The following is a 72,089-nucleotide window of genomic DNA, read 5'->3' as shown; positions in this document are numbered from 1 at the left end:
CCGAACTGTCGGCCAAGCGACAGGACTGTCGTCACACCATGGAGCTTGGCGCCAGAAAACAGGGCTGTCGTCAGGCGCTACACTTCATAGTGTGGCGCTACAGCTCAAACCTTGGCGCCAATATTGGAGCTTCGGTCTGGGACTGTTTTCAGTGTTATTAGTCAACTGGGGTATGCCTAAAGTCGTAATAGGTTAATTCCGATTAAAATATTAGACTTTATTGACTCAAATTAATTAGGCAAAGTTCTTTAAGACATTAATTTATTTAATCTCAACACAAGTTAACAAACGGTTAAGAGAAACATAGAATATATATATGCACAACAAATAATGCACAATTAGTCAAGTAGGCACAATATGATGCAATGAGTTTGCAACCTAACCATGGCTCTAGTTCTCTAAAGTTCGGGATATGGTTTAGTCAATAGAGGGTCCATGGTTAATTGTCCGGATGCACCGCGCGGAAGCTTAACCGTGAAGGGTTGGCGCGAGTGGGTGGGACACCGCGAGTTTTAGAAAAACTCGCTTCCATGGTTTGGTGAATTCAACATCTCGGATGTACCCTTTGTTGCACGGAGCGTTCAATCGGGTAGATGGAGCATGAATTCCCAGAGGGTTATGTCCATATGTAGAAAACATATAGGTTTCAGAAAAGTGAGAAAAAATTCAATCAGGAAGTAGGATCGAGCAAACAATACGAAAAACCGGTCGAAATTAGAACGCATATTTCTGGCTCGGTATTGGGGGAAATTGGCGCCAGCAAAAAGAGACTGGCGCCAGATTTTAACTGTAGCGCCTGGCGCCAATGCTGGTGTCTGGCGCTATGGCTAAAAGTCTGGCGCCAAGCTCTGGCCCCTGACGCTACTTCCCACATGCCTCAGCAGCTTTCTGCGCTCGATAAAATCTTCCAGTTTCGCGCGGTGTTATTTCAGTCTTAGTTGTGAAAGATATTTCTCACATTTCCTACGTGTAAAATCCTATGTTTTTGACTCATTACGGATGGTCTTTCCAATGAGAACCTTTTTATGCATATGATAATAATGTTAATCAAAATTACGCACGTGAAATACTTAGAACTTTTCGAGTCTCATCCACTCATTCTAAATCATTGCCGAAACAAATTCAGGAATTAAAATAGAAATCCGCCCCAGTGGAGTCGCCAAAAATTGTAGGGAATAATTTTAAGCCTTTAAAATCCCACTAGCTTGAACCCCACTATAATCATACACTAAAGTAAGGTGGCGTCCAAAAGGGAAGAAGATAGAGCAAAAGAGTCGCCAACAAGTTTTTAAGGAACTTGTAAACCGTTCACGAGGTGAAGGTTACACCCCTTAACGATCCAAGAGATCGTCAATTCCATAAGGTCATGAACCAAATAAGGGTTTGGGGATGATGGTACAAATCCAACCTAAAAGAGATTGAACCTGCCCTAATAATAGGACTCTACTTTATTCTGCTCGTATTCATGTGCGCTTTCTGACTAGCATACAATCAATAGATTAACCCTAAACTTGTTTAATCTATGTTGGTTGAATTTAATGCACAAACAAACTATTATTGGCGATCACTTGAATTATAATCACATTAACCCTAACAAGATTATTAATTATCTTATGAAGCGTGATTACAAGTACCAAATTCCCTTTAAGCATGCAATAAAAGGTGATCAAGCAATAAAGAATAAATAATCAAGCAACATAATAATAATCAATAATAATCATAAATAAAATAATCATCATTAAAATAATAATAATAATATTCATAATCGTTCCAACAATTGTAATCATGATCATGTCAATATTAAAGCATAATAAAAATAGCAAGATCCTAGGCATTATACTAACAAGATTAATAACAAACCCTAGCATGTTACTAAGCAATAAAAATCAAATCTTTAGCCCTAACATGATACTAACAATCATAAATATTAGGAAGAACATAGGAAGCATCATAGCAATCATATTTAACATTAAAACTACCCTAGACATGATACTAGGAATATCATAACAATAATGTAAACATGATTTCACATCATAATATCAATAAATCAATTAAATCACTTACTTTGATGCCTCGTACCTCTTTCTAACAACAAAATACACACGTTAGTAACTTCAAGGAAAAAAATAATCAAACAATTAAATTAAATAGTTGAAATAGAGATTTGGGACCAAACCCTCAGAAATTAAACCTTTCACGTCTAGGGCGAAGGCAACTTCGAATATGGCTAGGTGTTTCTAGATCTTGTGAATGCGGAATTTCGTATGAAAAAAGTAAGAAAGAATTGAATGAATGAAAGAATGCTAAAGAATTAATGATTGTTGATGAAAGCTAATTTAAACTAATTGTTGATGAGAATTCGTGAATGAAAGATGATGAATGATGATTGTAGATCATGAATTGTAGATCATGAATTGTTGATTAATCAAAACGGAGTTTTTGATACGATATTTATAGAGAAAATCAGCCAAAAAAGATAATTAAACAAAACAAAGTCTGACGCACGCAAACCAAGGTTGGCGCCAACCCTGGCTAGCTGGCGCCAGGCACCAATGGCTAGCGCCAAGCGCTAATGGCTAGCGTCTGGCGCCAAGCCTGGTTCCAGGCGCCAAGGCCTGGGGTTGGACGCCAGTCTTGATTTTAACGCGTTTTCGAAAATCTGATAAGTTTACCGTACTGGAGGATAAAATAATATAATTTCTTCGAAAATGCTATTTGATTTTGATTAAAACTCTGAAAAGTCAACAAAATCAACTTATCAATGCTAATTGAATTAGGAATGAAAAGAACCTTCTAGAAGATTCTAGAAGACTAAAACCATTCCTAATTACATTAGGAATGATAAATCATATTAGGCCCTCCCCTAGATAATTGGGCCGTACATAAAGCTTAAACCGGACCCAGTTTAGTAAATTTGCCATAATTTCCTCAATATTCATCGGAATTGGGCTTATAATATATCGTTGGAAAGGTCTTTGTAAGCCCCATCTAACTACACTACTATTGGACCCATATCATGGACCAACCAAACTGGATTGTCTGTTTTCTTAAAATAAAGTTTTTAAAAACAGAGAGAAAAGAAAAGAAATTAAAACTATCCGCAACGCTAGACTTTCCACACTTTCACTTCATTCGATTATGATTCGATGCGAAAGGTACTCATCACTGGGTTTGGTTTTGGGGAGACACAAATGGATGTCTACAGTAATAAATGTCGATTTTGTGTATCAACTAATTATTAAAAGCTAGTTATACTATACCACCGGATTTTATTTATCTATTAATAGTCCGTACGCAGTAATTAATAAAACCTAGTGATGTAATTACCTAATTTTTTTTAAGGAACCCTTAATTTTATTTTGATTATCCATTAGAGATTTAGAGTGACCTTTACCACTTTCCTCAATTAAAAAAATAAAATAAATAAATTAAGACAATAATTGTACAGGTGGCAGATATTATTTTTCTTACACATTTTTGCTATATATACTGCCCTAATTTCAGCAATTTCTTTCACAGCCTCCATCAAATTTCACTCACATTTTTCTCTCAAATTTCATCATTTTTTCTCTCATCTTCAATTCCCATCCAAATGGCATCATCATCCTCCGCCGCCGCTGCTGCTTCTTCTGCCTCTTCTTCATCCAAGAAGATAACCCTAGAGAGTTGTGATAAAATTTTTTTAGAGATCAGTGAAAATGTTTCAGTACAATCTCTAAAAATCAAGAAAATATTGGAGGATCTCGGCGACAACCATGGTGATAAGATACCGGTACCCAACGCCACCGGGAGTACTCTGGGTAAGATCGTGGAGTACTGCAACAAATATCACGCTGACTTAGCTCTTGACGGCATACCGCCTCGTGAAGTTAATTCTCGCACACTTAAGCCGTAGGAGAAAGAGTTCATTGACGTTGATCTAAACACCCTCTTTGATCTTATTTATGTAAGTTTTTTTGTACTCTGTAACTGTTTTGTTTTTAATTTTAATTGTGTTTCTTTTATTTTATGTTTTATTATTATTATTGTTATTATTATTATTATTATTATTATTATTATTATTATTATTATTATTATTATTATTATTATTGTTACTTTCATGTTGTATTTTTTTTTTTGTAATTTCTTAATAGTTTTTGTTTTTATTTTCTATTCTATTATTTTAACATTAATTTAAGGTAAAATATTTTGTTAAGTTTTAAATTATTCTTATTCAAATTTTACGTATATAGAACTTGAATTTATAAATTGAAATAAATATTATCTCATTCATCGGATAATTTGATAAAATCATTAAATCAAAATATATTTTTTAATTTCTAATTATTTGTTAAAATAATATAAATTCTAATGTAAAAGATAACTTTTGTTTTTTTTCATAATTTAATTCTCAAATTACTAATTTTTTTTTCAATTCTCAAATTTCATTTGTTACTTTCTTTCTTAAATGGCGACTGAAAATTTAAATTCCAAATTAATATATAAATCTAATTTTTCATTGGTCGAAATAATACTTTTGCTTATGTGGCGTGCGATGCACCGATTTTCATATACATTTTGTATATAAATATTTTTTTTGTGATCTCTTAATTTTTTTTTCTTGCATTATAAGTTTTAAAATTTTGTATGAAAATATCATATCATCAGATATTTACATAAAACCATTAACATCAAATAATAATTTATATTTTTTAAATATCAAAATATAATTTTTAGTTTTTTAAATAATATAAATCCTAATATCTAAAGATAATTTTTAGTTTTGTAACAAATAAAAATGATAAAATTTAGTATTCTTAAATAATTAAAATCTTAATAAATTACTATTCGTCGTTTTGGTGATCTCTTAATTTTTTCTTGCATTATAAGTTTTAAAATTTTGTATGAAAGTATCATATCATCAGATATTTACATAAAACCATTAATATGAAATGATAATTTATATTTTTTAAATATCAAAATATAATTTTTAGTTTTTTAAATAATATAAATCCTAATATCTAAAGATAATTTTTAGTTTTTTTTTTGAATAGCAGATAATTTTTATTTTTGTAACAAATAAAAATGATAAAATTTAGTGTTCTTAAATAATTAAAATCCTAATAAATTAATATTCGTCGTTTTTACCTACGTGGCGAAAATTGAAAATTTCATTCGTCACTTTTGTTTAGGTGGCGAGTGATTTTTTTAATTCTAAAATAAATTAGAAATCTAATTTTTAATTAGTCGAAAATATACATTTTCTTATGGCGCTCCCAATGCTCTCCAAAAATGCCTACTTTATTTATATATACTAGATGTAAGCCCGTGCGATGCACGACTTTTAAATATTTCATTTTGTATATTTTTTTTTTGTAATTTCTTAATATTTTTTGTTTTTATTTTCTATTCTATTATTTTAACATTAATTTAATGTAAAATATTTTGTTAAGTTTTAAATTATTCTTATTCAAATTTACATATATAGAACTTGAATTTTTAAATTGAAATAAATATTATCTCATTTATCGGATAGTTAGATAAAACCATTAAATCAAAATATATTTTTTAATTTCTAATTATTTGTTAAAATAATATAAATCCTAATGTAAAATATAATATAAAAGATAATTTTTGTTTTTTTTTCATAATATAAATCTTAAATTACTATTTTTTGTTTTCAATTCTCAAATTTCATTTGTTAATTTTTTCTTAAATGGCGATTGAAAATTAAATGTAATGTTAATGTTACATTGCTCCGTACAAACATCAATGTAATGTTAAATTAATTCTTGTGTGCAACTCATATATGGGTCTTATATTAAATGTTATATTGCTGAAAAACTATTTGTTTATATTTTTTTTAAGGAAATTTTGTAAATTACCACCCAAAAAAAGTATCAATTTCTAAATAACTACCCGTTAAAAGTTTTATTTTAAATTACCACCTACTAAATTAATTTTTTGCGCAGATTACCACATTTTTAAAAATTCCGTTGGAATTCAGATGTGTGGGGCCCACAATCGTTACTTCCCCCCCTAAATTTTTTTTTGGTCGATTTCACTATTGTAAGCTATTGAAGACTACTCAAATTAGGAAATTGCTGATTAAAACCCTAAATTAGTTTTAGTTCACAAGTAAAGGTACTCCTGTCTAATTGGGATTTTGCTTGAAGCTTGATTGTGAAAGTAATTGCAATCACAATTTTCCCAGAATTAGCAGCAATTCAATGACAGAAAATCAAAATTAAGTATTGTACATGAACCCTAATTAACTAAACACTCAATTTCCCCCAATTAAATTACAATAAGAACCCTTTTTTTGCAAAGAAAATCAACCCTAACCAACCAGTTTTCCGTAATTTAAGTACAATAAGAACCCTAAATTTAAAGAATGAAAGACTTTACCTGATGCGAATTCACCTATGAAGTTTCTTGAGGACGCTTCTGCAATTACAAGATGATATTCTTGGGGTGAATTTTGTGGAATTTTGGGAGAATTTGCAGTATAAATCGCAAATTAGGGTAGGAGATATGTTATATAGGAAAAAAATCGGGGGGAATTCATTTGGGAAGCAAGAACTAGCCGTTATTAGCTGTTAGGAGGGCCCCACACATCTGAATTAAAATAAAATTTTTAATGGATGGTTATTTAGAAATTGCTACTTTTTTTGGGTGGTAATTTATAAAAGAGAAAATTGTGAAAAAAGGACCTTTTAAGTGGTCGACTTTTTGAAAAAGAACCTTTTAAGTGAAAACTTGTGAAAAAAGACCTTTTAAGTTGCATTTGGTTTGTATGGGGTACTTGGGTGACCTTCCGTGGTGGTCAATGCTGGAGCTCCGGCATTGACCATCACGTGTTAGTCACGTGACTTTTTTTTTTTTTAAACAAAAAAAATTCCCAAATTTCCCTCATTTCCCGACCTAACTCTTTCATTGGTTAGGTGGGAAAGGAGGGAAATTTGGGTTTTGTTTTTTTTTTTAAATAATTCACGTGACTAACACGTGATAGTCAACGTCGGAGCTCCGGCATTGACCACCATGTAAGGTCGCAAGCTCACCCAAGTACCCCATATAAATAAAATGCAACTTATTAAAAGGTCATTTTTCACAAGTTTTAACTTAAAAGGTCCTTTTTCAAAAAGTCGACCACTTAAAAGGTCCTTTAGAAATCAGCCCAAAGCAATCAACTAGTGAAAGAAGTACGGGTTCTAAAATAAAAATTTAAGTTTATATTTTAACATTTCACTGGATTGTTTAGCAGCATAACCAAATTGGAAGCCAATAATTATGCAAACAAGCCTGAGGTGGAATTGACATCCTTAAGCAACATTGTACTACTATGTACACTGCCTCTTGGACTTCTTAAATGAGATTAAAGAACAATGCATAACTTCTTACACAACCAATATTGATTCTGCAACTACAATCATTGCAGGCAAATCCCGCATGAAGATGAAAGATATAATACCTCCACATTCACCAGTACCAGAACATGCTTGTTTGCTTTTTTAAGTAGAGTATTCCCTCCTTTACAATAATTATTTTCATTTAAGCTCTTATTATTGTAATTCCATTTAAAACCTATTTAAGCAATATTGCACGGGTAAAGTCAAATTAACAAGTAGTTGTACACAGAATACTTAAGCAGCAAAAACCATTGATTTAAATAATACGGAATCAAGGAGTAAAATCACCAGTCAGCCAAACATATAAGAAGCCAATTATAACTCAAACCATCCAAGCTACACATATTCGTAAGTTAACATATCATCCAATCCCTATTATAACACAGTCTTATAAGTCTCATTTCTAGATTTAAAAAGACAATAAGAGATGGCGTAATTAATTTCCATTCATATGAGAAAAAACAGAAAAGGTTAGCAAAATATATCAAGGACCTATGCAAACATAAATCTTAATTTTTAGCACAAACCAATGCTTCCTGACATGTTAAACTAGAATCTGGATAATTACTTCCTTTGAAAACACTTCCCCAACAATCCATAACCAGAAAACAAGCAATTGTTTAAGGATGAACTTCTGAATTTCTAAAGTACTAGTAGGCATAAGCAAGTTAACGAATCCTCAACAAATAGAATAACTAAGACCTTATGCCACCTAAAGGCATTAAGAAAATTAAATTTAGGCTTAGATTATGTCACATATTATTCAACCGGACTAACTACAAAAATCGATTGGGTCATAGGCTAGGAGTACTTAAGAAGATGAAAAAGAAACACAAGCAAGATATGGTGTATAACAAAAGGCTTTTAATAATGCTATATTTCATTCGTAGGTAATTTGGAACTACCACCCACCCCAGAGATAAGCACAAGGAAACAACCCATAATATTAGTGACAATGAAGCAACAAAACTTAAGATGTAATGCTTCAACATTTCACTAGGGACAACCTAAGTCAGCACTTGATTAGCTTATGCTATGAAAATCAATAAACTACAGTATAAAAAATTATCATCATGTCATGCACCAGTGTCTGTTATCTGTCACTGTGAATATTTTATTGTGGTATAAATCTTCTTAGTTTGGAGTAGTATCTACCCTTCAATAGATATACCAGTACATAGAGAGACCAAATGCTAACATAATATTAACTCAATAATACAAAATATATTCGCATAATAATATCTACAAGATTTTGTATTTTAACAAACACTTATGCAGCAGGTTCCACAATAACGCAAACTAACAACGAAATTAGATCCCTGAGTAGAAAGCACGACGATTAGAAGCTTTACTCACCAGAATCCAATATCATAATACCACTATCTATATTTCCATTCTCGCACTGTGAAAAGACTAACAAGTAAAAACACATTAAATTTATATCTTCCTTATCATAATCATCAATCTCAGAACATGAATCCCAATAAGAATTTCATGTCAAATGTGGGAACACGCTCAATCCCCCCAAGATAATAGACATGTCACTTATTCTTCATCAAAATTCATCATCCGAGCAGTTAATAAGCTAATAAAGGAAACACCATACGTCAATCCTTTCATTGCTATATGTCGATGCATTTATTTTATTGTGGGTTCCAAACCAAAGGTGAATAAAGGTGGAACATCAGCTAAGTCATCCAAAGGTTTAGAAATTTTGTAGGTGGTAATTGAAATCCATCTCTATTTTATCTAGATTCAATACTTGCAATTGTGGCTAACCAACAACCATCTTTTTTAATCTGCTGTAAAACGAAACCACATACTTGAAGAAATTTCATTCTGCAACTACAATTATTATTAGAGGAAAATCGTGCAGGCAAATTAGAAATATAAGAAAGCCAGTACCAGAACATGCTTGTGCGATTTTTTAGGTTGAGTATTCAATTTTTTTGTGCTCATGTTGGTTGACACTTTTATTTAGGCACCAATGTTTGGATGAGTTAGAACATTAATATATTAAATTATTAAAAAGAAATAATGAAATGGTAAAAATTGATAAATGGAAAATACTTGTATTTACTTTGACTATTTTAACAACACCTTCACATAACTATATTTTTTTTTCATTCTCATTGTAAAATAAAATCATACCCTAAAATAAAATCAATAAATGGAAAATACTTGTATTTACTTTGACTATTTTAACAACACCTTCACATAACTATATATTTTTTTCATTCTCATTGTAAAATAAAATCATACCCTAAAATAAAATCATATAGGATAGCTGGATAGGATATGGTAGGATAGGATTTATTGGAAAAAGTAAGATATCATCCTGTAAGATATTTCTAGAATCCCCAATAACATGTATAAAAACAACCATAGTAGTCTTCTAAAGTCTCATCATTCAACATATTCTCAAAACAAGTCATACTTTTTAAAAATATTACTCTCCTCTTTTCCTTCCAAGAAAACTACAATACCATGGAATCATCCTCTTCTTCTCCACCATCTTCCAAAAAATTAATTCTTAGGACTTCCGAGAAGGAGTTTTTCGAAATCGACGAAAACGCAGCAAGACTTTCTCAAACTCTCAAGTTCATGATTGAAGACCTCGGCGACAACAACAATCTTATTCCGGTGCCTAATGTCAACTCTAAAATTCTCTCTAAGGTTATCGAGTATTGCAACAAGCATGATGTTGTCGATAACCCCGAATCCAAAACTACTGAAGATGAAATAAAGAAATGGGATAAAGATTTCCTCAAAGTTGACCAAGAGACCCTCTTTGAACTCATTCTTGTGAGTATATTTTTTTCTTTGATTTAATAATTTGATTTGTAATTGATTTTGTTGAATTCTTTTGTTTGTTTTTCTTTACGTTTCAATGTTTGATAGGATAGATGAAGAAAGGGTAATTATTAAAACTACCAAGTTTCAATTTTAATTAATTTTTTCAAATTTATTTATTTTTATGATGAATAAAGTACCTCATTAATTGGTTAACCATTTCATTGATATAGAAAAGACACGGTCCTAATTGAATTATTTATTGTAGAGATACTAAATTATTGTATTCATTAATTGTAAACCTATCATATGAGACTATGATATGAGAGTATCAATAAACATTAATTACATGTATCTACATAATTGATAATATTCCTAGTTAAGAAGATACCACTATATGTAGTTTTTCTACTTTAAAAGTTGAATTTATAAATATATGTCGATTATAATAATAACTACGAGTTAGAGATAAATCAATAGATAATACCATAAAATGATGTACGGAGTAATTGATAGTCGTCAAAAGTTAACCCTCACATAAACCCTAAAATTTGAAGGTAAAAAATAGACTTTCAATTTTATTAGCATTTTTTATTTATAAATTATTTATTAATTGCATTAGTTAAAGTACTAAAAGGAATAATATTCGTGCAGGCTGCAAACTACTTGAACATAAAGGGTTTACTAGACTTGACCTGCCAAGCCATTGCCGATATCATCAAGTCTAAAAGTCCTGAGGAGGTAAGGAAGATCTTCAACATCGTCAATGATTTTACACCGGAAGAAGAAGCCAAAATTCGAAGGGAACATCAATGGGCCTTTGATGATCGTGAGTAAGCTGATATTCAGACAACAATTGCGAAGAAACTCACAGAAAGAAATATGATTTGATTAGAAAATTTTAGTTAATGAACTCTTCGCTATTACTGAGTTTAAGAAAGATATGATTTTATGTATTTCCGAATAATTGACATTGTTGCTTCTCCAGTTATCGTATTAATCTATGTCTTGCATGTTATTTTTTGTCTGTTTAATTTTTTTACTCATATCTAATTTTATTATATTATCTCATTAATGCTTTATGAATTGTATTGTTTTCCTTTGCTAAAGTTTTCTCACACCATTATTTTTTATTTCCTCCAACGTCTTTACATCAATCTTGAATTTCATTCTTGTCTTCCTTTAAAACTTCATTAATTTTTCTTGAATCCTCTTTTATTTTCTTACTTTACTCACATTTTTTCAAATTATGTCCTTTTCTTTATAATATTGTACGATTCCTTATGGGAATTCATGTTAGCTGACTCCAAGTTATTTTTGGACTAAGTCTTGTTGTTGTTGTATTTTGTTTAGGCTTTCACAAATTTTTAGACTATCCATTCCTAAATAACTTTTTTTTAACCAAGGCCTCATTTGTTTTTTAACTAGGCCAAAAGGTAACTTAATTGTAACATTAAACATGTGTAAGAACTTGAAAACTCTGAATTTAGTGGAGGCTTTGAGTTCAACTTGACAACAATTAAAATTGCAAGATTTGTTTAAAGGTATTAAAAGCCTTCCCATTGATTGGTTCATTGATCATATATATCTATATGGTGTACAATATTCCATTCAAAGATATGGAAAAATATTAGGATGTACACAATCAATATAATATCAAAACATATCATATATTTAAGGTAACTTATCAAATATCTGAACAAATCCTAACACCCCTTATGTGGAGGTGAGATGCAATTCCCATCTTATGTAATAAATAAACCAATTTCGTCTTGCCAAGGGCCATGCATTGGTAAACAAAAGAACATTTAAATTCTATGGTTGGTTCGTTTATGAAAAACAATTCTTAAACACAATAAAAGCCCCTTTAATCACTTTAATTCACAAGTGATAGCATTCATAATGCGCTTTAATTTTTTCCTTTGTCAAAGAACTACAAATCATGATTTGTTTCTTTGTCTTCCATGAAATGGGAGAATGAACAAGAAACATGAGCCATCCAATCAAAGATCTACATGTAACAGGATATGCGAGCCAATTTGAATCACACCAACCATGCAAGGTTAAATCATTATCAACACTCAAAAGAATTCCCTGTCCATGATTGCCTTTCAAATATCACATGAGCCTTATTTTAAGGTTGATTCTCAGTGTTCAATTTTTCATGAATTGAAATAAGACCCGACATAAATAAGCAAGATCTAGTCGAGTGACTGTGATATAAATCATCTTACCAATAGGCCTTCGATAGGCTTCAAGATCAGAGAGTGCAACACTACTAGCCAAGTCTAGCTTGTGGTTTTAATCAATATATAGGAAATCCAATAGGTTTGTAACTAATAATTCATCCACATAAAATATATCAAGAGTACACTTCCTTTGATAAAGGAACAAACTAGAAGAACTACTAGCCACTTCAATAATGCCGAAAAAAATATTTCAAAGAACCAAGATCCTTCATATGAAAATAATCACTGAATGTCTTTAAAGAAGAAGAATCATATCATTCCCAAAAATAATGAGATCATCAACATATTATAAATAAAAACATTGATTTGTATAGAACCAATCTTTATTATATGTGAATAAAGAATAATCGGGGTACGTACATAAGAAACTGTACTCTTTCAAAGCACACAAAGTTTCACAAACACAACAATAATCGGAGTACAACACGTTGGTGCTTGTTTAATGCCATTAAGAGAATTTCGAAGACAACATACCTTGTTAGGGTAAGAATGAAGATTCAAAGCCAGAAGGTACTTTCATGTATACCTCCTCATCAAGATCTCCCAATATAAAGAGATTGTGAAAACCCATATAATGTAGCTCCTAGTTTATAGAAGCTGTAATAGCAAGAAATTAAGGCTTGTATTTTGACCATTTTAGCCACGGGTGCTAAAGTTTGGTGTAATCAATGCCTCCCTTTTGTTGATTACTAAATATGACAAGTCCGCATTTAACTATTTAATTCTCCCATTGGAATTTTATTTGATCTGATACACCAATCAATTGCCAAAAGGATGTTTTTTGAGAGGTAGATCTTGATTCCATTATACTTTCCTTGTGCCATTCTTTTCTAGAGCATGTTTTTAATTTTTCATAATTTCTATTCAACCTACATCATCCTTACTAGAGTGCAACTGCTTGTGATTTCAATGCTCTCCTTGAATTTAATATAGTGTTTTCAAGTGATAAAATCAACTTTTTTTTTCTTAGGGTGATATAAAATAGTCCGGATTTTTGTAAAGGTAGGTAAATAGCTCATAATTTCAACTTTTTAGCGGTTGATTTTTTTTTGGACTTTTAGATGTTTACTTAAGTTCTTAGTTTGTTAGTCTCTCGGAGTTTATTTTCTGAGATTGGTATTGTGAGTGGCCGTTGGTGGGGGACAGTGGGTGGATTTTTTTAATTTTTTTCTACATTTTTTTCCTTTGGTGTTTTCCGATAGTTTTGTGGTCGTCAGAAATACCAACAGTTTTTATCACTCATTGGTCACATGGTTAAAGTCTTTCCAATATTACCAAATATAAATCGTTGAAAAATGTATTTGAGCTGTTAATTTTGCATGCATGTAAATGTCAAATTTATCTATCAAATCTAATAAATAATAATGGGATGTTCCTAACACAATTTGAGATTTTAATAAGGTATCAAATAAACTCTCTTTCTCTGGACGAAACACCTTGTAATTAAATGCAAAAATCATTAATCAAGTCATTAACGAACATTAACTAGAAAACAACATTGATTAATCTCTTCTTGAATGAATTTCAACATTATTATTGCCCCGTGGAGAAGGATCTTCACAAGTTCTAGTCGAAAATTTCAACAAGAATGTTTTTATCACATACTACCAAATTGAAAAGATCATTAAAAATTACTTTATACTCTATTAGATAACGAATATATACGAGAGAGATTGGATGGAATGTTTGTGTGTTACACTGTTATCAAGATGTACTTACCGTGCGCTAACTTTTGTTTGTCTATTATAAATAACTAGTGAAGTACACTATTGTTAGTTGAGACGAACACTACAAGAGAGGGGGGTGAATTATAGTGTTCCTAGTGACTACTTTTTGTGGAATGTAAAACAAACTGTAAAGGAACTTGCAATGCACACAATATTTTACGAGGAAACCTTCTAGGGCCCAACATGAAGTAAAACCTCGACGCTTCTAAGGGATTTCAAAACTAAACCATTTCACTGTAATTGGGCAAACATACAAGTTACAACCTATTATAATCGGACCTTTACTCACAAGTTCTAGACTGAACTTGCTACCCAGTAGGACCTTATCCTACCAAACCTAAGTCTTTGACTTAGATTCACTCATATTCACTGAACACTACTCACTCAACTTCAACCTAGAAACCTACAACACTATATGAAAAGATAGATTACACACACACACCCAAGAACCCAACCAATTACAAAATATAGACTCTTATTATATAAGAGACAAGCTACGCATGAAAACCGAAACTAATATGACAAATTTATTGACTTGGCAAACTTACACAATTAAGCACACTTTGATTTCTTCATGCATAAACTCACAGAAAATAATGAATTAGGATTTCTACAATTTATACAAGACTTGCTTGTATATAAGTAGGGCTTTCAAAAGATAAATATGATATTTTACCAAAATCTTAAAACACGGTTTTAAGTAAATCTATTTTAAAGAAAACCTTTTAGAAAACTTATCAAAGATAAATTATCAAGAAGAATAATATCTTTTTGATAATCGGTTTTCAAGAAATAAATCATATAGTAAATCTTTTTCTAAAAACTTATCTTTTTAAACTTTCCTATTTTAAGAAGCTTGCCAAGCTTTTTGTCATGTTTCTAATAAGTCACACGCGTAAACCTACTTAACATATTTACAGCAAATCTAAAAGATAAAATCTTAAAAAAAAAAAAATTACTTTGCCAATACTATGTATTCTAGGATACTTGGGCTTCACGCAGTCCAGGACTAAGTTCCTGCTGTCACTTGCTTTCTAGTTCTGAATTGGGACTTCGCAAGCTAAGTTCTTCCAGAACTTAATGTCTTCAATGCAGACCAAGTCAACACTCTAACTTGCTATCTTCAAGTTTATGTTAGAGAACTTAGTTAGTTCATGTGAGGGAACTCTTCTCCTACCTTCCTTAACTATCCTTGAGATCTCTATGAGTCTTCATAGTTAGGATCCTCTTCAACTTCCAAAGTCAACTTCTTCTGTTCTAGTCACAACACTTAGAGAACTCTTATTAGTTTGAATTTGCTTTGTTTAAGTTCATCATCATCAAACCTTTAACTTCAACAATTTCCCGCTTTTTGATGATGACAAACTTTAGCAAACTTAAAACACAGCAACATTAGAGAAGCTTCTGATACTTTATCAACTAAAACCTTGAACAAATTCAGCCTTCAAGTTTGCTTCTTTTCCTATTTTTGAATTATAAAAAACTCTTGCACTTCAAGTTATTAAGCACCTAGCCACAACCCTACAAGCAATTCATCGAGTGTGGGAAATTGAAGGCAGCGCTACTAAATTCCCTTCATTTAGTTCCACTTTCCTGCACATGCTTTCATAACATACAAAACACACATGTATAGGAAAAAGTTCCAAATATTCATTAAAATCCAAAGATAATCCTGCTTGATTCAATTACAAACCCAAAATATTTCAAACTATAATAAAATAAAAACTGAAATTGTTCATGACTAAGACAACCAAAATAAAGGATTAAGGCTAGGCTTGGCTGAAAATAGACTAGGTTAATGATAAACTAGAGAGATATAAACTGGTCAACTCTGAAGAAACTCCATTATCTTGTTGTCATGCTTTTGATGCTCAATACTGGCTTGGAGTTTATCTTCCAAGTTGTTGATAGCCTACTGGAACTCCACCTTCTGTTCCCTAAGACTCTTCTCAAGTCCCTGTACTCCTCTCTCCAACTTTTGTATTTTTCCCATAGCCTCTTAAAGTTTTTTTTTTCAGCAACCTTTGCTCTGTTAGTAAGCTCAGACACCTGCCCTTCAAGCACATTTTCATCAGCATTTAACTCCAAAGGTTTTTCCATGCTTGTATGAGGGAGAGAACTTGTTGACAACCTTCTGCTCTTCCTCAATTGTTCCCCAAAAGCAGCTCCTTATTTCCTCTATCCACTAGTAGCGGCTTTCTTCTCTTTTTTTTTTCCTCAAATCAAAATTGTATCAAATTCATTGGGCCACACTTGACTCATTGGGCCACACTTGACCCATTAATTTGCATAAAAGTTAACTTTTTATATCATACCCTAAATTAAAATCATATAGGATAGCTGGATAGGCTAGGATAAAATTTGTTGGAAAAAGTTAGATAGCATCCTTTAAGATATTTCTATAATCCCCAATAACATGTATAAAAACAACCCTAGTAGTCTTTCAAAGTCTCATCAGTCAACATATTTTCAAAACAAGTCATAATTTTACAAAATATTCCTCTCCTCTTTTCCTTCCGAGAAATCTCCAATTCCCTGGCATCATCCTCATCTTCTCCACCATCTTCCAAGAAATTTACCCTTAGGACTTTTGAGGGGGAGGTTTTTAAAAGCGACAAAAACGCAGCAAGGCTTTCTCAAACCCTCAAGCACATGATCAAAGACCTCAGCGACTGCAACAATCTTATTCAAGTGCCTAATGTAGACTCTAAAATTCTCTCTAAGATTATAAAGTACTGCAACAAGCACGTTGTCGATAACCCTGAATCCGAAACCACTAAAGATGAAATCAGGCAATGGCATAAGGACTTCCTCAAAGTTGACCAAGAGACCCTGTTTAAACTCATTCTTGTGAGTATTTTTTTTTCTTTGATTTAATAATTTGATTTGTTATTGATTTTGTTCAATTTTTTCTTTTGTTTTTCTTTACATTCTAATGTTTGATAAGATAGATGACGAAAGGGTAATAATTAAAACTACCAAGTTTTGTTTTTAATTAATTTTTCATATATATTTATTTTTAGTGTCAATAAAGTATCTCATTTATTGGTTAACCATTTCATGGATATAGAAAAAACATGGTCCTTATTGAAGTATTTATCGTAACAGATACTAAATTATTGTATTCATTAATTGTTAACCTATCATATGACGCTATGATATGAGATTATCAATATACATTAATTACATATATCTCCAGAATTGATAAAATTCCTAGTTAAGAAGATACCACTATATATAGTTTTTCTACTTTTAAAAGTTGAATATATAAATTATATGTTGATTTATAAATATAATAATAACTACGTGTTAGAAATAAATCAATAGATAATACCGTAAAAGTTATGATAATAACAAGATTATTATATTTGGTATTTTGATCTTATGAATCTTATTGATAATCGTAGTTGAATTATAAGTTGATCGAAAGGTCGAAAGCATGGTAAAATCTATGTAAACATGCATGTTTATTCTGTTGATAGGCCTTATATTTAAAACTGATGGAGGCTATGAGACATTTAACTCTTGCAAAAGTATCTTACAAACATATATGGGTCTTAAATGGAATGTTACATTGCTGAAAAACTATTCGGATTATTTATTTATTTTATCACTCTTATAAAACCTCGAATTCTACGTACATCAATAAATTGATTAACACTTACAAAAAAAAAATTGTTTTTACAAACGAAAAAATCAAATTTAAATTACATTAAGTATAACCAAATTACGTCCGTAAAATTATTTATATGAATTAAATTATGGCTATTTTCCCTTATTTTTTCACAAAATTTCAAAATGTATAATTTCCTCCAACTTCTTTACCTATTCAATTATTTATATAAATTCTTCAATTAATTTTTCAAGGGCAAAATTTGCTAAATAGTGGTAACATTAAAATTTTGTTTCTCTAAAAGTGGTAAAATCAACATTTTTTCCCCTTATGCTGATATAAAATAATTTGGATTTTTGTAAAGATAGATAAAATCTAGATAATAATTTGAATTTTTTTTTTTTAACTTTCTGAAGTTTACTTAAGTTCTTAGTTTGTTTGTCTCTTGGAACTTATTTTCTTTTTATTTTTTGAGATTGGTGTTGTGAGTGGCTATTGGTGGGGGACAGTGGCAGGATTTTTTCATTTATTTTCTTCATTGTGTTTCGTTGGTATTTTCCGCAAGTTTTGTGGCCGTCGAAAATACCAACAGTTTTTAGTAGTCATCGGTCACTTGGTTAAAGTATTTCCGATAATACCAAATAAAAATCATCGAAAAATGTTTTTGATCTGTAAATTTTGCATGCATGTAAATGTTGAAATTATCTATCAGATCTAAGAAATAATAATGGGATGTTCCTTCTAACATAATTTAAACTTTTAATTAGGTATCAAATAAATGCTCTTCCTCAGGAAGAATCGCCTTTTAATTAAATGCAACAATCATTAATCAAGTCATTAACGAACATTATCAAGAAAACAACATTGATAATCTCCTCTTGATTGAATTTCAACATTATTACATATTTAACGACGTATTTTAGACTTTTAGTGGCCATCGGTATTTCCCATCAGTAATTGCGCGTATTCTCTTAGTGGTAATTACCGCCAATTTTCGTTTATTCGTTAACAATATCTAGTGATGTAATTACTACCAACGATTTATGGTAATCCGATTCATCTATAATTGACGTAAATTAATACGCATATTTTAGTTTAACTATTACAGTAATGCATTCTAGTGACTCTTTGCCACTTTCCTCAATTAAAAAAAAGTAACAAAATTATTTCTTACAAATTATTTCTTTCCCTAATTTGTAAGAAATGATGTAGTATTTTGTTTTTGCTATAAATACTGCCCTAATCTGACCATTTTCGACCCTAGCCTCCAACAAGTTTTCAGTCAACATCCTCCTACGCTTGTTCACCGAAGAAGATCGTCCTTAAGACTAATGATAAGGAGTTTTTCTATGTCAATGAAAATGTTGCGTTACAATCTATAATAATTAAGCACATGATAGCCGATCTCGGCGACATCCAAGGCCACATTATCCCGTGACCAAATGTCGACGGAAAAACTCTTGGTAAGGTCATCGAGTACTGCAAGATGTACGAGGCTAAAAGAACTTGTCGTGACGCTTATGATGGCATAATTAAGTCGTGGGAAGAAAAGTTCATGGAAAAACTTGATCAAGACACCTTATTTGATGTTATGCTTGTAAGTATTTTTTTATTTGTTTTTTTTTATTTATTTTTATTTTATTTTTGATTTTTTCGAGTTTCTTAGGGTTTTTAATTAAATTTTTAGGGCTAATTAAGTTATTATATTGAATTAATTTTTTTTTTCATTGAGGTAAAAATTGAATGTTTTTATGTTTGATTTAATTTTTAAGGGTTTAGAACTAATATATAAAATAAGTTGATCTATCATGTTTTCAGGTTTGTATTATATGAAATACAATTGTGCAAATTTCTATTTATTAATAAAATAGTTGATTTTATAGTGATCATCTAAAATGAGTACCATACATTACATTAAATGGTGCAAAATGAAGGTTGAAATTTTACCCATTATCATTATTTTTGATTTATTTTTCAATGATAAAATTAATCAAAACTAATATTGAATCATTGAATGAATTGAACTGAAAAAATTTAAAACTATTTTGATTTGGATGAAGAAGGATGATACTTTTTTATTTTATTTAAATCAAATTTTTTTGTAATTCTTTATGGAAGCCAAAATGATTTTAAGAAATTACGATTTTTTTTTGAATTTATAAATAATAGTAGAATTAAAAAATGATTTCAATTAAATTGGCATTACAAAATAAATCAAAAGCAAGTGTTGACGTGTGTAATTTCAGCCAATCACATTGTGCCTATTAAGTTTAACTTATGATAATTGATTATAACATCATAAGGACCAAGGGTCAAAATAATGCATCAGCATGTGTGTATAATTTGCTGTGTCAATTTTTTCTTGAATAGACGGAGTTTAAACTAGGGTGTAAGCCTGTAATGTGCACCTAAGGGTATTTTTGTTTATTAAATGTTATTTTGCTCATTTTATATACTTTTACATGAACTCGGTTGTGATTTTATAATATATGATTAGATCTGCTGGAATTCATAATTGTTTTAATTTACTAGAATATACTTTTACTGTTTTTAGTGTGGTTACTCCGTATGTATGTAAGAAAGATGTCAATTTGGGTTTCAAACCAGTTGAATTAAATAGATTAAATCATCAAAATTCACGTTTCAAGATTTTGTGCATGAATTTGTACGTCATTTGAATTTATCGAGTTATGTACACTCACAAAACTTTGCTTTTGATTTCACTTGATATGGATTTATAAATGTTTGTAATAGTAAAAAGTTGCATGATAGGCATTCAACTATTGTCTAAAACCACATAATTAATTCTTAAGTTTAATAATCGTGGAGCCATAACCATTAAACACTAATTAACAATTTGCAAATAAGTATATATTTATTACATGGGAAAAAATACACTCATGTTATACATATTGTATTTGTTATGACTCCAGGTTCAAGTAATCTTTGTGCTATTATTTCTTCCCAAATTGGCTGTCTTTCTTTATGATAAAATGAAATCAAATTTCAAAGAAGAATTCGATAAAGGGAGAAGGAAGGCAAGGAAGCAGGGGAATTCAAGGGAGGAGAGAGGGAAAACGTGAAATTAGGCCCCATGATAACATCATTCGTCAAACAGGTGGGAGTTTAAAAAGTTTTGGAAAAAACTAGGTGGTAATTTTTTTTGTAAAAAAAACATGAGGTGGTAATTTCAATTTTGCCTACTATAGATGGTGGTAATTATCAAATTTTCCGTCTTTATATTTTGATATTGCTCTCCTTGGTATTTTTACTTTTGTTTTTGTAGGAAAAGGGCTCGGTTTTCTAGATGTTAGCCTTAATCGTGGTTTGATTTGTTAAAAGATGTGTTTAGTGCGAAATGGAAGGTTTGGCCGCCTACTCCACAACCTGCCTGTGGCGAATTATTCCCTGCCACAACCCGCTTGTAGTCATTCTTTTAGCTAAGCGTTTAGAGTCCTAATAAGATAGAATTTCCTAGTTTTGTACTCGGATATAAATAGGTTAATTTTAAGATAGAAGAGGGAGTTTTAACATTAAGTTATTTTTATTTCTACGATATTTTATTCTCCTTTTTTGTTCTTCCAAATTTTGTTCATTGAAGATTTACTTTCAAAATTCCATTAATTCAATTCAAGTATTTTCTCTCCTTTATTCTCTTATTATTATTATTATTATTATTATTATTATTATTATTATTATTATTATTATTATTATTATTATTATTATTATTATTATTATTATTATTATTATTATGTTTTCTCTTATTGTTTATTCTATTTATTTTTTTTATCATGTTTGACTAGTTTTATAATCAAGGGTTAGGTTAAACCCTAATGTGGATTAATGTGTTAATTGCTTCTCAATTCCCAATTTAATTAATATATAATTCTTCGTTATTAGGGTTGGTTTTATCATCAATAAACAATTAAGAATAGTGTTATTGAATGTGATTAGGTTTGCAACGAGAGTTGATTCTTAATTAATAATTTCAGAATCCTAATTAAAAGTAAGAACCTTTATGCATGAGAATAGCTAATTTTTCTTGATAGGATTTATAAGATGTCGTTCATAATCTCTTTAATATGTATGTTTCAATGAAACTAGGTATGATTGCATGTTAGGGAAACTACTAGTAGATTAAAAGAAATTCTTAGTATTGTTATAGGGAGCATTTGTCTTGTGGAATATTTATTGGTTTAATTGAGGGATAAGGGATAGATTGTTCTATAGCATTGATTCATATTACTAGGGATAATATTAGAGGTCTTTTAGTTATTGATTGATTTCATATTATTTCCGTTGCTTAATAGTTAATATTTGTTTTTGCTTAGATTTCTCGATATTGATAGGTTACTTAATTAGTATTAATTTGAGTCGGTTTAATTAGTTAGTCCTAAATCTCTTGGGATTCGACCCCTACTTGCTCAACTACTCCGTTGCTTAATTAGTATTAATTTCATATCAAACTCCCTAGCTTTTATCGAAGTGAAACCTCTGCCAATGATCTATTGAGGACAGGGTGTATCAAATAAGTAATAACAAGGAAATTTTTACAATTAGCACCTACTATTGTTCCATTTTAGCAATTACCACCTACTATTATTTTTTTTAAATCACCACCAACTGTTTTCTTAAACACCAAAAGTTTCTACCTAGTTGGCTCTCAACCACCTTATGACATCATGTGGGCCCTACATAATACCTTTCCTCCCCTTTTCCCCCCTATTTCTTATTTTTCACTTGATACTTCACTCCCCTGGTTCACTTTTTAACTGAAAGAAATCGAAAACATTGCAATTCACTTCTCTAACCCAAAATTGAGGAACAAGAATTGTTGTTGCTACAGCGCATTCACAAAGAAAGGTATGTTGTTCATCTTAATTTAGGGGGTTTCAGTTGATGTTAGGGTTTTTGATTTTCATTTTGGGGATTGAATTAATGTAGTTCAAATTAGGGTTTTGTAATTGTAGGGAATATTTCAAGCATTACCCCAAACTTCAACCCCACTGTGATCATACACTTAAGCATGGTGACGTCCAAAGGGAAAGAAGCTAGAGCAAAAGAGTCGCCAACAAGTTTTAGGAACTTGTAAACCGTTCACAGGGTGAAGGTTACACCCCTTAACGATCCAGGTTATCGTTAACTCCAATAGGTCTGGAACCAAGACTGGAAGTTCAGGGATGAAGGTACAAATCCAATCTAAAAGAGACAGAACCTGCCCTAATAATAGGCCTCTACTTTATTCTTCTCGTGTTCATGTGCGCATTCTGACTAACATGCAATCATTAGGTTTACCCTAAACCTGTTTATCTATGTTGGTTAAATATTAATGCACAAATAAATCTATTATTGGCGATCACTTGAATTATAATCATATAAACCCTAAACAAGATTATTAATTATCATATTAAGCGTGATTACAAGTACAAATTCCCTTTAAACATGCATAAAAGGCGTGATCAAGCAATAACAATAAAAGTATATCAAGCAACATTAAAATAATCAATAATTATAATAATCATAGTCTTTATAATCATAACTAAAATAATCATGTTAAACCATAATAATAGCAAGATCCTAGGCATGATACTAACAAGATTAATAACAAACCCTAGCATGTCATTAAACAATAAAAATCAAAGCTTTAACCCTAACATGATACTAACATGCTATTAGGAAAGAAAAATAAAAAGCATCACAATAATCATACTTGATATTAGGAGTTTTTAGTTATTACCCTAAACATGATACTAGGAAGCAATAAAACATCCTAACATGATACTAAGAATAAAAATAACAACCTAAACATGATTTCTATATAAAAATATCAATAAAAACAATTAAAGCACTTATTTGGATGCCTCGTATCACTTTCTAATAACAAAATACCATGTTAGTAACTTCAAGGAAAATAATAAAATCAAACAATTAAATTAAATAATTGAAAAAGAGAGAGAGAGAGTAGCAAGAATTTCTTAATGAGAGTTGGTGATTCAAAATAGAGGTTTTAGGAGGCTGCAGCCTGTGGTGTGGAGTTGCAGACAGTTTTTTCACACGTTTTCTTATTTTGATAAAATTTAAGCGTAGGAGGGGTAAAACTGTAATTTCCTTTAAAACACTTCTATTATTCTAAGTAAAACTCTTAAAACTCAATTATCAATGCTAATGACATTAGGATTCAAAAGAACCTTCTAGAAGATTCTAGAAGACTATAATCAATCTTAATTTCATTAGGAATGATAAATCATAATAGACCCTCCTCTAGATCATTGGGCGACATATAAAGATCAAACCGGGTCGAGTTTAGTAATTTGGCCATAACTTCTTCATTTTTCATCGGAATTGGGCTTATAATATATTGTTGAAAAGCTCTTTTCGAGCCCAATCCAATTACACTATTATTGGACCCTTAATATGGACCAAACTGAAATGGATTGGCTATTATCATAAAATAGGTTTCAAAAACAGAGAGAAAGAAGAGAATTAAAACTATCCGCAACACTAGACTTTCCACACTTTCATTTCATTCGATTATCATTCAACGTGAAAGGTACTCATCACCGTGTTTGGTTTTGGGGAGACAAAAATGGGTGTCTACAGCAATTAAAATTAGGGGTCAGGGTGTTCAATTAGTGAATTAATTAACAACAATTTGTGAATTATGACCTGGTTCTCTAATTTACAAGTAGTTATGGCTAAGTAAAAGTTTGATTTTGTGCAGACACAATTTCACATCTGTAAGTGTGGATATCAAGCTTCCAATCTGACTTCATGGACTAAGCACAATCCAGGGGTAACATTTCTAGCTTGCCAGTTTTACGAGCAAGATAGTGATAGCAGGGGTTGTGACTATATCAAATAAGAAGATTTCAAGCTTGCCAATTTTACAATGTTTTTGACTAGGAATTAGGAATGAGAAAGAAGATGTGATGCAAGAGAGTTAATTTTCTAAAAAAATTAAGTGGGTGAGGTTGGATTAATTGCCATTAATGGTGAAGGAGAGAGAAGGGAGACAGGGAAGTGAAGTATCGAGTAAGAAATAAGAAATAGAAGAGGAAAAGGGAGGGAATGTATTATGTTGGGCCCATATGACGTCATAAGGTGGATGAGAGCCAAATAGGTGGGAACTTTTGGTGTTTAAGAAACACTTGGTGGTAATTTTTTTGTAAAAAAATAATAGTAACGTAGGTGGTAATTGCTAAAATGGAAACAATAATAGATGGTAATTTCTTCCAAAAAAAAAGGTGGTAATTGTCAAAATTTCCTAATATCAAAGCTGATGTTCAGTGCTACAATCATGGCATATATGGCCATTTTCATGTGCAAGAAGAAATAATTGGTATTGAAAAAAAAAGGAAGGAACAGAAGAAGCAACCATTTTATTAACTTTCAAAATGGTTGACAAGAAAGATGATAATTGAACATAGTATCTTGACTATAAAATGAGCAACCATATGAAACTACAAAAGGAGAAAAAAAAAAGCAAATTTGTTAATTTATATACAAGTATAATCGATAATGTGACTTTTGATGATGACTCAAAGATAACGATTATAAGGAAAGGTATAATAATGATTGAGTTAAAAGATTCCAATCATAAAACATTTCCAGATGCAAATAATATTCCAAAATTGAGAGCATTTTAAGTGAAGGATATATGTCATAAAATGAAATAAATAAAAATGAAATAAACTTATTCTTGTTGTATCAAACAAATCAAACCCCTTTATATCACTCGGAAGTTCTTAATCTATTATTCCTGATATATAATATATAAACAAGAACCATCTCAATCAAAAGTTTATATTTTGTATGAAGCCTAAAATGGGTTTATATGTTGATATTATGGTAAAAACTAGAAAGACATGGGTTTACCTCATAAAAGCCTATTTCATACATTATTCAATTAAATATGAAGCCTACTCTTACTGCTAAAGTTGGAAGTCTTGGAGCACATTCTAAGAAGGAAGACTATTCAATGGCTACATAAAAAATATATCCATTGTAACTAATTTCAATCTCAACCGTTTAAATATTATTAATTAATCTTATCCGTTCAATATTTGACTTTTAAATTATTAATGATTTTAAAAACCACTTTACTTTGAAAAAAAAAACTACATGTTAGTTGTCACTGCCATTGATGAACCTCAAAGTATTCAACCTATAACCTAATCTCCATTGAATAACAATCAAATTCTCCTCCTAAATATCATTAATCAGGTATTTGAAGCTCATTTTCTACAGCAAGGTTCAACGATAAATGCAAATTCGCCAAAATCTTTAGCGTCAGAAAATTCTTCAATTGCAATATCTTCCCCATTGTTTAGGAAAATCTTAGTAAGGGTATCTAGGAATTTTCTTAGGGACTTAGGGGTAATAATAATCAAACCATAAGTATTGAATACAATAACCAAGAGCAATAATAAAGCAATAAGTGTACAATTAAACTAAAAGAGAATAAGTTTAGTGATACAATACTGAGTAAGGATAGGCCTCCTTGCTTAGCAATGACACGATTTCGAGAGCATAAGAAAAATAATCAGTTTATATTAATGTATATGTGAGCGTACATGAATGTTACAATGTCTAGCTTTGCTATTTATACCTAGGGGCTGCTAGGGTTACAAAGATATCGAATATATTCAAACATAGAAGATCTTCTTTGATTTTATTCTTTTTCCCTATTCAACAGGTGTATTCTTAGCAAGTATCTTCATGATTGATATTTTGATCTTGCTTGCCATACTTATACCAATCAGTTCGTTTTGCTTGGTTTAATGTATCTTTTGATCATTGAGTGTTGCCCTAAATGTACTGGGTTGCTTGGCAATATGGGCCCAACAATTGCCCATAATTTTTATGTTCAAGCATTGAAGATGAAAATCACCTAAAGGGAGTCGTTGGAAAAATATTCGAATTTTGGAAGTTATTTCAACGATTAACAAAAATAAGGAACGTGGTGACGGTTTTAAGGCAAGTGCCTCGATAACTTTGAAGGGTGGTTTATTGCCTTTGCAATATTTATTGGGTGTGCGGGCTTGCATCAAATCACTTCACTTCTTTTTCCCAATTTCGAATTTTCTTCAGGTATTTTCTCTCTCTTCTATGTTCTTCTCTGTTTCTTTATTTTGTTTCCGTTGTGTTTTTGCGATGGGTGGTACAATGAAAGTAGTGTTTGTTGGGGTTGATGAGGGTGTGAAGAAGCCGACTCTTGTTGCCTAGAACGTTTTCCCTTCTAAGGACGTCTACCCTTCTCATATGACGTAGGAGGATGTTCAAAAAATCGCCACTGTTACGCAATTCCCTGATGGTGTGGTGGTGAAAATCCCATCTTCTATGGAGAGGGCGGACTGGACTGCCCCTGTTTGGGTGTGTTTCTTTGAATACCCTTTTGTAATTGGGCATACTTTCCCTTTTTCTTCTGTTGTTCGTCAATTTTTGTCTAGGGTTAGGGTTTTTCCTTGTCAGTTATTACCCCAAAATTGGAAAGTTCTGCGAATTCTTGATTTGCTGAGTGCGAAGTTGGGCATAGAATTGGATGTAAGGGATTTGTGCTATCCTTACACAATTAGGACTAGTGGTAAAGGTCGGGTTGGGCTTCGTTTGAAGGATAGTGCTGATCCCTTGGTGACGGATTTGGAGAAAGCGCTAGATAAGAAGTGGTATTACAGGTTTTTCTTTGTGAGGATTTATTCGTTGGGTGATGACAATGATTTCTTGATTGACACTATTGAGGCTGAAGGTATTTATTTTCTTATTTTTTTGTGTTGTTATTCATCTTTGTTGATTTGGGCTTATTTGCTTGATGGTTGCAGTGAGCAAGTTAAAGCAACGTTCTTAGTCTAAGTCCTTGATTGACAAATTGTACGAGTTGAGTGTGGACGAGAGATCTTTCATCAAATTGATGCAGCCTGAAGTGGTTGTTCATATCGAGACTTTGGACAATTCAAACTCCGAGCAAAAGGTTGCACCTACTATGTATCAAGGTATGTTTATCTCCTCCGTGCTGGTTTTTGTTTCTGCTTATGCCTTGTTGATACTGTATGGTTCTTTGTTTTTTATTTGTACTTGTTGGATTTTCCTCATACTTGTTGCTGGTATTGTATTGTTGTTGTGTTGCAACTGGCTGAATTTGCTTTTACTTGTCCTGTTTTTGTAGATACTTCTAGGTCACTAAGATCTCATGATTTGCTTAGTTCTTCGTCCATCCTGGGTCGCATCAGATCGCGGGCTTCTTCTAAGGGTCTAGAAAATGTTCCGGCTAATTTGATTCCACTAAGGAGTGCTCCCCCTCCGCCTCCGCCTCGTAACAACCTTAAGAGGAAGTTCTAGATCCTTGCTGATGTGGACGCTGTCAATTTCTCCTATGACTCTCTGGCTCCTCATGTTGGCGAGCTTTTTCTCTAACTTCTTTCCCTTTGGACGCCACCATGCTTAAATGCATGATCACGGTGGGGTTCAAGTTTGGGTTAATGCTTGAAATATTCCCTACATAGTGCGTCTGTTATCCTTGCAAAACAAAATTGGGTGAGGGGTGGCCATGGGTTTCCCCAACGGCCTTCCGATGCTTAAGTTAGTACTCGTAGTAAAAAGTAAACTGAATTGACTGAGTTTAAATAAAGAAGAGTACCTTTCCTGCTGCATCTGGCTGTTGAAGAGTATTTGTTTTTTTTGCTTTTTTTTTCTTTTTGTTGTTTTTCTTTTTGTTGTTTTCTTTTTGTAAAAACGAAAAAAGGTTGGAATAATAACTACATACCTTCGTTCCTCAGAAATGATAAAGCTTTAAGTGTACTACATTCCAGCTTCTCTGTACCTCCTTTCCTTCTGCGCTCATGAGTGATGGGTGTCATAAATGGCACCCATTTGATGAGCATTTAGTTTGTTTTTACTTTCTTTTCATAGATTTCTTTCTTAATAAATGCTTAGTTTTATGCTTTTGCTCTTTGTTTTACCTTTCCGCTCTTATTTTGTAGCTTTTGTGCATTTTGTTGTCTTTTTACTCTTTTCTCCTTTATTTACTCTATTTTCGTGGTTGTAGGTATTGTAAGAGGTTCGGGTCTTGATATTGGTGATTTAATAAAGTGGAAGATGCTTTTGGAGCAAGCTCATGGCAATTGGAAAGCTTAAGATGCAAGGAAGTGGATTCTCCAAGTTCTAGCTCTTGCTTTCTCAAGCCCTTCTCTCATTAGGATGGAGTGTTGAACCCACTATCAAGTGCTTTTTGGGACTACCACTATTAGTGTTCATCATCATCATATCGCGCGTCCACTCGAAGACCTTAGCGAACACATGAAGCCGCTAAATGATCGAAGAAACCTAGGGGAATGTGGATGCGCAGCCCCAGGGCGCGGACGCGCCTCCTTGCCCGCACGGCCGCATCTCCCTGGGTATTCATCTTGCTTGGGTTTTGTTAGCGCCTCCTATATACATCTTTGTAACCCGATTTTTGGGGCAAGTTTTAGAGCAAGTTTCATTTAGATTTTAGATCATATTCTTAGCTTAGTTGAGAGCTTCTCCCTCTAGTTTTTAGGGTTAGTTTAGGAGTAGATTTTAGAGAGAGAACGTGAGGAATTTCAATGGTGATTTAGAAATTGAAGATTCAATGGTGACAATTGTGTTGAAGATCTTCTTTATTATCAATGAGCATTTCTAACTCAATCTCATTTTATTGCTTTGTTTAATATTAAAGTTTGTTTAGACTGATTTTGATGTCTGATGCTTGATTAGTGTAGTTGTTCTTCATATATTGTTGATTCTTGATTTCTTCAGTTGTTAATTGATTAGATGATGATGTTAGAGTAGTTGTTTGCTAGGGATTGGGTAAAACTTGTATGATTGATTCATTGTGCTTAATTTGGGGATTATGTTTATTTCTTTAGTTGTTAATTAATTAGATGATGATGTTAAAGTAGTTGTTTGCTAGGGATTGGGTAAAACTTATATGATTGATTGATTGTGCTTAATTTGGGAATTGTGTTGATTAATTGTTGAGATTAAATCGATTAATTTAAATTTGCATGTGTATAATTCGATTAGGCCTTGAGAATTATGCTAGATTGCATTGTGAGTCTACATTGATACGGACCATTGATTTGTAGCTTACAATTGTCGATTGAGTTTGATTTGTGACGTTCTTAGTTAGTTCTCTCGTAGTTGGCGCTAGTTAAACCTCTAGGAGACAGCTTGTCGAACTCTTTTGATTGAGTTTGCCATTAGTCATCGCAACCATTTATTTGCATATTGTTCCTGAGTTGCTACAATTGTCATGATTACTTTTTAATCCCCGATCCTAGTGCTTTATTGGTTTGGTTTCTTTGTTTGGTAGTTGGTTAGTGTTCTCTCTTTATCTTTGTCTTCGACCTATCTTAGGCGCATAATTGAGAGCGCTTGAACATTACCGTTCGTTTTGGTTCGACCCTTGACTTGCCTCTATACTAGTATTTAGGTTGGTTAAGTGTTTATAAATTTATTTTGACCGAGGAAGGATTAGTTTCAATGACCTAGTTCCACCCCTTGTCAAAATGGCGCCGTTGCCGGGGAACAATGTCGATGTTTGAGTGTTTTTAATTGCTTGAGTCTAGGTCTTTGTATATAGTTTTCTTTTACTTGATAATTGTTTGTTTTGTGAGATAAAAAATGGCATGTCTATCATTTCCACAATATAACAATGATTCTTTTTGTGAATATTTCCATAGACCTGAGGGATTTTTTTACTATCATTGTTGTAGTCTTTGGGAGGCTTGTGAGATTTGTTATTTTGGTTTGAATGAACAAACTAGGAATGAAGTTTAATGCATGGATAATGGTAGATTTAGAGCATTGTCAATTGATGATGCTTGGGATTTTTATGTTTGGTTTGCTTGGGATGTTCATAATAAGGGTAATCATGTGTCTAATTTTGATGTGCAATGTATTAATTCTTCTAATGTTAACATGATTTCCATTGATGTGTCACATGATCCCATTAGTGAACCTAGAACAAGTGATTTCAATTCTATTTCTTCTTTTGTTCGTGATAATGAGGTGCATACTCGAGCTGACAAATCTCATATGTTTGATTGTGTCCCCACTCCCCAATGTGATGCATATGCTCATGATCTTAATGTTAATTCTTCCAATCTTGGTTGTACTTCTTCTATTGTTGAGCCTCAACTTTCTACACCTTTCGAATCTCTTATTGGTACTTTGGAAGCACAAATTAGGCATGATGAACTTAGTGATGATCTGGGTCCTAATAAGGAGTCGATACTTAATCTTATGAGATTTCAATTGGAGATGATGAAAAAGAGTGAGGAGTCTCTTGAAATGACGAGTGAGGAGCAACTTGAGGAGATAAGAAGGAGAAGTGAAGAGCTAAAAAGCCAATTATCATTCTTGATGTTTGTTTATGAAAAATCCCTATCCAATGTGTGTGTTGAGGATGATAATATAATTTAGAGCAACCAAGAGACTGTGAGGATCCCTTTGATGAGCATATGAGTGATGGTGAAAGAGTTGAGAATGAAGAGAGAGTTAAATTTGAAAATCCTAACCCTCTTTCCCATCTTGATGAGCCTCAAGTGTATGTTTGTGAGCCTTCAATCTATGAATACATAGACTCTTTTGAGGTAATGTCACATTTGTTTTGTGAGAGTCATGTGAATATTTATAGATTCTTGGATGAGTTCATCGAGAACGCTTTTTGGGATTTAGATGAGTTTACGATGACTTTACCCCCATTCATGCACGGTTTTGAGGACTTAGGTTTTGAGATAGTTGAAGGAAATATTGTTTATTGTGGTGGAAAGGAGACGATGTTGATTCCCTTGGAGTTTTGGAGCTTAAGGGAGTTGTAGATTGTGAGAGTTCTTCATTTGAGGACTCTATGATTGATTTCATGCCCTCATTGGCGATGTGAGACCTTGTGTTGAGGGAGTAGCTACCCCTTTTTCTATTTCTCATACCCCTTTTTCTCAAAGGTTTGACCACATCTCTTCTTGCCCTATTTTTCTCCCTTCCTATCTCAAAGATTCTATTGGGGAGCCGGTTTACATAGAGTCATCATATATAAAAATAACATTAATATATATATATATATATATATATATATATATATATATATATATATATATATATATATATATATATATATATATATATATATATATATATATATATATTCATCAAGTTGCAGAAAAAAAAATTGTTATTACATTACATTACAACATTATATTATAATTTCAGAAAAAAAAAATTACATTACAACATCGAATTAAAACACGAAAATCTACATCATCTTGATATTTGAATCCTTTTTCTGTGTGGAGTGTAAAACCTGCATCAAATTTGGACAACAAAATTAATAAAAATCCTTAATAAACTACAATATGAAATTTTTAAACATTATAGAACAATAAAAAAAAAAACAATTGCAACCAAATTAAAGCAAAAAACAATTGCAAAATATCTGGTAATATGGAACAAAAAAAAATAGTGTTCGGCTATTGTAGGGAATATATCAAGCGTTAATCCCCTAACTTGAACCCCACTGTGATCATACACTAAAGTACGGTGGCGTCCAAAAGGGAAGAAGATAGAGCAAAAGAGTCGCCAACAAGTTTTTTAGGAACTTGTAAGCCGTTCACGAGGTGAAGGTTACACCCCTTAACGATCCAAGAGATCGTCAACTCCATAAGGTCTTGAACCAAATAGGGTTCGAGGATGAAGGTACAAATCCAACTTAAAAGAGCTTGAACCTGCCCTAATAATAGGCGTCTACTTTATTCAGATTGTATTCATGTGCGCTTTCTGACTAACATGCAACCAATAGGATTAACCCTAAACCTGTTTATGTATGTTGGTTGATTATAATGCACAAATAAAACTATTATTGGCGTTCACTTGAATTATAATCATAATTAACCCTAAACAAGATTATTAATTATCTTATTAAGCGTGATTACAAGTACCAATTCCCTTTAAACATGCATAAATGGTGTGATTAAGCAATAACAATATATAATATCAAGCAAAATAATAATAATAATAATAATAATAATAATAATAATAATAATAATAATAATAATAATAATAACAATAATAACAATTATAACAATAATAAAATCATCATCATAAATCATAATTAAAATAATCATATCAACGTTAAAGCATAATAATAATAATAGCAAGATCCTAGGCATGATACTAACAAGATTAATAACAAACCCTAGCATGTCACTAATGATAAAAATCAAATCTTTATCCCTAACATGATACTAACAATCGTAATATTAGGAAGAAAATAAAAGGCATCATACTTTTAATCATACTTAATATTAAAGTTACCCTAGACATGATATATAATAGGAATTTATTATTGTCACCCTAAACATCAAATTAAGGAAAACATCCTAACATGATACTAGGAATCAAAATAACAATCTAAGCATGATTTCTATATCATAATATCAATTAAAACCATTAAAATACCTACTTTGATGCCTCGTATCTCTTTTTAATAACAAAATACACACGTTAGTAACTTCAAGGAAAATAATAAACAAAACAATTAAATTAAATAATTGAAAGAGAGATTTGAGGCCAAACCCTCAGAAATTAAACCTTTCACGTCAAGGGCGAAGGCAACTTTGAATATGGCTAGGTGTATCTAAGTCTAATGAATGCGAAATTTTTATATTTTAGAGAAGCTAGTTTAGAAAAAGACAGAGAGAAATCAAGAGAATCTTGATGAGAGTTGGTAAATGATTATTGAAGAGAATGAGAGAGAATTGATGATTGTAGGTGAAAACTGGTTATCGAAAACGGAGTTTTTAGCACGTTATTTTTAAAGAAAATCAGCCAAAAAGATAAAATATAAAAACAGAGTTCTGGCGCACGTAAAATTGAATTAGTGACAACGCTGGCTATTGGCGCCAGACGCCAACATTATCGCCAAGCCAAGCGTAGCGCCAGGCGCTACAGCTAGCGTTTGGCGCTGATCTGGATATTCACGCGTTTTCTTAGAATCAGATAAAAATTGCCGTACAGGAGGATAAAATCGTATCTTTCCTCAAAAATGCTCTTTGATTTTAATTAAAACTCTGAAAAGTCAACAAAAGTCAATTTATCAATGTTAATTGAATTAGGAATGAAAAGAACCTTCTAGAAGAATCTAGAAGACTAAAACCATTCCTAATTGCATTAAGAATGATAAATTTATATTAGGCCCTCCCCTAGATCATTGGGCCGCATATAAGGCTCAAACCGGGCCCAGTTTAGTAAATTGGCCATGACTTCCTCAATATTCATCGGAATTGGGCTTATAATATATCGTTGGAAAGCTCTTGTCAAGCCCCATCCAAATACACTACTATTGGACCCATATCATGGACCAACCAAACTGGATTGGATTTTTTCTTAAAATAAGTTTTCAAAAACTGAGAGAAGGGAAAAGAAATTAAAACTATCCGCAACACTAAACTTTCCACACTTTCACTTCATTCGATTATGATTTGACACAAAAGGTACTCATCACTGGGTTTGGTTTTGGGGAGACACAAATGGGTGTCTACAGCTATTCAAAAAAAAAATCCCTCAAATTAAACCCACAACCACCGACAACCAAATGAAACCACAACCACCGGCAACCAAATGAAACCACAACCACCGGCAACCAAATGAAACCACAACCACCGACAACCAAATGAAACCACAACCACCGGCAACCAAATTAAACCCAAAACGCAAAGCTAACCCAGAAACACTACCCTCAAACCTTCAAATTCCACCAAAAATCTCAAAAAAAAAAGTGAGAAAAAAAAGAGAATTTACCTCGAATTACACCAAAACCCCCCAAAATTAGCTTAAATTTGGGTTATAAAGGTCGAATTTGACCATGAAAACTCCAGATCTAGAGTTTTCATGGTCGAATTTGACCTCTGAAAACCTTTAATTTCATCACGAGGGGTAGAGAAAGTGTGAAAAAATGAGGAAATTGCTGGTGGTGGTGATGATGTTACGGTGGTGGTAAAAATGGCCGAAAAAAAAGAGGAAATCAAATTACAACATCGAACTTTGTGGTGGTAATGTTACGGTGGTGGTGGCGGCTTTGCGGTTTTGTTGTTGTTGTTGTTGTTGCGGTGTTGTTGTTGTTGCGGTGGTGTTGTTGTTGTTGTAGAGAAAGAGAAGAGATTAGGAAGGAGAGATCGAGAAGGAGAGCTAGAGGAGAGAGAAGGGAGAGCAGAGGATCGAGAAGGGAGAGGAGAGAGTAAAGGAGGTGGAGTGAGAGGAGAGAGAAGGAGCAAGGTTTAGTTTTAGGGTTTTAATTAAAGGGAGATAGTAAGGGCTTTTTTTTAAAAAAAATAATTAAAAGGTCCGGTTCACAAAGGCACTGGTTCAAACCGGTGGCCTTTATGTTTTTGGCACCAGTTTGAAGTGAATCGGTGCCTTTTATTCTGGTTTAGCTTCACACCAATTTTGTAGGCCATTTTTGGCACCGGTTTGGACTGAACCGATGCCAATTAGGGGGTGCCTTTTTGATATTTTCTACTAGTGATAGACTTTTCTCATGGAAATGTTTGTGTGCCTTTTGCTAGGTACATGCCTTGATATACTGTGGTGCGTCGATTTGGATCAAGAATCAAGGAAGTTTGACTCCTATTTTTGCTAGCATATGGAAGGCAAGGTTCAATTCTTGAGGATATTAGCTTTGAAAGGTTTAATAGGGTCATTTGAGGGTATTTACACCCACCTAATATCCGGTAATATCATTCCTTGCTCTTTCTCCAGTGGATGATGACTTGTTGGATATATGTTGGTTTGTTGGATTGATCTCCTTGTTTTCCCCTCCCATGGTTTCATGATTTATGTTTGAGTGTATTGTCTCATTCAAGCTTGGGGGAGGGTATTCTATTATGTTTGATGGGATGTTAATTCATATATGCTATGCACCTTTGTATATGCATTTTCATGTTCTATATTTTGAAAAACTCCAAAGAGATTTTTTTTTCTATCAAGGCAAATTTGCAATGTATCTTTGTTTTGTTCTTGCTTTGGACATAATACTTTTGAACTTGTATAGTTGAATGCTTTTCTTCTTAAATGGTAAAGGTGTGCACGGTTTGAGAGTATGTTTGGTTGATTCTAGGATAGAGTATTCTAAGGTAGTCATTTAGAACTTTTGGGACCTTGAAGCCGAATTCTATTTGTTTTTGGAAATTTGCAGTTGCTCCCTTTATGTGAATTTGAAGCTAATAGTGAGTTTTTGCTATAACCATGTAAGGTTTCATTGCTTTCAAGCCTTCTACATATCTTGCATGAGCAGCATGGATCCTTGACTATTGCGGACCTAATCTTGAGCCTTGACTCATAATTCTCAAACACGAGACCGAACCATCTAGGGAGGACAACGACATCTTTTCGGGGTGGTATTTTTCTTTTCTAGGATAATCTTCTTTATTTTTAGTTCATTGGGGTTTACATTTGCCTTCTTGCTAACCATTTAAGCCTTTTTCCCTTCTTTTCAAGCTATATCTTTAGAACTTTTAGCCTTTTGTTTCTTTTTATTCCATTTTTGGTTTTTGTAAAGCAAATGGTCATGCTATTGGAGATTGTGGTATATGAGTTTGGAATTTGGTTCTATTTGTAAGCAAGCTTGTGTTTTGTGTATATTTTGTGAATAATGGCAAGTGAATAAATGAAAAAGCCGTCCAAAGTTAAAAAAATGCAAGGACATAATAACTGCAAAGTTGTAAGAGCCGTCCATAGTTAAATGAGGCGAGGACAATTGCTTTGAAAAACTGAAAACAACAAAAAAAGTGAAAATGAGAAAATTCAAAAATATTTTGATGTGAATTATTCTCCCTTTAAAAGCATTGAGGAGAATGCTTAATTTAAGATTGGGGGAGAAGCGTTTACGCTTTTTGTATATATGTTTGTGAGTATAGCTTTGAATAAGCTTGGGGGTGTTAGTTTGTTTTTGTTTGGTGACTACTTGATTGTGATTTTAAGAAAGGGCCCGTTCTTTGTTTCATTATTAGGGATACCACCAAATTTTTAAATTTTAAGCCTACCTTCACCCTTTTTGCCTTACGTTACAACCATTGGGAAAGGCCTTACCTAGAGGTTGAGTCACATATCGAGGGTGGGCATTATGAGTTAAAGCCTAAGGAGAGGGGATGCAAAGTCAAGATGACAAGAAACCTCAAATATATTTGTTTTTCCGGTTCCTTCGAGGAACTATAGAGACACTCACTAAAAGTAGATTTGAAGTTAGTTGGGAGAATGTGCTAAAATGTTTTGAGAAGTGAATCGCGTTTCATTAGTTCTCTATGCTTAGAATATCTTATGTTTCAATCAACCTTAGATAACTTAGAACGTGCACTCCCTTACTTCTTTTGAAAGATTTGCATTCATTTACGCTTGTACATTTGCAAAAAGTCCTTTCATGAACATTTGTTTGCTTTTCTTATATTTTGGTTTCTTTTTCGTGCTTTGCCTGGATTGTACTATTACGAGATTCATAGGTTAATCTCTTAGGAAACCTTTACAAGAGCATCCCTTGTCCTCAAGGGCGATCTAGGGGATTAAATGACTTGTCTTTAGTTGCTAAAATTGACCGCGATTCCTACGAAAGTGAGTTAGTGTATATTCTTGTCTCTTCTCTTCTTTTTGTTTGTTTGAATAAGCTCATCATTTCTGCCTTGGTTTTGTTTTGCTTGAGGACGAGCAAAAGGTAAGCTTTGGGGTATTTGATGGGTGTTATAAATGGCACCCATTTGATGAGAATTTAGGTTGTTTTTACTTTCTTTTCATAGCTTTCTTTCTTAATAAATGCTTCGTTTTATGCTTTTGCTCTTTGTTTTACCTTTTCGCTCTTATTTTGTAGCTTTTGTGCATTTTGTTGGTTTTTCTACTCCTTTCTCCTTTATTTGCTCTATTTTCATGGTTTTAGGTATTGTACGAGGTCCGGGCCTTGATATTGGTGATTAACTAAGGTGGAAGATGCTTTTGGAGCAAGCCCATGGCAATTGGAAAGCTCAAGATGCAAGGATGGGGATTCTCCAAGTTCTAGCTCTTACGCTCTCAAACCATATTCTCATGAAGATGGGGTGTTGAACCCACTATCAAGTGCTTTTTGGGACTGCCACTATTAGTGTTCATCATCATCGTATCGCGCGTCCACTCGAAGACCTTAGCGCATGAAGATCGAAGAAACCCAGTGGAATGCGGGCGAGCAGCCCCACCGCGCGGGCGCGCCTCCTTGCCCACACGGCCGCATCTCCTTGCCCACACGGCCGCATCTCCTTGGGTATTCATCTTGCTCGGTTTTTGTTCGTGCCTCCTATATATATCTTTGTAACCCGATTTTTGGGGCAAGATTTAGAGCAAGTTTCATTTTGATTTTAGGTCATATTCTTCGCTTAGTTTAGAGCTTCTCTCTCTAGTTTTTAGGGTTAGTTTAGGAGTAGAATTTAGAGAGAGAAAGTGAGGAATTTCAATGGTGATTGAGAAATTGAAGATTCAATGGTGACAATTGTGTTGAAGATCTTCTCTATTATCAATGAGCATTTCTAATTCTATCTCATTTTATAGCTTTGTTTAATATTCAAGTTTGTTTAGATTGATTTTGATGTTTGATGCTTGATTAGTGTTGTAGTTGTTCTTCATATATTGTTGATTCTTGATTTCTTTAGTTGTTAATTGATTAGATGATGATGTTGGAGTAGTTGTTTGCTAGGGATTGGGTAAAACTTGTATAATTGATTCATTGTGCTTAATTTGGGGATTGTGTTGATTAGTTGTTGAGATTAAATCGATTAATGGAAATTTGCATGTGTGTAATTCAATTAGGCCTTGAGAATTATGCTAGATTGCATTGTGTCTACATTGATACATACCATTAATTTGTAGCTTACAATTGTCAATTAAGTTTGATTTGTGACGTTCTTAGTTAGTGTCTCTCGTAAATGGCGCTAGTTAGACCTCTAGGAGATAGCTTGTCAAACTCTTTTGATTGAGTTTGCCATTAGTCTTCGCAACCATTGATTTGCATATTTTTCCCGAGTTGCTACAATTGTCATGATTACTTGTTGATCCCCGATCCTAGTGTTTTATTTTTTTGGTTTCTTTGTTTGGTAGTTGGTTAGTGTTCTCTCTTTATCTTTGTCTTCGACCTAGCTTAGGCGCATAATTGAGAGCGCTTGAACATTACTGTTCCTTTGGGTTTAACCCTTGACTTGCCTCTATATGAGTATTTAGGTTGGTTAAGTGCTTATAAATTTATTTTGACCGAGGGAGGATTAGATTCAACAACCTAGTTCCACCCCTCGTCAATGAGCCTGTAGGCTCTATTGCCGATTACCCTAATGATTTCATAGGGTCCTTCCCTATTGGGTGCCAGCTTTCCTGCATTTACTCTTCTTGTGTTTTCGTATACCTTTCTGAGGACCTAATCTCCTATTCTGAAAACCTTTGCTCTGACATTCTTGTTGAAAGACCTTGCTACTTCTTGTTGGTAGGCTTCCATTCTCATTCTTGCCTCCTCTCTAAGCTCTTCTACAATATCCAAATTGTGTATTAACTCGGCTTGGTTGCTTTCTTCTGTCATCAGCCTGTATCTTGAAGTGGGGACTTCTACTTTTGTTAGAATTACTACTTCACATCCGTACACTAGTGAGAAAGGTGTATGTCCTACAGAGCCTTTTGGGGTTGTTATGTCCTCCCATAGTATGTTGGGTAGTTCATCTACCCATCTTCCTTTTGCGCCTTCCAATCTCTTCTTCATGTTGTTGATTAGGACTTTGTTGCTTAACTCTGCTTGTCCGTTCGCTTCTGGGTACCTTGGTGTAGATGCGATGAGGGAGATGTTCCATTCCTTGCAGAATTTTGTTGTCTTGTTGGTGATGAACTGAGACCTGTTGCCAGTAATGATTTATGGGTACTCCAAATCTGTTTATGATGTTCCTTTTGATGAATTAGATAACATGTTTGTCTTTGATGTCCTTGTACGCTTCGGCTTCTATCCATTTGGAGAAGTAATCCATAATTGCTAGGAAGTATATTCCCTGCCTTGATGAAGGGGGTAGCTTCACTATGTTCATTCCCCACTTCATGAATGGCCAAGGCGTCAATGTTGGGTGCAGCTCTTCAGATGGCTTATGTGTTAAAGGTGCGTGTTTTTGACATGCTCAACATTTCTTGGAAAACTCCGCAGCGTCCTTCCTTATGCTGGGCCAGTAATCTCCCATTCTGAGTGCCCTATTGGCAAGGTTCCTCCCTCCTGAATGGTTTCCACATTCGCCGCTGTGTAGAGACTGTAGAACTTGTTGCGCTTCTCCTTTTTCTAAACATTGTAAGAAGGGACCTACTGATGACTTTTTGAAAAGCATGTTGCTGATTAGGCAATACTTAGAAGATTTTAAGACGAGTGCTTCAGCTACAACCTTCCTTGTTGGTGTTGTCTTGTCTAATAGATAGTCCTTGAGAGGTTTCGTCCAGCTACTATCTTCCTTCTTTGTAGGATCTTCTTGTATTTCGTAGACGTTCATAGTTGACTCTTTCTCTATAGCTGGTGAGAGTACGTGCACTAACGGGATAGCTCCAAACTCATCAGGGTTAATGTTTGACCCTAATTTTTCCAGGGCGTATGCTTCAGTGTTCAAGTTCCTAGGTACCTGGTCTATCTTGAATTCCTTAAATTCCTTAATAAGTTTCCTTGTTACCTCCAGGTAGGCTATCATCTTGGCATCTTTTGCTCTGTATTCCCCGTTGATTTGATTCACGATGAGTAAAGAATCTGATATCACCTCCAGGTGTTGTATCTTCATGTCTCTTGCCACAGTCAGTCCTGTGATTAATGCTTTGTATTCGGCTTTATTATTGGTTGCTTTGAAGTTACACCTTACTGCTTGTGCTATTTTATCTCCTTGTGGAAATGTAAGTACTACTCCTAGACCTACACCTCGTATGTTTGCCGCACCATCTGTATGGAGTGTCCATTTCTGTTTAGCCTTTGGTTCCTGTAGGGCCAGCAATACTTCCTTTTGCGCCTCTTTGTCAAGGGTTGGACTGAAGTCAGCCATGAAATCCGCTAAGGCTTGCGACTTTATTGCGGTTCTGGGCTCATATTGTATATCGTACCTACTGAGATGTAAAGCCCATTTTTCCATTCTGCCTGACATTTTTGGTTTTCTCATGATGGCCTTAATGGGGTAGTTGGTTCGTACCCGTATAGAGTGACTTTCAAAGTATGGGCACAGTTTTATTGAAGTAGTGACTAAGGCTAGAATTATTTTCTCTAGAGAAGCGTATCTTATTTCCGCACTGAGTAAGGTTTTGCTTACATAGTAGATAGGAAGCTACTCCTTGTCTTCTTCCCTGGTGAGGACTACACTAACCGTGCCTTCAGATACCGCAAGGTACACTTGGAGTGGTTCTCCTTCTCTTGGCTTGGAGAGTATCCAAGGGTTGGCTAAATACTCTTTTAACTTCTGAAATGCCTCTTCATGCTCCTGCTCCCACATGAATTCTTTGTTTTTCTTTAGCACGTCGTAGAAGACTTTGTTCTTGTCGGAAGACTTGGAAATGAATGTATTAAGTTCCGCTATTCTCCCAGTTAAACTCTATACATCTTTCTTTGACTAGGGTCGTTCTAGATCCAAGATGGCCTTGACTTGGTCTGGGATAGCTTCTATTCCTCTTTGTGTTACCATGTAGCCTAAGAATTTTCCTGACTGTACTCCGAATGTACACTTTGTTGGGTTTAATTTCATGTCATACTGCTTCAGGATGGTGAAGGCCTTTCTGAGATCTTTGACTTGATCATTTTCCTTTTTGGACTTGACTACCATATCATCTATGTAGACTTCCATTGTGTTTCCAAGTTGCTCTGCAAACATTTTGTTTACTAGCCTCTGGTATGTTGCTCCTGCGTTCTTCAACCCAAAAGGCATCACCCTATAGCAATAAATTCCTTGGCTAGTGAGGAATGTTGTCTTCTCTTGGTCATCCTCGTGCATGGGGATCTGGTTGTACCCACTGTATGCATCCATAAAGGAAAGTAGCTCGTGCCTTGCTGTTGCGTCTACTATGGCATCAATGTGGGTAATGGATTTTTGGGGAAAGCCTTATTGATATCTGTGAAGTTGATGCATATTGTCCACTTCCCGTTCTTCTTTCTGACTACCACCACGTTGGCAAGCCATTCTGGGTACTTCACTTCTCTAATCTTTCCTGTCTTCAACAAGTTTTGAATTTCTTCACTGATGATCTTGTTCTTTTCTGGTGCGAACTTCCTTCTTTTCTGTTTCACATGTGTATGCATTGGATCTACGTTGAGCTTGTGAGTGATTACATCTGGGGAGATTCCTTTCATATCTTATGAGCCCAAGCGAACGCGTCTTTTTCTGCTTCCAGGAATATTGAAATCTGTTGATGAAGATCAGTACTCAGTTCTAATCCTATCCTGACTTTCTGATCTGGATGGTTAGGGTGCAGCTGAACCACTATTTCTTCTTGCTCTTTGCTATAATGAGTTTCTCTTGGCCCGGATGACCCTCTGATTGCTATGCTGAACTCTTCTTTACGGATGTTGCTTTCTGGGAGACCTTATAACATTCTTTGGCTTCTTTAGGATCCCCTTTAATTTCTTGAATGCCCCACCTTGTAGGGAACTTAATGACTTGATGATAAGTAGATAGGATAGCCTTCATTTCATGTATCCATGGTCTTCCTAGAATCATGTTGTATGATGATAGAGTATCGATTACTAGGAACTTGACTTGTAAGTTAATCCCTTTTGCATAGGTTGCCAATGTATTTTCTCCACTTGTTTTCTTAGTCTCTCCGCTGAAACCTACTAGCATTGTTGACTTGTTGATGATGTTCTTCTCATCGATGTTTATATGTTTCAGGGTATCATGCATAATGATGTTTGCTGAGCTTTCGTATTCAACAAGAATTCTTTTGATCATGCAATTTCCTACTGGGAGTGATATCACAAGGTCGTCATGATGTCCTTCCACTGCATCACTCTCTTCAAACATGATAGGGATGTCCATTTTTGACCTCGCCTTTTTGTCGGGCTGATCCATATGGATCTCTTTGGCGTGACGCTTTGCTGTTGAATATGTTAATCCGCATACTTCTGACCCTCCTGTTATGAAGCAAATAGTCTTGACGATTAGAGGAGGAGGTGGGGAGCCACCTTGCTTGGATTCTTTCTCTCTTCCTGGAGCTGTAGTCCTGTCCGACCAGAGTTCTTTGAGGTAGCCTTTCTTCAACAGGTAAGCAACTTCCTTCCTGAGCGCGACACATTAATCAGTTGTATGGCCAATATCTGAATGGAAATCGCACCATCTTGATGGGTCTTCTCTCCTGGCCTATCACTCTTCTTGGGCCACTGTACGGAGTCTCCCATTTTGTTCAAGGTTCTGATCACACCTACAGGGTTAACATTGAAACAATATTCATGCTATTTAGGTGGGAGTTCAGGATCTTCCCTCCAGTTTGAGAATTCTCCCTCAATAGCATTGATTGATCCTTCATCAAAACGGAAACGCTGATTTGGCTTGAATTGATGATCCCTTCTGGAGAAGTTATTGCTCCTTCTTAGCTTGCGATCTGGCTCAGGAGTCTTTCTTGCATACACATCCTCTTCAAACCTAACTTGCGCCATAGCTTTGGCTTGTACGTCCTCAAAGGTCGTGGATGGATACTTTGTTAACTTGTTATAGAGTTCGCTATGATCTAGCAGCCCTCTTCTGAATGCCTCGATTGTTGTAGGAGCGTCACACTTATGTATTCCGATCTTTTCTCTGTTGAACCTGTTAAGATAGTCCCTCAAGGATTCTCCCTGTCTTTGCACGACACGGTACAGATCTGAGGATTGCTTTTTGATCTTCCTGCTGCTAGCGAATTAAATCTTGAAGAGATTCACCATTCATACAAAAGATCAAATTGTCCCATTATCTAAATTAATAAACCAAGTTAGGGATGGACCTGACAATGTGGCTCCAAAGCCTTTTCACATGATGACTTCTTTAATATCTCTGGGGATCGATCTGGTCATCATCTTCTTCTTGTAGAGGGACACGTGCTCATCAGGGTCTGTTGTTCCATCGTACATGGCCACATTGGGCGTGTTGAACCTCTTTGGCACCTCCACCATGGCGATCTCGTCTGAGAAGGGAGATTCTCTGTAGCCATCTGCTGCTTCTTCCTCCATGGGCTTTGGCACTCTAGGGATCTTTGCAATCTTGGCTTCAAATGCCTTGAGGTATTCCTTGACAATCTTTTCTATCTTTCCTTCTTCAGTTCCTTCCTGTTTATTTTTCTTAAGATTGAGTTCCTGCATCCAGAAAATATAAGTCCAGGGGTTGCTCCCTACTATTAGAGCCCTTTTCTCTGTTAGGGGTTTAAAAGTTCCAGACACATTAAGCGGCATGGCTATACTCTGAGCGCTTTTCCTGGTGTTAACAGTTTTGGATGCAACTGATTGTATTTGGCTACGGAGAGTTTCATTTTGGTTTGTTAGGCTTGTGAGCTTGGCTTCGGTTTGAACCTTTTGGGCCACCAATGTTTCGATTTGGCTTTTTTGCTGGTCTAAGGTTTGACGGAATGCGTTCATTCCTTCGTTGATTTCGGCTATGATGAAAGGTACTGGTTGTCCGGTCATGGTGATTGTCTTGGTTTTTAGCAGATTGGTAGGTTAATTGATTATCGGCCTCACGGTGGGCGCCGAATTGTTTAGGCAAATCTTAGTAAGGGCATCTAGGAATTTGCTTAGGGACTTAGGAGTAATAATAATCAAACCATGAGTATTGAATACAATAATCAAGAGAAATAATAAAGCAATAAGTAAACAATTAAACTAAAAGAGAATATGTTTAGAGATACAATACAGAGTAAGGATAATCCTCCTTGTTCAGCAAGGACACGATTCCGAGAGCATAAGCAAAATAATCAGTTTATATTAATGTATATGTGAGCGTACATGAGTGTTACAATGTCAATCTTTGCTATTTATACCTAGGTGCTGCTAGGGTTACAAAGATATCGAATATATTTAAACATAGAAGATCTTATTTGATTTTATTCTTTTTCCCTTTTCAGCAGGTGTATTCTTGAAATTATCTTCATGATTGATATTTTGATCTTGCTTTCCATACTTGTTCCAATGAGGTCGTTCTGCTTGATTTAATGTATCAATTGATCATTGAGTGGTGCCCTAAATGTATTGGGTTGCTTGGCAATATGGGCCCAACACCCATGATTGACAATACTGTGTAATCTTTCAAGTGGTGTATGTGGGTTATTCATACTTTGCAGAAAATGATTAATGGAAGATTGGAAGTTGTTATAGTAGTTTAGTTTTTTGAGGAATAAGGAAAAATACCGAAAGAAAAATTTTAGGGCATACTTTTTTGGTAAACATAAATCAATGACCCTTATTTACATAATAATAATCAATGGTGTAGATTTTGTTTTTATAATAGCTAAAATTTTATTATAGCCATTGCAAAACTGTCCTTCTAAAAATGGTACACAATTATTATTCACTATCTTTAATTTTTCACATCAATAAACCAAAAACAATTAACACTCTATTTGGATAGAAAGAAATGGAAAGAAAAGAAGGGAAAAGAAAGGTGGGGAGACAAAATGTCTTGTTTGGGTAAAGGATTGGGGGAAGGAAGAGATGGAGAGGGACGGATCCATTTTCTCTCATTTTTAATAAGCATAATTCCTACAAAATTGGAGAGATTTGGAGGGAAAATGCAGCTCACTTTCCCCTTCCTTTCTTTTTCCTTCCTTCCCTCCTTTTTTCCCGTGCGTAAATAAAACTAGTATGTATCTAATAAGGGCAAAGAAATTAAACATAATTGAGAGTAATTCTTTGGTTTCTACAATGAGCTCATTGTAGTGAAAAAAAATATATTATATTATTAACTCAATATTTTTTTTGTGTCCATGTTAGTTGACACTTTTATTTAGGCACCTATATTTGGATGAGTTAGAGCATTAATATATTAAATTATCAAAACAAAATAATAAAACGATAAAAGTCGAAAAATAGAAAATACTCATTTACTTTGAAAATTTTAACATCACCCTCACATAACTATATTTTATTCATTATCATAATAAATCACCAAATGAAATAAGAAAAAAAAATTATTATTTGTATATGGAGTACGTACGTAAACAATGTCAATTCAAAGCGTGTATACTAACAAAACACAAAGAAAATATATGAGTAATGTGCCATCATGAAGATAATAAAAAATGATTAAAGGCATACATTTACATACTAATTGTGGAATTATACTCGACATATAGTTTTCGAATCAATGTGATTGGGACATGAGTGAACACTAAATGTTTGTTTTTGTTATTGTTGTTTTTTTCTTTGTTATTCTTTATCACAACTTGAGTAACTGAGGAATTTCATAATTCAACTGGATTATGTGTCAAATAGTTTCGTCAATAAACAAAATTGTATCAAATTCATTAGGCCACATTTGACCCATTAGGTTGCATAAAAGTTAACTTTCTATATCATACCTTAAAATAAAATCTTATAGGACAGCTAGATAAGCTAGGATAGAATTTGTTGGAAAAAGTAAGATAGCAATTGGCCTGTAAGATATTTCTAAAATCTCCAATAATATTTATGAAAAAACCCTAGTAGTCTTCCAAAGTCTTATCACTCAACATATTCTCAAAACAAGTCCTACTTTTACAAAATATTACTCTACTCTTTTCCTTCCAAGAAATTACCAATTCCATGGCATCATCCTCCTCTTCTCCACCATCTTCCAAGAAATTTATTCTTAGGACTTCCAAGGGGGAGGTTTTCGAAATCGATGAAAACGCAACAAGGCTTTCTCAAACCCTCAAGCACATGATCGAAGACCTCGGTGACAACAACAATCTTATTCAAGTGCCTAATGTCGATCTAAAATTCTCTCCAAGGTTATTGAATACTGCAACAAGCACGTTGTTGTCAATAACCCATAAATCAAAACTACTAAACATGAATCCAGCAATGAGATAAGGACTTTCTCAAAGTTAACCAAGAGACTCTCTTTGAACTTATTCTTATGAGTATTTTTTTTTTCTTTGATTTAATAATTAAATTGCCCGTAATAATCCGACCTTTGCCCATCCGCTGAAAATAATCCCACCTTTGGATTATTTTTAATTTATCCGACCTTTACCCCCTGATCTTTTTTAATGGTCCCAATCGGTCAGTTAACTTGTTATAGCAAGTTACTTGACACGTGTTGGTACCCAATTAGTCCAAATTTAAAAAAAAAAAAAATTAAATTAACAATTAATTAGTTTGGAAACCACCAACCAGCCAAACCACCTCCCTTGCCACCAATCTCGGCGCATCGACCGCCCCTGCCACCCATCCCCTAAACAACCGTCAAACCGCCTCCCCTGAAACACCCTCAAACCCCTCACGAAACCACCCTTAAACCCCTCACGAAACCACACACCACTCAAGCCACCGTCGTCCCCGCCACGCGGCTCTGGCCAGTCAGCCCCCTACCCCCCCAGTCGATCCGGCGCGCGACTGACCCCACTCCCTCTCCCTCAGAACCACCAATCCTCTCACCCCCCCCCCCACGAAAATGGAATCACCAGCAACCCTTAACCCTCGAAAATCCCTTTCCCGGCCCGATCCCAGCTCCTCCCCCGTCCACAGTCCCTTTTCCAATCGCTCCGACCTCCCCAGCCCCAACCCTAACCCCAATCCCAATCCCATATTTTTCGATTTGCCATGGGTTTTGGTGGGATTTTGATTTTTCGAAAGGGGTTTTGGGGTTGGTTGGCTGGGGTGGTTGGGATTCCGGTAAGCGCGTCAGTGGAGGTGGTTTCGATTTGGTGTGTTAGTGGTGGTGGTTTCGGGTTGGCGAATCAGTGGCGGTGGTTCTGGGCTCTTGGTTTTGGGTAGTTGTGGGGATGGTGGTGATGAAAGGTGATGGGTTTTTTTAATTTAATTTTACTTTTTAAAAAAAAAATTATTTTTGTTAATTTTGGAAAAATCAAGTAGTGACACGTGTAAATTAAACCTAATTAAAAAAAAAATTACCTCTTCAACCGGTTGCTGGTCACCTAAGACCATTTTAAGCGGATTGGGTATAAAGGTCGGATTATTTAAAAATAATCAAAAGGTGGGATTATTTTCAGTGGACGGGCAAAAGGTCGGATTATTCCGGGCAATTTTTCCTTAATAATTTTATTTGTTATTAATTTTGTTGAATTCTTTCGGTTTGCTTTTCTTTACTTTCTAATGTTTATTAAGATAGATGACGAAAGGGTAATAATTAAAACTACCAAATTTTGTTTTTAATTAATTTTTTCATATATATTTATTTTATTGTCAATAAAGTATCTCATTAATTGGTTAACCATTCCATTGATATAGAAAAAACATGGTCCTTATTGAAGCATATATTGTAAGAGATACTAAATTATTGTATTCATAATTGTTAACATATCATATGGGACTATGATATGGGATTATCAACATACATAAATTACATATATCTACATAATTGATAATATTCCTGGTTAACAAGATACCACTACATATAGTTTTTCTACTTTTAAAAGTTGAATTTATAAATATATGTCGATTTTTAGATATAAAAATAATTACGAGTTGGAGATAAATCAATAAGATAATACCGTAAAAGTAATGATAAGAACAAGATTATTATATCTGGTAAATTGACCTTATGAATCTTATTAATAATTGTAGTTGTATTATTAGTTGATCGAAAGGTAGAAAGCATGGTAAAGTCTATGTAATCATGCACATTTATGCTGTTTAATAGGCCTTAAATTTAAAGTTGATAGAGATTGTGACACATTCAACTCTTGGCAAAGTAGCTTACAAACATCAACAAAATGTTAAGTTAAATTCATGTGCGTTGCTCATATATGGGTCTTAAATTAAATGTTATATTGCAAACAAAACTATTTGGATTTTTTGATTTTACTACTTTTATAAAACCTTGAATTCTCCGTACATCCATAAATTGAATAACACATACCATAAAAATAAAAATAAAAAAAAAACATCCAACACAAAAAAAGTTGTATTAACCACCGAAAAAATGAAATTAAATTACATCAAATATAACCAAGTTATGTACATAAATTAGTTATATGATTTAAATTACAGTTTTTTTCCCTTATTTTTTAACAATTTTTCATACTAATTTCCTCTACTTCTTTACCCATTCAATTATTTATATGAATTCTTCAATTAATTTTTCATGGACAAAATATGCTAAATAGTGGTAACACTAAAATTTTGTTTCTCTAGTATGTAGTAAAATCAACTTTTTTTTTTCTTAGGTGATATAAAATAATTCGGATTTTGGTAAAGGTAGGTAAAATCTAGCTAATAATTTGAACTATTTTGTTGATTTTTTTTTTTTTTTTTACTTTAAGAAGTTTATTTAAGTTCTTAGTTTGCTTGTCTCTCGGAGCTTATTTTCTTTTTATTTTCTGAGATTGGTATTGTGAGTGGCTGTTGGTGGGGGACAGTGGGTGGATATTTAATTTTTTTTCTTCATTGTGTTCCGTTTGTGTTTTCCAATAGTTTTGTGGTCGTTAGAAATACCAACGGTTTTTAGCAATCATTGGTCACATGGTTAAAATTTTCCAATATTACCAAGTATAAATCGTTAAAAAAATATATTTGAGCTGTCAATTTTGCATGCGTGTAAATGTCAAATTTATCTATCAGCTCTAATAAATGATAATGGGATGTTCCTAACGCAATTTGAGCTTTTAATAAGATATCAAATAAACGTTCTTTCTTGGGATGAAACACCTTGTAATTAAATGCGACAATCATTAATCAAGTCATTAACGAACATCAAATAGAAAATAACATTGATTAATCTCTTCTTGAATGAATTTCAACATTATTATTGCCCCGTGGAGAAGGATCTTCACAAGTTCTAGTCGAAAATTTCAACAAGAATGTTTTTATTACAAACTACCAAATTGAAAAGATCATTAAAAATTACTACTTTATACTCTATTAGATTACAAATAGATACGACTATACGAGAGAGATTGGGTGGAATGTTCGTGTGTTGCACTGTTATCAAGATGTACTTATCGCCACTAACTTTTGTTTATCTATTATGAATATCTAGTGAAGTACACTACTATGATAAGACAATTAAGACAATTACTGTATTAACACAATTACTGTATAGGTGGATGTTAAATTATTTCTTGCAAATTAAGGAAAGAAATGATGTAGTCTTTCATTTTTACTATATATGCTGCCCTAATCTGACCATTTTCTACCCTACCCTCCAACAAGTTTTCAGTCAACAAATCTCAACATTTTTTCAATTTCCCATTCTATGGCATCATCATCTTCCTACGCTGGTTCATCGAAGAAGATCGTTCTTAAGACTAATGATAAGGAGTTTTTCTTTGTCGATTAAAATGTTGCATTACAATCTGTAATAATCAAGCGAATGATAGCTAGCCGATCTTGGCAACATCCAAGGCCAGATTATCCCGTTACAAAATGTCGACGCAAAGACTCTTGGTAAGGTCATCGAGTACTACAAGATGTACGAGGCTGAAAGAACTGATCGCGACGCTAATGATGACCTAATAGAGCCATAATGGGAGGAAAAGTTCTTGGAAGAACTTGATCAAGACAACTTCTTTGATGTTATGCTTGTAAGTATTTTCTTTATTTGTTTTTCAATTTTATTTTACTTTTCATTTTTTTGAGTTTCTTTGGTTTTTTAACTAATTTTTTCGGGCTAATTATGTTATTATGTTGAATTAATTTTTATTTTTTTTAAAATTGACTTATTTTTACTGATTTAATTTTTAATGGTTTAGAACTAATATATAAAATAGGTTGATCCATCATGTTTACAGGTGTGTAATATATGAAATACAATTGCGAAAATTTGTATTTATTAATCTGAAAATTTAACCAATAGAGTTGGTTATGTTGGTCCATCCCAAAATAATTGACACGTTGGATTTTTTTAACTATTCATATATTAACTTCAATTATATGTTTTTTTATAAGCTTAATAACTATTATATTTATTTATTTATTTATTTTTAAATAATAAAATTAATTAAAATACTTTTTTGTGTCTCGAAATTAATTTTTTTATTTCAAAATTAAAATTAAATATTTAATTTCTGAAAATGATTTTACTTTCCATAAATAATTACCAAAAATTTAATTTTATTATAAATTAAAATTAATCAATTTCCCTTCATTGATCTTTATCGAAAAATAAAAATTATTTTTGAAATTTTATTGATTTAATTCATCAATTTGTTAATTGATTCATTTAAGGTTTTGATTAATAAATTTCAATAATCAATTCATTCATATTAGTTTAGTTTTTTCAATTTTGATGATACGAGAATTTTTCTTCTTGTAATCCCTGTATTTTTAAAAATATTTTGTAAATGAAATTTTATTTTATTTATAATATTTATTTGTTATTTTTCGTAATTTAATTTCAAATGTTTCAAATTATTAATATTGGTTGAAAATTAATTTAATAAATTATTTTATGCACCTTATTCTACAATTTATGTCCAATCAAACAAGCCTAACCCATTTGTTTACTTAATTGACCCATTATTTTTATGAGCCCCAATCTTCCTATTTACCCTACAATTCTCTCCTATAAATACCCCATGAATCCCCAAAAATTTCCCACACAAAAAGGTCATTCTTATTTTCTTTCTCCTTTGTTTTATTAATTTGTGTAATTATAATTATTGATTTATGGATTTTGATTTTATTGTTTGAAATTAATTTAATTAGTATCAAATTCTATTTTTATGATTAAACTTTATAATTTCAGAATTATAAATGGCATAATTTTTAAATGTTGTAAATTTTATAACCTAGGGTTTTTAATTATTGAAAATCATGATTTTAGGGTTTTTATGAACAATTGATTTAGGGCTTTTATAGTAATGATGTTTTGAAATTTTGAAAATTTCACCAAATTTCCCTTAGTTATATTTTATTCACGATATACCCATAACAATTTTCAAATTCACCGTATGTACTTGAGTTTAACAAAATTGTCACCAAATGCCCTTAATGACTAACATCGTTAACCTGCATTAGTCATTAAGACTAAATATGCCACATGGTATGCTGGGATTGGTTTTCATTTAATTTTTTTAATATAATTAATTAATATAATTATAGTTAATAAAAAAACTAAAAACTTAAAAATAAAATAAAAAAAGCCCAGCCACCTCCCTTCCCCCCATCAACCAAGCCCCCTGTTAGCCGACCGTCAGCGTCCACCCCCTCCTCCGCGCCAGTGGCGGCATCTTCCCCCTCCTCCGATCCGCACCGGTGCCGGTGCCAACCCCTCCCTCTACAACCCCCTCCCTCCTCTATTTCCCACCGCGACAAACACCAAAACCCCCCAATAAAAAAATCCTCTCCACCGCCGGCGTCGAAGAACCCCTCCCCGCACCGGTGAACCCAAATCGCGCCTTCCCCCTCCTTGAACCAGCATGCCAAAACCCAAAAATCAAAAACCCCAAAATCGAAATCTAGGGTTTTGATTTTGGGATTTCGATTTTGGGGTTTAATTAAGGTGCCGAGGATGGAAATTTAAGGGGGGAAAGCAGTTGAAGATGGTAGGGGGATGGGAGAACAAGTGTCGCCGGGGTTTGGGGACTGGCGTGGCGCCGACTAGGCACCAATTTTTTCGAGTAGTGGGTGGGGTTTTAGGGTTGGGGGAAGGTGGTTTCGGGAAGGAGAAGGGCAGCGACGGGAAGGGGAGTGGCTGCCGATGTCGGTGCTGTCAGTGCGAATGGGGAGAGTGGCCGGCCCAAGGGTTTAGATGGCTTCCACGGTGGCTGGGGCTGGGCTATGGTGGTGGGTGAGTTTTATATTTTTATTTTTTAATTATTATTAAATATTTTTTTAAAAATTTAAATAATATATAAATGACAGCCAAGTATAGGTTGCCACATGGAAAATTAAGTCTAAATGAGTAACGGAGTTAACGTCCATTAGTCATTTGGGAATCTGTAACATATTTGATAAATTCAGGGATATATGGTGAATTTGAAAATTGTTTTGGGTATATTTTGAATAAAAAAATAACTCAGGGGCATTTGGTGAAATTTCCATTGAAATTTTTGTGATTATAACTACTGATTAGTTTAACTTAATTCCAGATTATTTTGAACACGTAAATTCGTGTTTTAATTTTTAGATTTTCGTTCGTTAATATTAATCCCGTTTTAATCCCGATCTGGTTCTGAACTCATCCGATTTTAATAAAAGAAAGTAATAGTTTTCATCTAGAAACAACGTTTTAAGAAAGACTCACTAGCTTTGGTAGTGAGAACCACCCTCTCGTGGCCAAATTCAGCCTCTAAGTATGATTTTCGGGCAGTTTTTAATTTTAACGATGTTTTTTTTTATGCTTAAAATTTTATCCTTGAGTTTGATAAAAAAAAAGTAATTTTATTTAAAGTTAATTAAGCATAAATATATGTTTTTATTGAAGTTTTAAGAGGTTTTCATCATATTATATTGTTGGAAATTACTTGGGTTAGTAATATTAATAGTTGGTTGTTTTTTTTAGGAAGTCATTATTTCCTAGAAGAATTTTAATTGAGTATTAAAGTTATGTGTTGATAAAGTTTTGAAGGGTTTTAAATTAATCTAAAGTGCTGGAAATAGTTTCTAAGTACTACTTTTGATGTTTTATAAAGAGGGTTTAATCATCACCCATTAAAAAAGGAGATTATTAGGGGTTTTTAAATAATTTTCAGATTTTTATTAAACTTTAAAATTGTTGTAATTTCATGTATAAGAGTGTATTTTAAGGTATTTATGAAGAAAATTTAAAGAACTATATATAAGCCTTTAATTTTAACTAAAGAGAAGGTTTTAAAGTGTTGTTTGATTTGGATTTCGAAGGTTTTAAAGTAAGTTAGTATTGCTGTAAATTTGATTGGTTGGGTATTGATTGAGATGTTACTGTTTGGTTTAGGAGAGGAGTTTATTGAAGGTGATTTCTAGATAGTAAAGTGACATACCAATTCGTTTATTCAAGGTACGTACGAGTTACGAAACCTTGCCTTTAGATGCATGTTTAAGGATGTATCGAGAACTTATTATCATGTATAGAGAAGACTGGGCTAAATTGTTTGGTTATACATTGTGATTTTTGGATTTTTGTGTATGAGGCATGTTTGAGATATAAGTATATGACTACGGTTGTGGGTGATGTATAAGTGATTGTCTTATCAATTGGATATGTTATGATTAATTAAGTTATAAATTCTTGGTTGTCTATAAGTGGAATTAATTTTGATAATGGTTCAATGAGGTTAAGTTTTGATACTCTTTCATGAATTAATCATGATTGGAGTAGAGGGAGTTTTTTAAAGTCATTTAAGACGAGGTTCATGATTTGAAGTGCCCTATGCACTTAAGGTGTTTATACACCGAGGTAGTTAAAGAATTCAATAGTAAATACCCTAATAAATCAAGAAGTGAATGGAAAATTTGGATTGCTTGGAATGATGTGATATTTAATTGATTATATTATTTGCATATGAGTCATCACCAAGTCTAAACATGTATATCACGTAAAGTTCAAGATGGATGAGCAATAAAACTCTGGATTGGTGCATCAAGACCCTAGGAACGACCCGGGTGGTGGTGGAGCAGGCCAGGGTTTCCAGGCGATTGCGTAGCTTAGCTTTAGTCTAGCATAGAATCACTCTAACCTAGCTTTTGTTTGGTATAGATACCAAAATGTGGACTATCTTTTGTACTAGGACATAATTATTATATATATATGTACATAACCCTAATTTCGTAGGTCGGTAATTAATTTTTTAAAAACAACAATTTTAGGACTCAATATTTATTTATTTTTTTTGTCGATTTATCATTAAAAAAATTCAGGTTTGAAAATGCAGAAAATTACAAAAATTTGTTTTGGGCTGGAAATACAATTTGCGACGGAATATTTCGTCGTAAGTTACATATATGAGACGGAATTTTCCCTCGCAAAATATAATTTGCGACGGAAATTTCCTCGCAAAATATGATTTACGACGGAATTTTCCATTGTACAAATATACATTGCGACGGAAAATTCCGTCGTAAATTATATTTTGCGACGGAAAATTCCGTCGCAAATCATATTTTGCGAGGCAAAATTCCGTCGCAAATTTTATTTTGCGAGGAAAAATTCCGTCGCAAATATGTAACTTACGACGAAATATTCCGTCGTAATGTAGCTTTGCGACGGAACTTTTTCCGTCGCAAATTTGCGACGGAACTTCATCAAAGGCCAATTCCAAGTCCGACGATATTATTTCCGTCTTAAATTCCGTCGTAAAGTTGGTTTACGACGGAATTTCCGTCGTAAAATGGCCATTTTCCTACAAAGGGTTTTCCGACAACCATTTACGACGGAATTCCGTCGTAAACCAACTTTACGACGGAATTTACATAGTTTACGACGAACTTTTTCCGTCGCAATTAAGGTGTTTTCTAGTAGTGATCTAAAGTAATGACAATCAGGGGTTGGGGTACACGGGGTATTAGCCGTGCACTTTTCTCGAGTTCCTCTAATCTACGAGTCTCTTATTTCAAATACTTTTAAAAACTAGGAGTTAGATGAGATCTCATACTAACTACGGTTACGAAGTCGCGCCCGTTGTCGTTGGATGTTTATTGATGTTTCCGAAAGGAGGCATGGGGTTTTCTTTTATTGATGTTCCAAACGGAGCATGGGTTGGACAACCTTGTCTATTGCTTAATCCAATGAATTAAAAAATGATGAGTTAATTACTTTTAACTAGGGAAGTCTTAGTAAATTAATAGTTGAGTCATGTATTTGAGTTTATAATTAAATTGTATTCGATTATTGATTATTAGTATCATGCTAGGGATTTCTTATTATGTTTCGCAGCTTGTATGTACTCAGCTTTGCTGATTGCGTGCTTTTGTGTGTCTTTTCTTTGGTCATGGCCTTCGCCTTTCAATAAACCTGTAATGATCCAATCTTTACACTTGTATTATTGGGGAGCAGACTCATCACAGGTATTTACATAGTTTTGACTTGTATCAAGGTGGTGGGATTTTGAGTGGAGAGTTGGTTATTGTTCGCAATTTATTTCTTTTCATAAGTTTGAATTTATTTAAACTCTGGTTTTATTTATTTACTACTTTTGTGGGGTTTTGAATAAGGGACTTAATGGTTCCAAGTTGTAAGATTTAATTTGGTTTTTGTTATTGGTTTTGAAATTTATTTATAACTGATATAGTTTTTCCGCTGCTAATTTCCGATAAAGCCTTAACGTTTGAACACGTGGCGGTAGCACGCCAGTAATTCTCTTGAATTTTGTTCAGGGTATTCACAGGTTTAAAGAGAGAATTATTGGGGTGTTACACTTCATTATTTCAAGAACAATGGATTTTTAATCTTGGTTAACCAATAATTGAAAACCATTGTTCTTGAAAATTTGAAGAACAAATCTCTAATGGTTAAATATTGAAAAAAAAAACTATATGAATGAATTGATGGGTGAAATCGTTCAATCGAAACTAATATTGAATCATTGACTGAATTGAATCAAAAAATTTGAAAATATTTTGATTTGGATGAAGAAGGATGAGACATTTTTTTATTTTATTTTTATATCAAATTTTGTGTAATTATTTATGAAAACTAAAATGATTTTAAGAAATATAATTTTTGAAATTATAAACGAATGTAGGATTATAAAAATGATTTCAATTAAATTGGCATTAAAAATATATCAAAAGTAACTGTTGACGTGTATAATTTCAGCCAATCACATTGCGCCTATTAAGTTTAACTAATGATAATTGACTATAACATCATAAGGTCAAAGGGTTAAAATAATACATTGACATGTGTGTAAAATTTGAATGTGTCAATTTTTTCTTGGATAGAGGGAGTTTAAACTAGAGTGTAAGCCTCTAAGGTGCACCTAAGGGTATTTATTTTCATTAAATGTTATTTTGCTCATTTTATATACTTTAACGTGAACTCGATTGTGATTTTATAATATATGATTAGATCTGCTAGAATTCACCATTGTCTTAATTTACTGGAATATACTTTTATAGCTTTAGTGTGGATACATCGTATGTATGTAAGAAATATGTAAATTTGGGTTTCAAAGCAGTTGCATTAAAACGATTAAATCATCAAATTCACATTTCAAGATTTTGTGCGTGAATTTGAACGTCATTTGGAATTTATTGAGTTATGTACACTCATAAAAATTAGCTTTTGATATCACTTGATATGGATGTGTAAATGTTTGTAATAGTGAAAAGTTGTATAATAGGCATTCAACTATTGTCTAAAATCACATAATTAATTCTTAAGTTTAATAATCTTGGACCCATAACCCTTAATTAAATCACTAATTAGCAATTTGCTAATAAGTATATATTTATTACTTGTTTTATTGGTTTCGAACGGAGGTTCGAGCAATCTTTGTGCTATTTTTTCTTCCCAAATTGGCTGTCTTTCTTAATTGTCTTATCATACATTTACTTGGTCAATTGATCGAGCATTAACTAAACTGATTGTGTGATGATTATAGGTAGGCTGCGAACTCTATGGAAATCAAGAGTTTGCTAATGGCAACATGCAAATATGTAGCTAGGACTATACAAGAAAATACACCAGAAGAGATCAGGAAAATGTACAACATCAAAAATGATTATACTTCTTAACAAGAGGAAGAAATTCGAAGACAGAACACTTGGGCTTTTGATGCAATCAGACGTCATAATTAAGAGCTAGATGTTAAGCTGCTGCAATTGCATACTTCATGTTTTATCATGTACTGCATTGTTGAATAAGTACTGTTTGGGTCCAATTTAGTCCAATTGGGCCTAAGCACTAAATGATCCAATTAAAAGCCCAAGGTCAAGGTTCAATTCTCCAATTGTGCTAAAGTCAAAGGTCAGCCCACAAAGCAAGCCAATTGGGCTAAGGCCCAACCTCTCCATGAATGATGAGGTATAAAAGCCATCATATTGATTCATTCAGGGGGATTCATATTCGGATTCATTCATAGATTCATAGGTATATTCATACATTCTGAAATATTCCATAAAAGCCTCAAGCAACAAACTCTCTTGCATAGTGTCTTCTTCTTACACATTGTACTGACTTTAGCATCGGAGGGGCCTTCCTCGGCAACACCCCCGAGGCTAGTTTACGTGTGTTTACTGTGCAGGAAATCCTCGGCCCAACATAACTTGGACCGAATCCAGCCTTCTCCATTTCAGCGGACCTTCGGCAAGGTCCCATTGTTTTCACCCGAAACAATTTGGCGCCGTCTGTGGGGAAGACTTTCAAAAATCTTTAAGCCAAATTCCTAACCAAGATCATCTTGCAATTATCTTAGCAGCAATGGCTAAGAACCGCAAGAGCAAAAGCCTCCGTCAAGGAGCGGGCGAAAAGCCTAAAACCCCTACACCATCGCCCTCGCCGGACCGGAACTCTCCCAAGGGTGCCGGCTCGGGGGGAGGGTCATACAAGGAGGATTCCCTATCTCCCGTAATTCATGACTCTCAATATAGGCCGGGCCTCTCTCGGTCTAGCAGGGGTCAGTCCGATCATAGGACATATTCAGTGTCCCAAAGCCAACCATCGGCTGCGCGGCCTCATTCCCACACTCGGCCGAGGACCCCTTTGACGGGGCCCAGCTCGGAAGAGGTGGCAAGAGCGCTGGCAGTACTCATGGAGGCGATGAGGGCACAAAATATGCCACCACCTCGTGATCGAACTCCTCCGCATACCCGGCATCAGCGGAGGAAGTTAGACCATGATGGTGGGAAGCTTCCTTCCTTCCGGGAACTGGAAGAGTGGGAGGAGGATTCTTGGAAAAATGAAAAACAGAGGAAAAAGAACCCTCAATGTTTAAAAGGATCCTCATCCTCAAGACCAGAAGCGCATAAGAGCAGTAGCTCAGCTTCTCGGCCAGAATCTACTCACCGAGAACCTGAGACTGTTCGCAGAAGCGTCCTTGACCGACTCGGCGGCCAGGAACCGAGCGTGCGTAGTCGCCTCTCGTTCCCTGCAGCCGAGGCCCAGACTTCCCAGCCAGGGACGAAAACCACTCCTACCTCTCTAAGAGGGCGGAGCGCGGTCCCTTCGGCCAGGAACAAGGGCAAGGCCGTTATGCTACCCGCTAGTTCACCATTCGAGCAATGGATACTGGAAGAGCGCGTACCCACGGTTAAAATCCCTTCGCACATCACATATGACGGGACCACGGATCCGAAGGACCACGTGGCCTCGTATGAGACTCATATGCATCTTTGCCCCAGATCCGAGGCGACATGGTGCAAATATTTCCCTACCACTCTCAAGGGGGTCGCGCAAGCGTGGATCTCCAAGGGAGTAAGGCAAGGCTCCGTAACAGGGTGGGATGATCTGTCCTCCAAGTTCAGGAGCAAGTTTTCCACGGCAAACCGCCGAGAGAAGACTACCGCAGAGCTCATGAGTCTGCAACAGGGGGAAACCGAAAGCCTCCGAGACTACCTGACCCGTTTCAGTAACGAGTCATCAAGCGTCTCCCAGCTGGACCAGGGGCTAGCCGTTTTCGCAATGCAGAATGGCCTTCAGCCAGGAAAGTTCCTAGACTTCATGGTCATGCATACCCCGCAGACTTTGGAGGAAGCTCTTAGTGCTTCGGATAAGTTCATCCGAGCCAAAGAATGGAACAAAGCGAAAACCCAACCTCAATCCGGGGGAGGGAAACAGAGGCAAATACCCTTGTCTGAAGGCCAAGGCCATAAGGCAAAGGGAAAGTCAAAGGCCCCGGAGCAATCTTTGGCCAACGACCCGAAGAAGGAAAGATTTGCCTCATACACAGGCAGATACGAGTCCTACACTCCGCTCTCTCTTCCACGCGCCAAAATTTACAGTGTGACGAAGGAGGAGCAGAGTTACCGAAAGCCGAGACCACTCCCAGAGTGGTATCAGCGAAAAAATAAAAATCAGTGGTGTGAGTTCCACGAGTCTTCGGGCCACAACACTGAGGAGTGTATCCAACTGAAGGACCAGATAGAGGACATGGTCCGGAAGGGATACTTGAAAAAATACATCGCGGATCACCGCGAGAAAAAAGAATCTGAGAGGTCAGCAAAGGACCCTCGGCAGGACCTTGATTTCCCCCGGAAAAAACAGTAAAAAGCCGGAGGGGAAATTCCCTCCGATCAATGTTATTTCGGGAGGAATATACTCTCAGAGGGAGCACAAGCGCCACCTTAGAGCTTTGACTCACCAGGTGAACAACGCTGACATTCAATCTCCCCAGTCGCCGGTGCCGAACATGACGTTCACAGCCGCCGACTGCCGGGGGATTACGTTCCCTCACGAGGATCCGTTGGTGATCATCGCCACGGTGGCCAACCACGACGTCAACAAGGTCCTTGTTGACGGTGGCAGTGGAGCAAACATTCTGTTCCGAAAGGCCTACAATCAAATTAAGCTGAAGCCCAAGCACGTTACGCCGGTACCCTATCCGGTATCCGGGTTCAATGGGGCTTCAACTTATCCAGATGGGAAGGTGACACTTCCTGTCACCATCGGTTGCGATGAGGCAGCCCGGAACGTCATGATTGAATTTTTGGTCATCGACGCTCCTTCAGTGTACAACGTGATTTTGGGGAGACCCATAATTCACGAGATCCAAGGGGTCGTCTCAACTTATCATCAGCTGATGATTTACGTCTCAGACGCCGGCTTCCCCGAAAGGATACAGGGCAACCAAAAGGACGCCCGAAGGTGCAACTACCTCAAGCCATCCAGTAGTCGCCCAGATGACGACAAGGATGAGGAGGAGAAAGAAAAAGAAAGAGAGCCAAGCACAAAAAAGCCGAAAGGCCTAAGTGCTTCGGCCCAAGGATCTGTGCCCAGAGAAAAAGGGCCCGAAAGGGAAAAGGCTAGCTCTTCAGCTGAGCCGCAAGACTCAGAGAGCCAGCCGGAGAACACAAAGACTGGGACACCTGCTGACATTGGCAGCAGGCCAGATTCTGAAGAGTCCAATCCATCAGCAATGGACATGGACCAACAGACTGAAACAGTTGAGTTGGCCGAAGGAGACGCTGAGAAATGTGTAACAATCGGGATGGACCTTGATCCGAACACCCGTTGCGAACTTATTCAGCTCCTTCGGGATAACAGAGATGTGTTTGCTTTCTCGGCAGCTGATATGCCCGGGATAAGTTCAGACCTCATCTCCCATAAGCTTAATGTTGACCCGACGTGTCGACCAGTTAAGCAAAAGAAGTGGAATTACTCCGCCAATAAGAACCGAGACATCGCAGCCGAGGTCAAAAAATTATTGGAGGCAGGATTCATTGAACCTTGCCAATATCCAGAATGGCTGGCAAATGTGGTGATGGTTCAGAAGCCCAATGGTACCTGGAGGATGTGCGTTGACTTCACGGACCTAAATAAGGCTTGTCCAAAGGATTTCTATCCCTTGCCGAGAATCGATCAGCTAGTCAATTCGACAAGTGGCCATGCCTTGCTTAGCTTCATGGACGCATTCTCGGGGTATCATCAGATCTTTATGCACCCCGACGATCGAGCCAAGACAGCATTCGTCACGAACGCTGGGGTGTACAATTACAAAATGATGCCCTTCGGATTGAAAAATGCGGGGGCAACCTATCAAAGGCTGGTGGATCAAGTTTTCGCCGATCAAAAGGGCCGAAACATGGAAGTCTATGTTGACGATTCGATCGTCAAAAGCAAAAAACTAAAGGACCATGTAAAGGACCTGGCTAAAACTTTCGCCACCTTGAGAAAGCATCAAATGAAGCTGAATCCGAAGAAGTGTGTCTTCGGCGTGAAGTCAGGGAAATTCCTGGGGTTCATGGTCAGCAAAAGGGGGATTGATGCCAATCCCTCTAAAGTCAAAGCGGCGCTCGACCTTCCTGAGCCGAAAACGAAGCGGGATGTTCAGCGGCTCACCGGAAGAATGGCAGCCCTCTCGAGGTTCATTTCCAGAGCTTCGGATAAGGGGTTACCTTTCTTCAAAGCCCTGAAACTCCCGAAAACAAAAGAGCTCGTTTGGGGGGAAGAGCAAAAAGACGCCTTTAAACAGCTTCGGGAGCATCTGGCTCAGCTCCCAACGCTGGCTAGCCCAGCTGAAGGAGAAACTTTGTACCTATATGTGGCCGTTAGCCCAGCCACCATCAGCGCAGTATTGCTGAAGGAAGAGAGTAAGAGTCAGCAACCGATCTACTTCGTCAGTCATACGCTGACGGATGCCGAGACTCGCTATCCTCTACTCGAGAAAGTTGCTTTCGCGGTAGTAGTAGCTGCTCGGAAGCTGAGGCCCTATTTTGATTGCCATCAGATAGTGGTCTTAATTGATCAGCCGTTGGAAAAAGTTCTCGGCAAGGTTGAAAAATCTGGTAGGCTAGCCAAGTGGGCTTTTGAGCTCACCGAATTCAGCATCAGCTACCGTCCGAGGGCTGCCATTAAGGCTCAAGCTCTAGCGGATTTCTTGGCCGAATGCTCATACCAAGAAGCGCTAGACAGTGAAAAGAAAGTCTGGACCGTGTTTACGGATGGGTCTTCCACCGAAAACGGTTCAGGGGCAGGAGTAGTGATAACTTCTCCCGAAGGCAAATCCTTTGAGTATGCACTAAAGTTTTCTTTTAAGGCCTCGAACAATGAAGCCGAGTATGAGGCAGAAATCGCCGGCCTAAAATTGTGCATCTCCTTGGAAGCCGATCATGTCTGCTTAAAAACAGACTCTCAGCTAGTTGCATATCAGATCAGTGGCAGCTACGAGGCCAAAGAGCCCTCCATGATAGCTTATCTTGCCAAGATCAAATCAGTCATTGCAGAGCTGAAAACTTTTGAGGTTCAGCTGATCCCAAGGGGTCAGAATACTCAAGCCGATGCACTCTCCAAACTTGCTAGTTCATCTTTTACCGAGCTGAACAGATCTGTATATGTAGAAGTGCGTCGAGAGAGAAGTGTCGACGAAGAACCTGAAGTGTGCTGCGCTGACCCAGAGCCTAGTTGGATGGACCCCATCCTAGCTTTCAAGCTTCGGGGAGAAACTCCTGAGGATAAAGCTTTGGCCTCCAAGATGAAGAGAACCAGTTCTAGGTTCATTGTCTTCGGGGGGGAACTTCTGAAAAAGTCCTTCTCAGCCCCATTGCTGAAATGCGTGGGACCAACAGATGCAGATTATATCCTGCGGGAGATTCACCTCGGCATCTGTGGGAACCACATTGGGGGAAGAACCTTAGCCCACAAGGCATTGAGGGCTGGATATTACTGGCCCACCATGATCGCAGATGCTAAGGAGCTGGTTCGGAAATGCGAAAAATGTCAAAAATATGCTCCAGTTATCCATCAGCCAGCAAGGGATCTTCAGCCGATCCTTAATCCACTCCCGTTTGCCCAATGGGGACTGGATATACTGGGACCATTTCCAGAGGCTGTGTACCAGAAAAAATGGCTGATAGTTGGAGTTGACTACTTCAGTAAATGGATCGAGGCCGAAGCAGCCTCGAACATTACAGAGCAAACTGTCAGAAAATTTATCTGGCAGAATATCATCACTCGCTTTGGCATCCCGAGAGTATTTGTCTTCGATCATGGGAGGCAATTTGATAACTTACCGCTGAAGCGGTATACAGATCAGTTCGGCATCAGACTGGCATATTCAGCGGTATGCCACCCGCAAAGTAACGGACAAGCCGAAGCTGCAAATAAACAAATCTTAAATGCCCTCAAGAAGAGGGTGGAAGATCAAAAGTCCAAATGGCTAGAGGAGCTCCCTGGAACCCTTTGGTCCCTTCGGACAACTGAAAAAGAGGCAACGGGCCACTCACCTTTTGAACTGGTGTATGGTGCCGAAGCCGTCCTTCCAGTGGAAATTGGCTCTGAGAGCCTTCGAGTGCACCACTTCTCGGCTGAGAATGAGCGACTGATGAGGGAATCTCTTGATTTCCTCGACGAAGTAAGAGACTCAGCCCGAGATAGAATGGCCGCCTATAAGCAGAGAATCAGCAAATTTTATAACCGAAGGGTCCATGCAAGGCCTCTCAAAATTGGAGACCTTGTCCTTCAGAATGCTGCTGCAGTCCAGAAAGGCCGAATCCATGGGAAACTCTCAGCTACATGGGAAGGACCTTATGAAATTTATGATGAGCTTCAGCCAGGGACATACCGCCTTCGGCAGTTGGATGGAACTGAGTTGAAAAATCACTGGAATGCTGATGTACTGAAACAATACCATGTGTAAACCCTTCGGGGCAGAACAATCTTTGTAAGTACATTTTGAACGAATGAAAGGCCTTGGAGCCGCCATTTATATAAATGTTTGCAACTTTTTATCCTTTCAAAATTTTCTTTGTTCTATCTACTCTTTAAGGGTTTTTTATTCAGCCTCGTCTGAAACCTTCGCCTTCGGGTAACTGGGTTTCAGATTGCTGACAAAACTCGTCTTTTTAAAGAACACTGGTCTTTCAGCTGAAGTCAAACTTCAGTAAGACTTGTTCTCCAAAGACATGAGTCCATGGACAATTCTGGGATATTGCCTTAACTGAGCCTTGTATCCCAGAGAGCCATTATCCGAAACATTGCCTTAAGTTGGCCCTGTGTTTCGGGTATCCATTTTTCAAAGATAGACAGAAAATCAAGGATAACAACAACAGTTGAAAATTTTTTATTCAGCCTCGTCTGAAACCTTCGCCTTCGGGTAACTGGGTTTCAGATTGCTGACAAAACTCGTCTTTTTAAAGAACACTGGTCTTTCAGCTGAAGTCAAACTTCAGTAAGACTTGTTCTCCAAAGACATTAGTCCATGGACAATTCTGGGATATTGCCTTAACTGAGCCTTGTATCCCAGAGAGCCATTATCCGAAACATTGCCTTAAGTTGGCCCTGTGTTTCGGGTATCCATTTTTCAAAGATAGACAGAAAATCAAGGATAACAGCAACAGTTGAAAATTTTTTATTCAGCCTCGTCTGAAACCTTCGCCTTCGGGTAACTGGGTTTCAGATTGCTGACAAAACTCGTCTTTTTAAAGAACACTGGTCTTTCAGCTGAAGTCAAACTTCAGTAAGACTTGTTCTCCAAAGACATTAGTCCATGGACAATTCTGGGATATTGCCTTAACTGAGCCTTGTATCCCAGAGAGCCATTATCCGAAACATTACCTTAAGTTGGCCCTGTGTTTCGGGTATCCATTTTTCAAAGATAGACAGAAAATCAAGGATAACAGCAACAGTTGAAAATTTTTTATTCAGCCTCGTCTGAAACCTTCGCCTTCGGGTAACTGGGTTTCAGATTGCTGACAAAACTCGTCTTTTTAAAGAACACTGGTCTTTCAGCTGAAGTCAAACTTCAGTAAGACTTGTTCTCCAAAGACATTAGTCCATGGACAATTCTGGGATATTGCCTTAACTGAGCCTTGTATCCCAGAGAGACATTATCCGAAACATTGCCTTAAGTTGGCCCTGTGTTTCGGGTATCCATTTTTCAAAGATAGACAGAAAATCAAGGATAACAGCAACAGTTGAAAATTTTTTATTCAGCCTCGTCTGAAACCTTCGCCTTCGGGTAACTGGGTTTCAGATTGCTGACAAAACTCGTCTTTTTAAAGAACACTGGTCTTTCAGCTGAAGTCAAACTTCAGTAAGACTTGTTCTCCAAAGACATTAGTCCATGGACAATTCTGGGATATTGCCTTAACTGAGCCTTGTATCCCAGAGAGCCATTATCCGAAACATTGCCTTAAGTTGGCCCTGTGTTTCGGATATGCGTCTTTTTTAAAGAACACTGGTCTTTCAGCTGAAGTCAAACTTTAGTAAGACTTGTTCTCCAAAGACATTAGTCCATGGACAATTCTGGGATATTGCCTTAACTGAGCCTTGTATCCCAGAAAGCTAATATCCGAAGCATTGCCTTCAGTTGGCCCTGTGTTTCGGATATCCAACTTTCAGATGAAGTCAATCTTCAGTAAGACTTGTATTCCAGAAGCATTGCCTTCAGTTGGCCCTGTGTTTCGGATACCCATTTTGAAGAAGTGAAGAAATTGCTTATTCAGCTGAAGTCATACTTCAATTTCTGGGGGGCAAGAAGCACTCTCAGTGCAAGTATGTACGGCAGAATTGAAGAAACAGAAACAGTAAAGCATTCGAAAACAAAGCAACTGAAGAAAAGAGCATCAGATATATAATTCATGCTCAAAAATTGAGCTACAAGTTCAATTTAACAGTATCGGCAGCCGCCCACAAGCGGAAAATAACAGCTGCCGAAATACGTACATAAGCAAAAAAAAGTAAACTGTTGTACGACAAGGCAAGCTGAAGCAAAAAACAAGGCAAAAAATTCAGAAAGCGGCAAGTCTAAAGTTAAGCACATGATGAACCGCAAGATTCTGAAGACGACTGCCCGAGTTCCTATGCTTCAGCCTGAGGATCAGACTGATCAGCGTTGAGCCCCATGGTGGCCTCAGCCCCAGCAGCAGAAGAAGCGGGCTTTGCACTCTGCCGAGCCTCCCCTTCCCTCTGTTCAGCTTCCAACTCCATTCTCTCGGCTTCCTCCTCGGCTTCCTCAGCCTTAAGGATTTCAGCTTCGGCTGGAGTTGCATACTTCATATGAGGGTCTTCGGGATTCTGGACCCACTCAGCACATTTAGACCAGTCCAGCTTCGGTTCAGCATGAAGGCAGACTCTTCGGCATACTCGGAACCCGTTTCTGAAACCCATCTCATATTCCTCTTGGGTATAGACACGGACTTTGAGTAGAGCCTCAGCATCAGCCAGCTTCTTCTGGGTCTCCTCCAAGTCTTCCTTGGATTTCTTCAGCTCATCAGCGAGCTTGGAGGAGGAACCTTTCAGCTCATTCAGCTCCTGCTGAACTTGGGAAGCCTCTGTCTGAGCCTGGGCCACTTCTTCCTTTTTGGCCATCAGCAGATCCTCAGCCTCTTGGAGCTTAGCTCTTTGGGCTTCGGCAGCAGCAGCAGCCTCTGAGAGTTGGACATCTTTGGCCAGGAGCAGCTCTTCAGCAGCCATTCGGCTGGCTTCAAGAGCCTCTAGACGTTGCTGCACTTCAGCTTGTGCAGCAGCTCCTTCCTGAATTCGGCTCTCAACAGCAGCCTTGAATTTGGAGACGTCTACTCCCATATGCTCCTGGAGGAATTTTTCCCCTTCCATCAGTGGGGGAAAAACTTCCTTCTCCATAGCGTCGCAGAAGGTTTTGAGGGCTTCAGCAGCTCTTTTCTCATACTCCTCACCCTTCTGCTGCTTCTCTTCAGCTGCTGCTTGCTTCAGCTTAGCAAGCTTTAATTCCTCTTCAGCCACCTTTTTGTTGTGCACAGCAGCGTCTACCCTATCTTGTAGGGTATTTATCAGCTCTACAGTGAGAGTCTTATTGTGCACGAACTGAAAACAGGAAGACAAAAAAATAAATAAATAAAAAATAAAAAAAATATATAGAGCTGAATTTCAGAGGAAATGAAGACAAGGAAAATTACCTGCATCATCAGCAGTTGGTTAGACCTGGCTGGGTCAGGAACTGATCTGCTGGATTCGCCCATCCCAGCAGTGGCCTTCAGCGACCAGATCCTTGCCCTATCTACTTCGGACATGCCAGCAAAATCGCCGAAGTAGGCTGCAGCTCCTTCTCGGTTCTGACCCCATATGAGGTCCCAGATGTGGTCTGGGATTGGAATTCGGGGGGCCGAGAAACCCATTTCTCCAGATTGCAGAGTCTGGAAAGAAGGGAAGGATGACGATGGAGCTTGATTAGCTTTGGATGGCTCAGCATCATCCTTCTCAGAGGAGTCAATTACTATGACCTCCTCTTCTTCAGGGGTGAGGACGAAAGCCTCAACCTCTCTTGCGATGTCTGCCGTGAAGCCCTCAGCACTGGACATCACGGCATCCTTATTTTCGTGCTCAGCAGCACTCTTCTTAATTTCTTCTTGGACCCCTCCCTTAGATTTGGGAGTTCTCTGATCCACCTCCATCTCAGGAGGTGGCGGAGGGGTCTTTTGAGGTGATTGGGGAACCCTCGGCGATCCGTTGCCTTCCTCGGGTTCCCTTATTGCGACGCCGATGGTCATCGGCCTCCGCTGAAAGTCATGAGGGCCGATGATGGCCATCCTTCGGCGCCTTTTCAGAAGGGGCTGCTCGTCCATATCTGAGTCTGAAGACTCTCCTTGTATTTGGTCTTCGGGACGAGCAGGAGCTTTGCCTTCTCTGTGTCTGTTACTCTCTTCAGACTGTAACAGACAGGGGGGAAGAAGAATGTGAGTAAAAAAAAAAAAAAAAAAAGAAGAAGAAAAGAAAAAAGAAAAAGTTGTCTGAAAGCTCACCGAGGTCTTCAGCAAAGCCTCGTCTTCTTCAGCTGCTCTAGCTGCAGCTTCGGCTTCAGCAGCTCTGGAGGACCCTTCTCCTCCTTTGCAAGCTTCGAGAACCCGTGCAACCTCTTCGGCTGTGCGGGCAGCTTCAGCTTCTTCGTCCAGCAGCTGAAACCAGGGGTCTCTCTTCTTCCACCAAGGCTTCTGCCTCTGATACAGAGCAACAACCTCAATTTGGAAGTGGGAAGAGTCTAGATGAACTTCCCTATGCCTCGGCTCAGTGATAGACGTGGCCCGTTCAGTTACAACTCGTTCTCGGTTGACACCAAGACGAGCGTAGTTAATGCCAACGTTGGTCTCGTCCCGCTCTGAAAAAAGGAAAGGGGAAAGGTTAGCTCAGATAGGTTGGCACAGCATAAAAAAGCGAAGCGAGAGAAGAAAAAGAGATAGTTAAAAAGCCTCGGCCCCAGCCGAAGAAGCTTACCATCCTTAAACTTTCGGCTGAGGCCAATAGCTGCTAGCACGTTCTCTTGGAAAACGTAATGCGTATCGGGGAGCCAAGTCTCCGGGATATGCTGCATTCGGCCACTGCCCCCCCGGTTCGGCAGCTTGCCGAAGATATGTTGCTGATCTAGGTTCGGATCCGCCCCGTTATCTGCGGGGGGACCTAGACTTCCCATTTCGGGATCAGGCTCAGCGAGGTACCGGGGAGCGCTGAAGACACAAGGGTGGCCCGGATCTGTGGGTGCCCTAACCCAAATCCATTGACCTCTCCAGTCCTTGTCTGAAGAGTCGTTTGGCCACATGGTTAGGTATTGGGGCCGGGACTCAATCCGGTACCACCCAGAACCATGGCTTCCGTGCCCACTTTGAATATTTGGCACTAGCCGATGGAGCTTTTTGAAGCAGTGCAGGTTCGGCACGTATTTGAAGAACTTGCAGACCCATAAGTATGTCATCACCCTTCGGATGCTGGTGGGAGTTAACTGACATAGAGAGATGTTGTAATGGATCAGCAAGTCTCGGACGAATACGTCCAAAGGGAACCTCAGCCCATACTGAAGCTGTCTTGTGTACACCCCCACATACCCCGGGGGTGGACGATGGATTCTATCAGAGGCCGAGGGCATTCGGCACCAATATCCATCAGCTTCAAAAATGTCGTAATGCAACTCAATTTGCTCGGCAAATCGATATTGATCGGCATTCTCCACCCACCATGGGTAGGGGCGGTTCTTTATCATGGCCGAAGCAACTTCGGCATTCTCCCATTCTGAAAATCCGGGGAGGATATCCCAAAGGACAGCGGGAACTTCATCATCCCGTCCAGAAGCGCTCGGCTCCTCCGTTCTCTGAGGAGGAGCCGAGGAAAGGGGAGTCGCCCTAATCCCTTCAGCAGGGTCAGACTCCGGCCTTTGACCATTCCAGGTCCCAATCCTGTTCCTAGGATCGGGAATCGGCCTTGCTCTTCTTGGAGCACGGGCTCTACCTCTAACTCCTCTTGCCATTGATTATTTCGAAGAAAAAAGTCGAAAGAAAAGGGGAAGGAGTTCGAATTCGAAGAAAAATAAACTGAAATCAAAGGAATTTACCTTAATCTGAAGCGAAAGTTGCCGATTTACGAGTTCGTAGTGGCAAGTCTCAGTTTCTAAGCTTAATGCTCGGGGAATTTGCGAAGTTTTGATGCGGGTTCTTGGTTTCTCTCTCGAGAATTCTGGGTTTGTGTTGGTGAAGAAGTGAGGAGAGATGACGCGCCTCTGTTTATATCTCCAGGTACGGGATACGAGGAGTCTGCGTTTTAATTTCTCTTAAATACTCCACTAAGTAACCGTTAAACACATGATCTTGTGATTAAACTGCCCATTATCCGTCCAACTTCCACAATCATTAATCGTTGTTATCTCATTAATTGCGGTTTAAATTCAAATTTTTGGATTAATTAAATCATTTACTTCCCTCCTTTTCTGAATTAAATCAAACCCGACCCGTCATCCTTCCGAATCGGGTCTGGGGGGCAAGTTGTTTGGGTCCAATTTAGTCCAATTGGGCCTAAGCACTAAATGATCCAATTAAAAGCCCAAGGTCAAGGTTCAATTCTCCAATTGTGCTAAAGTCAAAGGTCAGCCCACAAAGCAAGCCAATTGGGCTAAGGCCCAACCTCTCCATGAATGATGAGGTATAAAAGCCATCATATTGATTCATTCAGGGGGATTCATATTCGGATTCATTCATAGATTCATAGGTATATTCATACATTCTGAAATATTCCATAAAAGCCTCAAGCAACAAACTCTCTTGCATAGTGTCTTCTTCTTACACATTGTACTGACTTTAGCATCGGAGGGGCCTTCCTCGGCAACACCCCCGAGGCTAGTTTACGTGTGTTTACTGTGCAGGAAATCCTCGGCCCAACATAACTTGGACCGAATCCAGCCTTCTCCATTTCAGCGGACCTTCGGCAAGGTCCCATTGTTTTCACCCGAAACAAGTACTAACAACAAGAATGTATGTTTTGTTGCTCCCCTACATTTGTGTGCTGGATGTTTTACTTGCTACATTTATTGAATTAATATAGAGAATAGATTATATCTGAATTTCTAATGAATCTTATTGATAATCATACTTGTATTGGTTGATCGAAAGTATGATGAATTTTATGTAATTTTGCATGTTTATATTCCTAGTGCCTACCTTTTGCAGAATGCAAAACTGATTGGTGTTAGGAACTTAGACAACGCAAAGAGGATTTTACGAGGAAATCATCCAGAGCCTAACTAAAAGTAAAACCGCGACCCTCTAAGGGATTTCAAACCAAACCAATCCACTATAATAGACCAAACACTCTTAGTTACAACCTATTACAATTAGACCTTTATTTCTACTGAACTTGCTATTCGATGGGACCCTATCCTACCCAACCTAAGTCCCGGACTTAGATTTACACAGCACTCCTAGAGTACTATTCACTCGCCCTCTCACTAGAAGCTCACTCGGCTTCACCATAGAAGCTCACACATTGCACTCATACAATTATGATAATGAGAATCCTCATGAACTCTCACACCCTAATACATATAACGCTCAAACTCTTTCCCATAACAAGATCACAAAGAATAACTCTAAATACATATAAATGAATAAAGAGATAAAACTAATATGATGGACACTCAAGATCTGTCTGGAACTGACCGGACGAATTGAAACCAAACCCTGACGTAGTGGAACTTTGACCAAGAGGAATGACTTAGCTTCGTGAATACCCAGATACTTCTTTTCGTAAAAGATAAGTTTTATCAAAAGATATGTTTAAAAGATATTTTCCAAAATTAAGTTTTCCAAAAATATATCTTTTAGTTAAGAATGTATTCTTTCAATAATAATAAGATATATTTACGATAAAATCAGATTTTATTTCAAACTTATATTTTCCAAATTTACTAGCTTATCTTTTTCCAAAAGATGTACTTACCATAAAATCAGATTTTATTTAAAACTTATTTTTGCTGAAAATATTTTCCAAAAATAACTTATCTTTTAGGGATTTATTAGAAAATAAATATCTTTGTTTTATAAAACTAAATCCCTAGAAGATATGCACGTATTAGGTAAATATACATATCATTAAAACTGACTTTTAACGACGTGCAGACTTAAGTTCCTATTAGGTTCCGGAACTCTAATAGTCTCTGAGTTCGTGACAAGTCAGTAACTCTAATTTCATTAACTGTCTAGAGTTCACCTTGGTTTTGATAGACTTGTGCCAGACTAACTTTTATGTCCAACATACTTACATGAATCCTACAGCGATATACTTCAACTTCTCCGTCTTCATGTTGCTTCTCTGAAACTCTTGCTCTGGAATCTTGTACTCTTGATGTATTCTAGATCTTGGGGCAACGTTCCACTTCTAGA

The 72,089-nt window shown here is 36.0% G+C and overlaps 2 protein-coding genes across 2 annotated transcripts; both read left to right on the top strand.

Moving 5' to 3' along the window:
* Positions 1-9,719: 9,719 nt before the first annotated feature.
* LOC110703584 (SKP1-like protein 1A) lies at positions 9,720-11,523 on the top strand. Its single transcript, XM_021881364.1, has 2 exons — positions 9,720-10,193; positions 10,836-11,523. Exons 1-2 carry the CDS (start codon positions 9,876-9,878, stop codon positions 11,016-11,018), a joined length of 501 nt encoding a protein of 166 aa, XP_021737056.1. The 5' UTR covers positions 9,720-9,875; the 3' UTR covers positions 11,019-11,523.
* A 5,286-nt stretch (positions 11,524-16,809) lies between these two features.
* On the top strand, positions 16,810-57,686 carry LOC110703598 (SKP1-like protein 1B). The gene is made up of 2 exons (XM_021881378.1): positions 16,810-17,007; positions 57,426-57,686. Exons 1-2 carry the CDS (start codon positions 16,810-16,812, stop codon positions 57,552-57,554), a joined length of 327 nt encoding a protein of 108 aa, XP_021737070.1. The 3' UTR covers positions 57,555-57,686.
* The last annotated feature ends 14,403 nt before the right edge of the window (positions 57,687-72,089 follow it).

The sequence above is a fragment of the Chenopodium quinoa genome, unplaced genomic scaffold (assembly GCF_001683475.1).
Source record: "Chenopodium quinoa cultivar QQ74 unplaced genomic scaffold, ASM168347v1, whole genome shotgun sequence".
Taxonomy (NCBI): domain Eukaryota; kingdom Viridiplantae; phylum Streptophyta; class Magnoliopsida; order Caryophyllales; family Amaranthaceae; genus Chenopodium; species Chenopodium quinoa.
Note: the sequence above shows the minus strand (reverse complement) of the source record. Positions and strands in the feature narration are given on the sequence as shown.

Excerpts from the sequence above, each read along its gene's own strand:
- LOC110703584 (XM_021881364.1), top strand. The coding sequence starts at position 9,876 with ATGGAATCATCCTCTTCTTCTCCACCATCTTCCAAAAAATTAATTCTT. Across the intron at positions 10,194-10,835 it reads CCCTCTTTGAACTCATTCTT|GCTGCAAACTACTTGAACAT; the intron begins GTGAGTATATTT and ends ATATTCGTGCAG.
- LOC110703598 (XM_021881378.1), top strand. The coding sequence starts at position 16,810 with ATGATCAAAGACCTCAGCGACTGCAACAATCTTATTCAAGTGCCTAAT. Across the intron at positions 17,008-57,425 it reads CCCTGTTTAAACTCATTCTT|GCTGCGAACTCTATGGAAAT; the intron begins GTGAGTATTTTT and ends GATTATAGGTAG.